The sequence below is a fragment of the Ursus americanus genome, chromosome 21 (genome assembly GCF_024610735.1).
Source record: "Ursus americanus isolate L20-20 chromosome 21, mUrsAme1.1.p, whole genome shotgun sequence".
Lineage (NCBI taxonomy): Eukaryota > Metazoa > Chordata > Mammalia > Carnivora > Ursidae > Ursus > Ursus americanus.
The window spans coordinates 57,974,789-58,046,877 of NC_142147.1; the positions used below are offsets into that span (position 1 = coordinate 57,974,789).

The following is a 72,089-nucleotide window of genomic DNA, read 5'->3' on the forward strand; positions in this document are numbered from 1 at the left end:
TTGTAGCCTCCCATGACCCATTGGGGCATTTGCTGGGAAAACGAAGTCTTGCGTGTTGGGGCGTGCATGGCTGTGAAGCCTTGGGCATGAGGCAAGAATCCCCCTCGGGAGTGGAGCCCAGGGTCTTGACGTCACAAGGCTGCTGCACCCAATCTGGACCCGGACAGGGATTGGTCAGTTGTGCTCTTGTTGCTGCGAGGACCGCCGGGTGGGCGGGAGCAGTTTGGCCGGTTAATGCGGATACTGGAAGCTGAAATGAGCTTTGTGTGGCCCTGGAGCCAGCTGTTCGGAAATTTCTTAGCGGGACAAGTGGTCGGCAGCCCACCCACTGCCCTGGGCAACAGGTGTGTGGTGCTCTCTGGCAGGCTTCACGCACTCCAGTGGCAAAGTGCCACTGCTCGCCACGAAAGCCAAAATGCCGGTGAGTACAGGTCGGGAGTCTGCCGCTTTGTATGCCCGCCTGTGCGTATTAGCGAGGCCCTCGTGTGGCCCGCGGTCACGGCGGAGCGCTAACACGGTCGGACTTGAGAGGGACAGTCGGTGTACAAAGGTTTCTGCAGGTGAACCTGAAGGATGTAGCGGTGGGGGGCAGGGAGTTGCAGGACATTGACCTACGAGACTTTGAACCTACACCCGGCCCCAGAGTGTTCCCTCTGCGGGGTGTGTGTACCTGGGCTTCCTTTGGAGTGGCTCATGTGGCACCCCTTCTCCTTTGGAAGAGGTGGCTTGCTCAGAAGCGAAGTTGTACGTGGTGGTCTCTGGGCCCGTGTTAGTGACGCCCCCGGTTCGGCCCTCCTGGATGCATGGGGCTGGATGTATGGACAGGCGGCCAGCAGGCTGTCTCCAGGTGTGGGTGGTAGTGTCGTTCCCTGGCACTGCCCCACTATCCAGCTGCCCCTTGGCCCCTTCCATGTGTCCCTCTCCCCTCCCACCCTGTGTATGGTGGATAAAGGTGGATGTGAATGGTGGCCTCCAGCCAAACTCTCTCTCCGTCTCTCCTTGCACTCTTGGCGGGTGAGCACTGTTGCTGGCCTCCAGTCAGATGGGGTAACCTGCAGTGAGTTCAGCAGGATGCCATTTCCCTTCTGTACCGATGCATGAAAGGGAGGGGCCTGCCAATGACTGGCTGCCCGTGGGTTGGGGGGCAGTGAGTGTGGTGTCGGGAGGTCCAGATCCGGGGCTGCTCCTATGCAGCCCCAAGCATCTGGTGGTGTACGGGGTGAGGCTTTAATGGTGATGGGGGAAAACGAGTTGTGCGGAAGTCGGAAAGCACGTGGAAGGGTGTTTGAGACGAAGTGCTGCAGGAGTAAGGGCGAGCTTGTCTAGGGCTTTTGGTGGGCTTTTGACGGGTGGAGGCCCCATGTGTGCCCTGCCGTGGTGCTTGCTGGTCCCCTAGAGGGTGTCCTGGGTGCTTGGGTCCCTGGGATTTACAGACGCGGCCCAGGGGTGGCTCTATGGCAGGCCCATGTTGGAATGTAGAGCAAGGCCTGTTTACATGAGCGAGTCCAGGGGCTCGCTTGGAAGCCATGGTGGTGTGTATGAGGACGTTGAGCAGAAAGGCAGATGCTTACCAGAAGACAAGATGCCAGGTTCTAATTTACTGTAGGTGAGGGAGGCTTAAAAAGGGCACAAGGAAAAGGAGTTCTACATATAGATTTATTACCGTCTGTGGTTTTTGTGTACCATCTTAGTGTGCAGCAGTTTTCCAGCGTATTTGTTAAACCTCCATTAAAGCTTTATTAAAAGATCAAGTGGAAGTCTGGGTCTCTCCCCACACTTTCTTTGCACACGAGTCCACCACCCCTCCCCATGCAGGGGGCGGGGAAGCCCTGCATATTAAGGAGAATTTCAATATCATTCTGGGTCAGTAACTGGTCTGAAAGCTACAGTGAGCTGAGCGTCCCAGCAACAGGATTCTGTTATCCTATTGCCGTTTTGTCTTAAGCAGCTATATGTATGTCCTTGAAAAAGGAAGATTGACAACAGCCCTCAAGTTCCCTCAACAGGAGGATGGGAGGATGAACACGGTTGTGTTCTGCCCAATTCAGTCCTGCTTCTGACACCAGAAAAGTGAAGCTACACTTGAAGGCACATGATTCCTCTGTGAGTCAGAGGACGGCTTCCCCCACAATAGTGCACGTTCATATGTGACTGACCGCCCTGCAGAAAGCCCACTCTCCTGGAGCCCTTCAAGGTGGACCAGTAAAACATGCTGTGCTTGGAGGTCTCCCTTCCATTGTCAGAATCCTAATGAAGGGAACGGTGGTGTAATGCCCACCCCCAGTCATTCTTAATGGATCAACGCACAGCAAGTGAGATGCAGGGATGCTGCAAGCCTTCCCACGAAGCTCCCAGTCTTGGGGACTCTCCCCCCAGTGTCGGGACGTTCAGAGGTGTGATGTTCCATACCGAAGAGCTGGTTCCATCCCAGTGAGTCCAGTCAGGAAGTGCTCGAGCAGGTTAGACCTGTAGATGAAGCTTCCTTTGCCTCTGCTGGGCTGTGCTGTTGGTACTATAGACCTAGAAAGAAATCTTTTCCCACAATTGTTGCAGTCCTGAGGTTATCTGGTATGAAGTTTTCGGTGTTGAATGATGTGGGAGCTTTGGCTGAAGGATTTCCCACACTCCCCGCACTCGTAAGGCTTTTCTCCTGTGTGGACTCTGCGGTGCTGGATGAGGTTGGACTTTTGGCTAAAGGATTTCTCACACTCATTGCACTTATACGGTCTGGCTCCGGTGTGAATTCTCTGGTGTTGATTGAGGGTGGACCTGTGGCTGAAAGATTTCCCACAGTCGCCGCACTCGTAAGGCCTTTCTCCGGTGTGAATGCGCAGGTGCTGCACAAGTTTGCATTTGTAGCTGAAGGATTTTGCACATTCGTTACATTTATAAGGCCTTGCTCCACTGTGGATTTTCTGGTGTTGAATGAGGTTGGAGCTTTGGCTGAAGGAATTCCCACACTCCCCACACTTGTAAGGCTTCTCTCTCGTGTGAACTCTCTGGTGTTTAATGAGGGTAGAGCTGTAGCTAAAGGCTTTCCCGCACTCGCCACATGCGTAAGGCCTCACTCTAGTGTGAATCTGCAGGTGCTGCACGAGTCGGAATTTGAAGCTGAAGGCTTTGCCACATTCACCACATTTGTAAGGCCTCGCGCCAGTGTGAATTCGGTGGTGTTGAATGAGGTTGTAGCTTTGGCTAAAGGATTTCCCACACTCGTTGCACTCATAAGACCTTGTTCCTGGGTAAGCTCTCGGGCAATTACTGAGGACGGAGCTTTGGTTGAAAGGTTTCTCACAGTTATCCCAGTCGTGATAACCTTCTCTGGGGTCAAGTTGCTGATCCTGGAAAAGTTTATATTCATAGCTGAATGATTTCTCATAGTTGCTGCACTTGTGAAGACTTTTTCTACCCTGAAAGGACTCCCCCTGTTCAAAGCTCCTGTGTGGTTTGGCCCCCTTGAGAGTGGCCTGATGCTGGAGCAGACTCAATATAGCCAGGAAGTCCTTCCCAATTTCCCCACAGGGGAAAGGCTTCCGTGACACATGCAATTTGTAGCTTGTCACAAACTCCATGTCCCATTGGAATGGCTTCTCATCGTCGTGCTTCTGGTGCTGGTGAAAATTGGCACCGAACCACCATTGTTTCCCACATGTCTCACAGGTGTAGGATTTGTGCCCAGGATGTGATCCTTGGTCCTCTGCCAGGTACAAAATGTCTCTCCCAAGCAAGATGCATTTCTCACAGGGCTGAACTTTCCACAGGGATGGTTCTGGGCTTGGAGTCCTTCCCAGGGACATCTGCTGCACAGAAACGGCCTCCTCATCCTCCATTCCGTACCAACAACCTGAAAGCACAGAAATGCTGGTGTGAAGTGCATGTCCTCATCAGAGGGGCATACTAAAGCATAAGTCTACTGGATCTGTTGTCAACTCGGGGGGCGGGGGGGGGGTGCGTGCAGCACAGGAAAAGCAGGGTCCCCTAATTCACTCCCCTGTAGCAGGGCTAGGAGTGCTGTATGGAAGTTCAAGGCCCAGGAACGGCTGCTTGCAAGTGACCGGATGCTATTCACAGACCACAGATGCATGACCTAATGTTGGGGAAAGGTTTGAGGTATGAAAGGTGGAAACAGGTAGGGTTGAAAAATGAAAAGCAGGTGTGGGCATCAACACCCTGATGGGCCATCCTGTGAAGGGCCCTGGACTCCTTTGAAAACCCCACGTGAATGAACTAGGACTAGCAATTCTACCCGTAAGCAAAAGTATAAATACTAGAAGCAGCCCCCACAGGAACATATCTTGTAAGAACAGCCCCTGGTACTCCAGGCAACTACCGGCCCCAGAAAAGAAGCTAGGAGGAGGGAAGGGTTCCTGGGTCTGGACAAGAGTGGCCAATGCTGATCCATCAACTGGATGCGGGTTTGCCAGTTAAGAGGGCAGTGGTTGAGCCCCAATCCAAGTGTGAGGAAAAGAGCAGAGTCAAGAGTGGGGTGGTGGGGTGGTGGGGTGGTGGGGTGGTGGGGTGGTGGGGTGGTGGGGTGGTGGGGTGGTGGGGTGGTGGGGTGGTGGGGTGGGGTGGTGGGGGGGTGGGGTGGTGGGGGGGTGGGGTGGGGGGGGTGGGGTGGTGGGGTGGGGTGGGGTGGGGGGGTGGGGGGGTGGGGTGGGGGGGTGGGGGGGTGGGGGGGTGGGGGGGTGGGGTGGGGGGGTGGGGGGGTGGGGGGGTGGGGGGGTGGGGGGTGGGGGGGTGGGGGGGGGTGGGGGGGTGGGGTGGGGGGGTGGGGGGGTGGGGTGGGGTGGGGGGGGTGGGGGGGGTGGCGTGGTGGGTGGCAGTCTTACCCAGTGAGATCACAAGTGCAAAGTTCTCCAGCATCACATCATGGTAGAGGCATCGCTGAGTCTCATCAAGGAGACCCCACTCCTCCCAGGAAAAGTATACAACCACGTCTTCAAAGGTCACACTACCCTGCCATGAGGGGGAGAGATGAAACCACAAACAGCCCTCCTCCAATGAAATCCCCCCCCAATCTGTCCCCTACTCCTCCACCTCCCAGGCCACCCAACCTAGAGGAGATACCAAGCCCTGGTGCCAGTATCACTAGGTCCAACAGGCAGGTGGGTAGATAGAACCTTGAGTTCAGGACCACGCCTACCAGGCACTGTCCCTGAAATCCTCCAGTGTATCCACCACATACAACCAAACATAGCCTCAAGCACTGTTCCCTCAGTCCATAATACATCTGTATGGCATCGTGAGTGCTGGGCAAATCAGACCCCATTTCCCAGGCCTGCCTTTAGTCTTCTGTGTTGCAGGACACCCATCATATTGGATTAGAGCCTACGTGAAAAACACTTCAATATTTAATATCCCTGTATCCAAATACTGGAAAATTAGTAACACCAGGCCTAGTAATTAGTAGCTGATCACCTCTGCCCTTACATTAAGCTCATCTACCAGGCTCCACGTAAGGTGGGCACAAATACGCAGCAGCCCCCATTGTTGCCTCATCCTGTTAGGTCTGCTGGCCGCATTGAGTGTTTCCTCCTGTTCTCTACCTTTCTCTTCCTTCTGTGGCCAACTCTAACCTTCCCACTCTTTTCTCTCTAGCTACAGAGCACTGCGTACGGTAAGATCCAGACCAGGAGAAGGAAAGAACACCTGCATGCCCCATGACCATCAAAGGCCTCCACCCACAGAACCTCTAGTTTGAGTTCATTCCAGGGTCCTAGACAACCCTCCCCCGTTACAGGTAGGTTCCAAAAGTGCTTCATTAGGACATGTGTGGCTCAATGAGCTCCCATCTGCTCTGACCGTTCCTCAGCCTACAGCCAGCATGCCAGTGCTGAGACAGGGGCCTGGGCCGCAGGGGGTGCAAGCAGGCACTGGAGGGCCCAGGGGATAAGCATTTACCTGAGCTGGGTCCCTGGGCACAGCTGCCGCCATCGGACACAGTAGGAAGAACAGGAGCAGCCCAGTGCTGCGGGGACACCTCTCGTGCCTCCCTGGTCGTCGCCTCGGCCTGACCCTGCACTCTGGAACCTCGGAACAGGAAACAGACCCGAGAGCTGCCGAAACGACTGCCACGAGGACCCCGGAAGCCCCACCCTGATGTGATGGCACACACGGAAACGCCCGTCTCCTGGACCTTCATTGGCTCCACGCTGGCGTCACTGGGCGGTGCAGACCTCTGCAAAAAGGGTGCCACACATCAGAGCGCATGAGTGTTGACTGACGCGGTTTCAGACTTTACGACAGCACACTGCGAGAGGCTAAAGGTTATTTCAGATGTCCCCAAATATCACAAATCCAAATTCCGTGCTCTTGTCCAACATCGGAAAGCCCTTGATTCTGGTATTTCGTCGGGCCAGTTTTTTATAGTCCCTTACAGGAGTAGGAGGGTGACTGCAATAGCCTCACAGCCAGAACAGACAACACATCCGAGAAAAATTAAAGTGATTCTAAAGCTTTCAAACCCACATTCTCAAGGCAGAGCTCTCTCCAGACTTCACAAATGCCAGGGTTGTTAAGAGATCGGGAGTTATAAAATGTAAAGCTTCAAACCAAATTCCATGTCAGGACTGAGAATAATGTGGAGGTAGTCTGAGTTACTGTATATGTTATATATTTAGGGTGTTTAAATAGATGAAACTCTAGATCCATTAATGAGTTTGAGCTACCTACTCTCTTGGTCATAGTGATTTGCTAATCTGCATGTGTATGAATGATATGGCGGGTGTGGGCGGGGAAATAAATGCATCCAGAATTTTTTTGGCTCTGAAATTAGAAAATACTCTAAAGCTCCTAACTCTGGTGGAACAATTAACAGGTTTGATAGTTCCAGGTAATGAAATGATTACACTTAGCGAGAAAGGTATGTTGAAAGCCGGGACAGCCCAACAGCTGGCCAAGTGTAGCCAAGTTGTGAACGCAAAAAACCACAAAAAGTCTGTGAAGGAAATTAAAGTGCTACTCCCGTGAACACACAAATGATAAGAAAGCAAAACCGCCCTTACTACGGTTACAAAGTTTTAATGTTCTGCACAAAGATCAAAGTGGCCCCAAAGATCCCTTAGCCAAAACCTAAATGAGAGCAAAGGTCCTAACGGTCTCCAATTCCAGGAAGGCTGAGAGAGGTGAGGAATGGGCAGAAGACGAGCTGGAAGTTAGCAGAGGTTGGTTTCTGAACTTACAGGTAAGTACAAGGTGAAGCACCTAGTGCTGAATCTGGAAGATTAGTAAGAACATTCATGAAGGTGGCTATACTGGACCACAAATTCTCAAGGTAGACCCAACAACCTTCTAACAGAAGAGGACGTCAAGCTCATTTATCATTCTGAAAATCCTAGGACCCTTAATGACACTAAGTCCACTGTGCCTGAGGTATAAATGGAACAACAAAGCCTGGATTGACAGCACATCTGTTCATAATATGGTTTACTGAACATTTTGAGACCGAGTGCTCACGGAAATGGTACCGGGTCACCCAAGAGCCTGACGTTCCAGTCTTCCTGTTCATGAAAAATACAGATGTACAGCCCGAGAAGTAAAAACCCTCTGGAATTCCATTCTGGTGGCAAAGTATGGGAGTTTGTGATTTCAACCCTCATGGATGACTTTGTGGGGATTTAAGACTTCTGTGGAACAACTAATAGCAGATGTGGGGGAAGCTGCCAGAGAATTAAAAGTAGAGAGGATGTGACTGAATGGATGACCAGAGAAAGGGGTTGCTTGGGGTCTACTCTCAGTGAAGATGCTGGAAGAGTGTTGAAATGATAGTGGATAACTGGGAGCCAGGAACCACATCTATGCCTATAGTGTTGCTGGTGATGGGACCAAAATACGCCACTCTGGCCGAAGCCACATTAGGCAGAAAGGAGCCTTCCTGGAGCATCCATTATCTGACAAAACCAGAAACTTTGTAGACCAACCTTGAGCTTCCTCCCATTTTTACTCTCTCGTCCTGAGAGTGTGAAGGGAAAGAGGTCCCTACCCAAGAAATGTCATGTCATCTTTTCTCTATCATAGCATAGTGTTAGATTAAAAATGCTATTTTGACAATGTAGACATTCATATTCACCACAGTCCACATGCATTGTCCCTTCACATGCAACATTTTTCATAAATATTTTGGGTATTATCAGCCTTCCTACAAGTGTTATTCAACTCTGAATGCAAAAGTCCCAGGAACTGGCATAGTTTGAGACTATATGTATTTTTTTACAGTGTTACTCAATACACTCTTCCATGTTCTGGTGGGAACTTCGAGCCCAACTCTATTTGGAACCAGAGCATCTTTGTCACTGCTAATGAAGGGATGTGGTCATAAGCCGAGAGCTTGGATTCACGATCAGGGTTAACCAAAAGGACAAAGTATTAGTGAAGGAGTAAGAAGAGTCAAACGTACTCACCAGGATCAGGATGGTGCCTATGGCTCTGGCTTCACAGGAAGAGAGTTACTGCTGAGAAGGCATTGAACCCTCTGCTTGTATCTGTAAAGAACAAAGATAATGGGAAGTCAAACCCAGACCATGAGGCTCAAGGGCATTACATGAATAACACAGAACAGCACAGCTGCTGTCAATTTTCTGTGCCTGCCTCCTAAGCTTCTCAATCTGTCTGCAAGAGCCCAGGGAAAATGTATACGTTTCCCCCAATACTTATGTTCCTCCTCAACAAAACTGGCACTCTCATAGGAATGTCTAAAGAAAAGGGTGAGGAATTTCCAAGGATCCCAGCTCTAGTCTGAGTGAGAAACACAATACTGAGATTTAAGTTACTTGAAACTACCTTACCAATTTTAGACAGCATGATTTGGCAAAGAAAGAATACTGGTGTCCATACACTGGGTCACTATCCTTATACCAGAAAATTTCTTCACATAACAAACTGTTTCAATTTAATAATAATCATTGCTGCATGCAAGTCTTTCATAATTACAAAGCTATTTCACGTAACTTGCCTTCTAATAACAAAGAGTAGCATCACAGAATCAAACTAGTATCTGTCAATTGGGAACTGAATAAATCCTCATGGAGCATTAGGATGCAGTGGATATGATCAATACATTTTCCCTACTACTGAGCCTTCAGGTCATAATCTAATGTAATGAGTATCAGAATGCCATCTGTAATTTGCTTTTTCCCCAACACTGGAAGGAAGGAAAATTATATGGAAAATCAGTCTGTGTGATTATATACTAGATTTTTTAAAACTCGCAAGAATGGTATCTAATTGACAGGGGAGGGGGGAAAGTGGGGTAAAGAGGACGAAAGATTCCTTTTGTATATTTCTGATGAGATATTTTGAAACAAAATTCCAAAAAAAAAAAAAACCCACATTATATTCACAAATCAATGGTCACAGCACCTTTACTCATTATATAGCACAATACTAGAAATAAACTTCAACAGATGAATAACTGAATAAATTCTTCAACATCCATACAATGGATAGACCTCAAGCATGGTAGGTTTAGTAGGAAAAAAAATTCATAAAACTACAGAGATGGAGAATGGATTAGTGCTTTTCAGAGGACAGGGAGGGGGGTGGGGTGTAAGTTGGTGTGAATACCAACAGCATGAGGAAGTTTTTGCAGTCACAAACCAGTTCTGTATCTTGACTGCACTGGTGGTGATGTGTATCTCTATGTAGGGGGAAGATTTTATAACAGTATATACATGTGCAAGATACAAATGGTGAAAACTGAATAAAATCTATAGCTACCTAAGATGTCATCATTTGGGGAGGCTGGGTGAAGGGAACATGGGACTTTTTATTTATACAACTTCCTGTGAATCTATACTTACTTTAAAAAGATAAAAATAAAAACTACGTAACTGTGTATCAAAGCTCAGGCCTTAACCAAATTAGGAGAAGTTGAAGATTTTTAATTTCATTTGAGCGAAAGAGGGCACGAGTCAGGGGGGAAGGGCAGAGCAAGAGGAAGAAGCAAACTCCCTACAGCACAGGGAGCCCAATGTGGGGCTCGATCCCAGGACCTGAAGATCATGACCTAAGCTGAAGGTAGACACTTAACCATCTGGGTCACCCAGGCGCCCCAAGAGAAGTTAATTTTAAATTCAATAATATAACTCATACTAACCACCGAATGATAGAAAACCTTTCACTAACAATGTTGTGAAAAACAACTGGGTGGGTCAGCTGAGTGTCCCCAACTCTTGATGTCGGCGGGGGGGGGGGGGGGGGGCAAGAGATTGGGCTTAAGATTCTCACTAAACAAAAACAAAAAAACCCAGTTTTCCTAATGTATACATCAACTTAGAGCTGTGCATTCCTTTATCAGCATACCTTTATACAGCTATTGTCCCCAAATATCATTTTTAACCTAAAGAAAATAGGGGTTCTGGAGGAATGGGTGAAGGGGAGGGGGAGGTACAGGCTTCCAGTTATAGAATGAATAAGTCATGGAGGGATGAAAGGTACAGCACAGGGGAACAGTCAATGTTGGGGTGCCTGGGTGGCTTACTCAGTTAAGTGCCTGACTCTTGATTTTGGCTCAAGTCATGATCTTAAGGCACTGAGATCGAGCCCACAGGGCTCTGCACTCATCGGGGAGTTTGCGTGAGATTCTTCCCCCCGCCCCATCCTCCCTAAAACAAATCTTTAAAAAAAAAGAAACAGTCAACAGTACTGCAGTAATGTACGGTGACAGGTGGTAGCTGCACTTATTATAACGGTGAGCACTGCATAATGTATAGAATTGTTGAATCAGCAGAAATATAACACTGTACTAATACACCACTGTATGTTAATTAGGAATGCATGCATGAAATACGACATTTAGGTTTTTAGACTGCCTCAGCAAGTGGAAAGATGGAGCTGGCATCAACTGAAATTGGGAAGGCCGGGGCCAGGGAAGGACTGGAAAGAAGCACACAAGAAATTTCTGAACACGCGGGGGTCTGTGATAGAGATACAGATTTTGGAAGTTTTGTAGTATTTATGGTGTGTGCCATAAATAGTCATGACACCGCATGAGATCATAAATGAGTGTGCAGTTTGAGAATTCAGAAATGACTAATGGGCATTCTTACAGTAAAGGGATGGGAAAGATTCAGGAGAAGCTTCTGAGAGGAACTTTAAACAAAATCTTAGAAGTCACCACTGGATTTAGAAGTTGGCTAATAACCCAAACATAAATGAGTGGAGAGCCACACAGGAGTTGAGGAATTGAGTGAGAGGGGAAACAAATGCTCCTCGAGAATTTATCTTAAAAGTTCAGTTGTAAAAGTGAGAGAGACAAATGGCAGAATAGGAAATATACTGGATCACTAAGGAGGGAAAAGTATTTTTAAAAGGATAATAGTGTTTATACTGTTACTTTAAAAAGAGACTGAAAAAGCACAGTAACAGGTTACTGTCATGAGATCTGATAAAGAACCAGTCCCCAGAGAAGTTAAGACATGGGGCACATGGTCCTTAGCTGGCATTAGTAAATGACCCTAAATCAGAGGGAAGGAGTCGGTTCTATTTTGATACGAGCAAGTCCATAATAAGACTTAAACCAACTGGGACCCCTGGGTCGCTCAGTTATGTATCTGACTTTGGCTCAGGTCATGATCACAGGGTCCTGGGATCGAGCCCCTGTGTTGGGCTCCCTGCTCGGCGGGAGGCCTGCTTCTCCCTCTCCCACTCCCCCCTGCTGGTGTTCCCTCTCTCGGTGCCTCTCTGTCAAATAAAGTCTTAAACAATTTAAAAAAAAAAGAAACAGAAGTGGGAATTATGATGCCTGCTGCAAGCCGCAAACAGATCACAACACACCATGGAGATGACACTGTGCCTGTCTAAAACTGGTGTGGTTTACACACAAAGAAAAAGGAAAGATTTCCAAAAGCTTTTAGCATTGTAGAGGTCAGATCAGAGATTATATATTTGGGGAAATTACTTCTGTTTCACAAATGTATTCTCCTTAAAACCAAACAGGACTACTCTGACGCTGCCTAAGCAAAGTTCAGATCTCTCTGCCTGAGTTTCTTTGTTCTCAGCCACATGAAATGCTTGCCGCCAAGTCCTTTCATGACAGCCCTACTTAAAACAACGATAGCCACTCTTTTTGGTGTTTATGTTTTAACTTTCCAGAATACCATATGCTTCAAAATGCACTCGAATGTATCAGTTCTACATGTTTTGACAGCATAATCACAAATTCATCACTAAAATAATACACAGAACAGTCCCATCTCTCCATTAAGTCCTCCTACCCCTTTGTAGAAAGTTGTTCTCCCTATCTCAGCCTTATGAAACCCTACAATGTGATGTCTGAACCTCGAGTTTTAGGCACATAACTTCTCCAGTGTGTCTGATAAGGGGAATCAAATAGCATACAGCCCTTCCACAGAAAACAGTGCATTTGTTTTGGGTTTGGTTGTGTTTTTTTTTTTTTTTTTAAGATTTCATTTATTTATTTGAGAGAGAGTGCACTTGAGCTGGGGAGGAGCAGAGGGAGAGGGACAAGCAGACTCTGCATTGAGCACAGAGCCCAACGTGGAGTTCGATTCCACAACCCCGAGATCAGGACTGAGCCAAAAATCAAGTCAGATGCTTAAACGACTGAGCCACCAGGCGCCCCACAGAGCAATGCATTTCTGATTCACCCTTGTTTTTGTGGGTATCGGTAGCTCATTCTCTATAATGCCAAGTAGGATTCCATTGTGTGGACGTACCATGGTTTGTTTATCGATTCCCCAACTGAGGGACATTTGAATCATTTCCATTTCCAGATATTATGAATATAGCCACAATAACATTTGCCGACAACTTTTTGTTGTAAACTTAGGTTTCTGAGTTGTATGTGTAAACATGTCTAATTAATTAAAAAAAAAAAAAACTGCAAAAAATCGTTCTTCAAAGCAGATGTACCACTTTGCATTGCCAACAGCAAATATCTGAGAATTCCAATTCCTCCATCTCCACTTCCAATTTTAGATCACAGAAAGCTATCCCTACACAATGCTAGTGTGATTCCTCATGTATGTTCACACGTGCATGTAGCAAGTGTGTTTGCTAATGCAAGCAGCTGTATGTATGCATGTGTTTGTGTATTTGTGGGTGGGAAGGGAAAGGGACAGGGAGGGTATTGGTGGGTATTCCTAAAAGTGATGAAACTGAGTATCATAAAAGATTTGGTTATTCTGACTCAAAGCAGCACATCTGCATAACCGCATCAAGGCCCCAGAATGTTTTCCAGTCATTCACAAGGTTCTCTTAATAGCCTGAAGCTAACTGGACACTTACCTGTATACCAGTATTGTGTGCACGTTCAGATCTTATCCTACTTTATCCTACCAGCAGTCAGCTAACTGATAAATTCCTGCTTCTTTTTATCCTTCTTTATTATAGAGAATAACCAGGGTTCTAAAAGTAGCAAAACATGCTCATGGTGCTTTCTAGTATACCTAGAGCTCCCTGATGGAGCATAGGATACCCAGTTTAATGTGAGTTTCAGATGAATAATGAATAATTTCACAAGGTATACTGCATGGGACAGACAGTAATTTATATATATGTGTGTGTGTGTGTGTATGTATTTTATCTGAAATTCACATTTAACTGAGTGCCCTGTATTTTTATTTTCTAAATCTGGCAACTGTAAGTATTCTGGTAATGCACTATTTCAACTGGATATAATTCTAACATGTGAAACTGGCCTTTATAGTTTCTTATTACTGTTTAAACAATACAAATTTATCCTACTACAGTTCTGGAAGTCAGAAGTCCAAAATGGGTCTCCCTGGTGTCAGCAAAGCTGACTTCCTTTCCGGAGGCTCTAGGAAAGAATTCATTCTTTTGCCTCATTCTTTAGAGGCCACCCACAGACCTGGGCTCATGGCCCCTTTCCGTCTCAAAGCCAGCAATGGCCAGCTGAGTTGTTCTCACCCTGCATCACTAGGACACTTTCCATTTTCTGCCAATCATTTCCCCATCCAAGAACCCATATGATTACACTGGGCAGACTCAGGCAATCCAACATCATCTCTCCACTTCTAGGTCAGTTGATTAGCACTCTTTACCTACTACTACTTTAACTCTCCTTTGCTGTATAACCCGATCATTGAGGCAAGGACATGTAAATGGAACATTATTCTACCTATCCCATTGGTTTAGAAACTACTGCAACTCCCAAAGGCCAGCACACACTTTCCCTCTCATTAGAAACAACACTGGGTCATATGGATTTAGGAATATCTATTGCTGGATCCTCCTTAGGCCCTCATAGTATGACAGTGACTCCAACAACTCCATCTTTTTAGGGGGTTTCTGCATTATCCTTAACTGCACATTGATACCATTGGGCAGAGCAAGAGAAAAAAGAAACCGTTTCCCCTCTTCTTCAGCATTCTGTGCTGGTAGCTTCAATTTCTCCCCCTTGCTGCTTTCATTCCAACCGTTCTCCTCAGATACTTTATCTTGCTGGAAGTAAATATATTTTTTATCTGTATCTTCATAGCTTTATTAAACTATAATAACTGAACACATTTAAAGTGTACAATGTGGTGAGTTTTAACACAGATATATACCACTGAAACCATCACCACAATCAAGATAGGAAACATATTCATCGCCATCCAAAATTTTCTCATAACCCTTCCTATTACATCCCTCACTCACTCAGCCACGATTCTCAGGAAACCACTGATCTGCTTCTAGGATAATGGATTAGTTTGCATTTTCAAGAATCTTAAATAAATGGAACGATCTGTATGTTCAGTTCATCCAAATTCTTCCACTCAGCATATTTAGAGACTCATCCATGTTGTTGCAAATATCCATATTCCATTTCTATTACGCAGTCGATATGTGCCCCCCAAATTCATATGTTGAACCCCTAACCCCAATGTAATGGATTTAGAAGGTAGGGTATGGGGAGGTAATTATGTTAGATAAGGTCATCTGGCTGGGACTCTCATGATGAAGTTAGTGCCTTTATAAGAAATACGAGACAAAGCAGGGGAAGATGGCAGAGTAGGAAGAGGCTAGCTCACCACCCACAGATGCACCAGGGCAACAACTACAAATAACACAATTCATTCTGACAATGACCTTAAGACTAGAATACTTATTCCACAGCTGAAGACAAAAAGCCAAATGGAGTAGGGTGGGAAGGGTTAGAGATGTGATGCAGAACCAAACACCTAACATAGCAAGCCACAAGTAGGAGGGAGATCACAGGCACAGAAGTCCTCCCTAAGGAGAAAGGGGCCCAATCCCCACACTGCACCCCTGGCCCTGGGGACCTGCAGGCAGATGAGCCCAATAAAGTCTGACTTTGAAAAAGAGCAGAGCTTAACTCAGAGATCTGAAAATCAGCAGGGCTTAACTATGGTAATGGGAGAGCCAGAAGGCTATAGGAAACTGAGATTCTGTTCTTAAAGGGCCAGCATACTATAACACTCCGTCAGAAACTTGGCACAAAAGGCAGCAGTTTGAAAACCATCTAGGTCACAGGTGAAGATTTATTAACAAATTTTAGAGCATGTGCCAGAGGAGCAAGGATCTGTGGAAGCCTTCTCAAGGAAAGCAAGTGCTGGCAGAGACCATTCTCGCTCTCCTTCAGCCCAGATGGCTGGGAGCCAGTTCTGACCCTCTCCCTCTCCCTTGCTAGCACTCCTCCCCCCACCCTAGCACTCCCTTGCAAACCCGCCCCACCTAAGCTACCCATCCCCAGAAGATACCCCTCCAAAGCAGTGCATGGGCAGCCCCAGCTGGGACAGGTACCTCTCCAAAAAGACTCCTGCCCCCGGGAGGAGGGAACCGCCCCACCCACCAGCCTACCAGCAGCGGCTACAGCTTGGTCTCTCAGCCAGCCACAGCAGGGACCAGCCCGGTCCACTAGTGTGCTTGCAGTAGTCACCGCCAGTCACTGCAGACAGATGGGCTGAGGGCCGGCCCACCCACCAGCATGCCCACCGTAGTCCCTGACCAGTTACAAAAGAGCTCAAAAAGCACAGGGGACACACCCTACAGTGACTGGTTCTGGTGACTGGGGGGACTGGACTACTGGGACCCACAGGCTGCCTTCTACATAAAAGGTCACTACTTTCAAGACCAGGACCTGCAGCTGACCTAATACATACCAACAAACAAGGAGTCAGACAAAATGTGGAGAGAGGAGTATGTTTCAAATGAAACAAGACAAAACCTCAGAAAAAAAGAACTAAATGAAACAATCTACCTGATAAAAAAGTTCAAAGTAGGGGCACCTGGGTGGCACAGCGGTTAAGCATCTGCCTTCGGCTCAGGGCGTGATCCCAGCGTTATGGGATCGAGCCCCACATCAGGCTCCTCTGCTATGAGCCTGCTTCTTCCTCTCCCACTCCCCCTGCTTGTGTTCCCTCTCTCGCTGGCTGTCTCTCTCTCTGTCAAATAAATAAATAAATAAATAAAAATTTAAAAAAAAAAGTTCAAAGTAATGGTCCTAAAGATGCTCACTGGTCTTGACAGAAAAGTGGATGAGTTCAGTGAGAACTTCAATAACGAAATACAAAATACAGGGGCGCCTGGGTGGCTCAGTCAGTTAAGTGTCTGCCTTCATCTCAGGTCATGATCCCAGGGTCCTGGGATTGAGTCCCACACTGGGCTCCTTGCTCAGCAGGGAGCCTGCTTCTCCCTCTGCCTGTACTCTCTCTGTCTCTGACAAACGAATAAATAAAATCTTAAAAGAAAAAAATAAGAAAAAAAGAGATACAAAATATTTAAAAAGAACCAGAGATGAACACAATAACTGAAATGAAAACTACACTGGAGGGAATCAATAGATTAGAGGATGCAGCAGAATGGATCAGTGATCTGGAAGATATGGCAGTGGAAAGCACCCAAGTCAAACAACAAAAAGAAAGAAGTAATTTTTTAAACTGGGGTAAGTTAAGGGGCCTCTAGGACAACATTCACATTACAGGAGTCTCGGAAGGAGAAGAGAGAAGGAACAGTGCTGAAAATTTTCTTAACCTGGGAACAGGAAGCTAACATCCAACCCCAGAAAGCACAGAGAGCCCCAAACAAGACGAACCCAAGTAGGTCCACACCAAGACACAAAATAATGAAAATAGACAAAAACCCAAATCAAGAGATGATCTTAAAAGCAGAAAAAGAAAAGCTAATAGTTACACACAAGGGAGACTCCATAAGGCTATTAGCAGAATTTTCAGCAGAAATATTTCTGGCCAGAAGGGAGTGTCATGATATATTCAAAGTACTGAAAGGAAAAAATCCTACAACCAAGAATCCTTCGCCCAGCAAGATTATTATTCAGAATTGAAGGAGAAATATACATTTCCCAGACAAACACAAGTTAAAGTTCATCACCACTAAACTGGCTTTACAAGTCATGTTAAAGGGATTTCTTTCAGCAGAAAAGACAAAACCATAACTAGAAGAAAGTTATGAGAGGAAAAAAGTTCCACTAGTAAATATAAATATATAATAAAGGTAGTGGATCAATGACTTATAAAGCTAGTACAGAGGCTAAATAGCAAAAGTAGTAAAATCGATTTTACCTACAAAAATTAATTAAGCAACACACACAAAGAAGATATAAAATATGACATCCTATACATAAAACATGATGGGGGAAGTAATAAATGTAGTACTTTTAGAATGTGTGTGAATTTAAATGACCATCAACTTAAAATAGGCTACTAAATACTTGGGATGTGATATATGAACCTCATGGTAACCACAAACCAGAAACCTGTAGTACTAAAGAAAGTCATTGAATCACAAGAGCACAAAAGAAAGGAACAGAGAAAAACTACCAGAGAGAGAAAGAGAGAGAGAGAGAGAGGGGAACAGAAAAAACAACAACAAAATGCAATAAGTACATACCTACCAATAATTACTTTAAATGTAAAAGACTAAGTGCTCCAATCAAAAGATACAGGGTGACTGAATGGATTATAAAACAAAAACAAACACACGACCCATCTATATGCTGCCTACAAAAGACTCACTTCTAGACCCAAAGACACATACAGACTGAAAGTGAAGGAATGGGAAAACATAGTCCATGCAAATGGAAATGAAAAACAAGCTAGGGTAGGAATACTTATAGTAAAGTGGAGTTTAAAACATGGATTGTAATAAAGACAAAGAAAAGCACTGCATAATTATAAAGAAATCAATCCAACAAGAGGATTTAACAATTGTAAATATCTATACAACCAACACAGGAACACCTAAGAATATAAAGCAAACCTGAGCAGACATAAAGGGAGAAACTAACAGAATACAATAATAGGAGGGGGCTTCAACACTCCACTTACATCAACGGATAGATCATCTACACAGAAAATCAGTAAGAAACAGTGGCTTTAATCAATACAACAGACCACACAGACTTAACAAGACATATACAGAACAGTCCATCCCCAAACAAGAATACGCATTCTTTCAAATGCACATGGAACATTCTCCCAAGACAGATCACATATTAGGCCACAAAACAAACCTCAATAAATTTAAAGACTGAAATCATATCAAGTATCTTTTCCAATCACAACAGTATGAAACTAGAAATCAATTACAAGGGAAAAAATGGAAAAACACAAATACATGGAGGCAAAACATGCTACTAAACAGTAAGTCAAAGAAATCAAAGAGGAAACTGAAAAACAGCTGGAGACAAATGAAAACAAATGTAAGACTTCAAAATCTTTGAGATGAAGCAAAAGCAGTTCTCAGAAGGAAGTTTAGACCAATACACACCTACCTCAAGAAACAAGAAAAATCTCAATCTAACCTTATACCTAAAGTAGCTAGAAAAAGAACAAACAAGATCCAAAGTTAGTAGAATGAAAAAAATAATAAAGATGAGAGTGAAAATTAATGAAAAAGAGACTAAAAAACAATAAAAAGATCAAGGAAACTAAGAGCTGGTTCTTCGAAAAGATAAAATAGATAACTTTAGACAGACTCACCAAGGCAAAAAGAGGACTCAAGTAAAATCAGAAATGAAAGAGAAATTACAACTGACACCACAAAAATATAAAGGATTAATTATATGCCAACTAATTGGACAACCTAGAAGAAACAGATAAATTCTTAGAAAAATACAACCTTCTAAGACTGGATCACAAAGAAATAGAAAATTTGTACAGACCTTTCACTAGTCACAAAATTAAATCAGTAATCAAAAAACTCCCAACAGGGGCGCCTGGGTTGCTCAGTCAGTTAAGTGTCCAACTCTTGATTTTGGGTCAGGTCACGATCTTAAGGTCATGAGATTGAGCCTCACACTGGGCTCTGAGCTGGGCCTGGAGCCTGCTCTCCCTCTGTCCCTCTCTCCTCCACTCCCCTCCTCCAAACAACCCACAACTCCCAACAAACAAAAGTCCAGGATCCCATGACTTCACAGGTGAATCTTACCACATATTTAAAGAAGTGTTAGCACCTATCCTTCTCAAACTACTACAAAAAAATAGAAAACGAATGTGTCCAAATTCATTCCTCAAAGTTAGCATTACCCTGATACCAAAACCAGATGAAGGGGCGCCTGGGTGGCTCAGTGGGTTAAGCGTCTGCCTTCGGCTCAGGTCATGATCCCAGGGTCCTGGGATCAAGCCCCACATGGGGCTCCCTACTCAGCAGGGACCATGCTTCTCTCTCTCCTCCCCGCTTGTGCTCTTGCTCTCTCTCTCAAATAAATAAGGTCTTAAAAAAAAAAAAAGACTGACCAAAACCAGATGAGGACATGGCAAAAAAAGAAAATTAAAGACCAATATCCCTAATGAACACAGATAAAAAGTCTTCAACAAATTACCAAACTAAATTCAACATATATTAAAAAAGATCATTCACCACAATCAAGTGGGATTTATTTCAGGTATGTAAGGATGGTTCAGTACCTGCAAATCAATCAACATAACAACATATTAACAAAACGAATGATAAAAATCATACAAACATCTCAGTAGATGCAAAAACAGCATCTGACAAAATTTAACATCTGATCGTAATACAAACTCTCAACACAGTGGGTTCAGAGGGAAAAAATACCTCAACATAATAAAGGCCATATACGAAAAAATCACAGCTAACATCGTACTCATGGGTAAAAAGCTGAAAGCTTTTCCTCTAAGATCAAGACAAGGATGCCCACTCTCACCACCTTAATTCAACATAGTACTGCAAATCCTAGCCACAGCATTCAGACAAGAAAAAGAACTAAAAGGCATCCAAGTTGGAATAAAAAAAGTAAAACTGACACTATTTGTAGATGACATGATACTATATAGAAAACCCTACAGATCCCGATAAACGAATTCAGTAAAGTTGCAGGATACAAAATTACTATACAGAAATCTGTTGTTTCCCCTCCCTCTGCCCCTCCAGCTCATGCTCTCTCTCTCTCTCTCTAAAATAGATGAATCTTAAAAAGGAGAGAGATTTGTCATGTTTCTATACACCAATAACAACCCAGCAGAAAGAGGAAATAGGTTAAAAAAATCATATAAATAAATGAGAAATTGGGGAAACAATTCCATTTATGACTGTATCAAAAGGAATAAAGTACCTAGTAATAAATTTAGGCAAGGAGGTGAAAGATTCGTATTCTGAAAACTATAAGACACTGATGAAAGAATCTGAAGACAATACAAATAAATGGAAAGATACACCATACACCATGTTCATGGAATGGAAGAATTAATATTGTTAAGCTGTCCATACTACCCAAAGCAATCTACAGATTCAATACAACCCCTGTCAAAATATCAATAGTATTCTTCCGAAGTAGAGCAACGAATCCTAAAACTTTCATGGAACCACAAAAGACCACAAATAGCCAAAGCAAGCTTGAGAAAGAACACTGGAAGTATCACAACCAGATTTCAAACTATACTACAAAGCCATAGTAGTCAAAACAGTATGGTACTGGCACAAAAATAGACACACAGCTCAATGGAACAGAACAAAGCCAAGAAATAAACCCATGCTTATATGGTCAATTAATCTATGACAAAGGAGGCAAGAATATACAATGGGGAAAGCCTGTCTCTTCAATAAATGGTGTTGGGGAAACTGGACATCTATATACAAAAGAATGAAACTGGACCACTTTCTTACACCATACACAAAAATAAGCTCAAAATGGATTAACGACCTAGATTTAAGTCCTGAAACCATATAACTAAAAGAAGACATATGCAGTAATTTCTTTGACATCAGACTTCGCAACATTTTTCTAGATTTATCTCCTCAGAAAAGGGAAATAACAAAAATGAACAATTGGGACTATATCAAACTGAAAAACTTGTACATAGCAAAGCAAACCATCAACAAAATGAAGAGACAACCTACTGAATTAGAAAAGATATTTGCTAACGATATATCCAATAAGGGGTTAATATCCAAAATATATAAAGAACTCACACACCTCAACACCAAAAAACCCCAAACAATCCAATTAAAACTGGCAGAAGACCTGAACGCACATTTTTCCAAAGAAACATACCGATGGCCAACAGATATAAAAAGATGCTCAACATCACTAATCAGGGAAATGCAAATCAAATCCACAATGAGTTATCACCTCACACCAGTCAAAATGGCTAGTATCAAAAACAACTCTTGTGCATTTTGTGTGTGTTTGGGGAGAGGGGATGTAAAGTGGCACAGCCACCCTGGAAAACAGTATGGAGGATCCTCAGAAAACTAAAAATAGAAATATATACGCTCCAGTGATTTCAATTCTGGGTATCTGCCTGAAGAAAATGAAAACACTAATTCAAAAAGATAGACGCATCCCTGTTTACAGCAGCATTATTTGCAATAGGTAAAATATGGACACAACCTAAGTGTCCATTGACAGATAAATGAATAAAGATGTGGGGTGTATGTGTGTGTGTGTGTGTGTGTGTGTGTGTGTATGCATGCAAAGGAATATTAACTCGCCATTAAAAAAAAAATGAAACCATGGGGTGCCTGGCTGGCTCAGCTGGTAGAGCATGCAACTCACTCTCCAGATCGTGAGTTCAAGTCCCACATTGGGCATGGAGATTATTTAAAAAAAGGGGGGGGGGGGCAAGACATCTTGCCATTCACAATAACATGGATGGACCTAAGGGCTACGTAAGATAAGTCAGAAAAAGACAAATACCATATGATTTCAGCTTTGTGTGCAATCTAGAAAACAAAACAATCAAACAACAGCAATAACAAAAGCAGACTTATAAATACAGAGAACAAACTGGTGGTTGCCAAATGGAAGGAGTGAGGGGAGATGGGCAAAATAGGTGAGGGAGATTAAGAGGTACAAAATTCCAGCTCTAAAACAAGTCACAAGGTTGAGAAGCACAACACAGAGAATCACTGATAATATTGTAATAACTTTGTTTAGTGACAGACAGTAAAGTACACTTATGATAAGCATTTTGTAATGTGTGTGTGTTTATATATATATATATAAATATTTTATTTATTTGAGAGAAAGAGAGAAAGCATGAGCAGCGGGAAGGGCAGAGGGAGAAGCAGACCCCCTGCAGAGCAGGGAGCCCGACACACTGCTCAACCCCAGGACCTTGACATCATGACCTGAGCGGAGGCAGACACTTAACCGACTAAGCCACCCAGGTGCCCCTTTTGTAATGTATATAATAGTCAAATCATTACATTGTGCACCTGAAACTACGTCTTTCCACTATGTGAAGACACAAGAAAGCCACCTGCAAACCAAGAAGAGTCCTCACCAGGAACCAAAGCGGTAAGCACCCTGATCTGGACTTTCTTGCCAGCCTTAGAACCATGAACAATAAATTTCTATTCTTCAAGTCACTCAGTCTATGGTTTTTTGTTTGTTTGTTTGTTTGTTTGCTTTTTACAGCAAGGACAATTCCTATTTATTCCTGAGTTGTATTTCATTATGTGGAGGTACTATGATTTGTTTATTCATTCAACTATTTTTGATGGACTTTGGGTTTTCCCCCCTTTTACCATTAAAAATAAAACTGCTTTAAACATTTGTTCGCGAGTCTTTGCATAAACATATGCTTTTATTTCCGTTGCATAAATACCTAGGAATGGGATGGCTGGGTTGGATAAAAGCTGCATATTTAATTTTAAAGAACCTGCCACATTGCTTTCCAAAGTGCTTGTACAATTTCCATTCCTACCATCAGTGCATGAGAGTTCCATCTGCTCTCCATGCTTGACAACATGTAGAGTTTTTTATTTTATGCTATGGTCAGAGTTTTCTATTTTAATAATTTAAAAAGTGCACAGTGGTTAAGTCATTAAGAGTTTAATTTTTTATTTTTCTAATGACTCTTCCTGGCATCTTATGTAATTTTTTGCCATAATTTCCTTTGGAAATATCTGTTCACATTTTTTTGTCTGTTTCTTTTTAAAAATTGTTCATAACTATTGAATTATAAATGTTCTTTATGTATTTTAGATACTTGTCCTCTGTTGGATAATGCATATTATTGGTTGGCCTGCTGGTATCCCATAGTCCCTTAAGAGTGACTCCTCTGACTTGACAATTTCAAATGACCTGTCTTCAAGTTTATAGATTCTTTATTCTACCTGATCAAGTCTGCTACTGAACCCCTCTAGTAAATTTTCCAGTTTAACTGTTGTATTGTTCAGCTCTGGAATTTCTGGTTGGTTCTCTTTTAAAGTTTCCATCTCTGTTAATATTCTCACACTGTCTATGAATTGTTTTCTGATATTGTTGTCTGTGTTCTCTTAAGTCACTGAGCATCTTTAGCACAGTTGTTTTAAATTTTTGTCAAGTAATTCAGAGGCCTACATTTTTATAGGGCCAGTTTCCAGACAATTTGTTTTGTTCTTTTGATTGGGCCTTGTTTCCTTATTTCTTTGTATGCTCTGCAATCTTTTGTCAAGATTTGGGCATTTGAAAAAACAACCAACACTTTCAGTCATTAAGAACTGCGCCTATGCAGGGGAAGACCTTCCCTAATCTCCCCAGCTTAGAGGTTCTAGGGTCACTCAAATCTCTTCTGGGAATGAATATTCCCTGTGCTTGTGTGTGTTAACGACAGCATATATGATTGCCTTTAAATATCTGTTTTCTGGAGAGGCTCTCCCTTGCTTCTTTTTTTTTTTTTTTTTTAAGATTTTATTTATTTATTTATTTATTCGACAGAGATCGAGACAGCCAGCGAGAGAGGGAACACAAGCAGGGGGAGTGGGAGAGGAAGAAGCAGGCTCACAGCGGAGGAGCCTGATGTGGGGCTCGATCCCATAACGCTGGGATCATGCCCTGAGCCTAAGGCAGAGGCTTAACCGCTGTGCCACCCAGGCGCCCCTCCCTTGCTTCTTTTTAAAGGCCACAGCCACTTCCTGCCCCACAGGAAGGCACAGGCATCTCTCTGGCCTCCCCATGTTACCTACTGCATGGTATCCAGAGAGGTTTTTGTAAATCCAGTCAAGACCCAATTGATCCTCTGATGATCCTCACTGTCAGAGGCAGCTCTGAAGCCTGCTATGTAGTCCCCCCCCCCCAGCTTAAGTCTGTTTCTTGCTACAAACTCCACAGCCCAGAATGACCTGCAGATTTCAGATACTCATGGCCTCATTCCATATCTGTGCTGCACCTGCTGTGTCTTCTGCAGTCAGGACTTTCCTCTTTTGACTTAACCCTCTTTCAAAGCCCAGCCCCACTAGTTACCCACCTGAGTCCTAGTGGTTCTCACAGATTTGCCCCTAACGTCATCCTCCAGACTGAATGAAATATCCCAGGACCCACCAAAGTTGCCACGAAATCCATAAAGTCCTCTGAGTGGAATAAACACTAGCTCCAAAGACTGAGCATTAACGTGCCAAGTCCTATGCCTCTGTATCCACCTCATGTCCACTGTTCTGTTGGTTCCCTTCATCAGCTCTGAGTCTGCCCTGTCCTTGACATTTTCTCTCTTCATGCCACTTCTCTAACTTGAGTATGTGAAACTCAATGCCATCAACCAAATATCCAAGCAAGAGGCTCAGTTCTCAGCCACCACCTTTCCTTTCCTAGTCTGAAAATGGTTTTATCATCATCACCTAGAGACTGCCCCTCCCAAAAATAACTCACCTGCCTGGACATATACAGTAGCCACAGTATATTGGATGTCTCCATCCTGAACCCCTCCCCAGAATTCCAGATGTGGGTGTCCAGCTGCCTACTTGATGCCTTCACTCAGGGGTCTCTGAAACAACTCAGATCTTAAAATAGCCAAAAGAAAGTTCCTGATATCCCCAGTTAAAATTACTCTATGACGAACTTCCCCATATCAGTTGGAATTTTCATCCTTCCTGTTGTTTAGATCAAAACCTTAGGGTCATCTCTGAATCCTGTGCTTCACTTCCTCACTGTTCTAGAAAAAATGTTTGTGTCCCCCCAAAATTCATATTTTGACACTCTACCCCCCACAAACTGATGGTATTAGGAACTGGGGCCTTTGGGTGGAAATTAGGAAGGAGGCCCTCACTAGACACAGAACCTGACCATGTAGGCATCCTGATCTTGGACTTCTCACCTCTGGAACCGTGAGAAATAAATTTCTATGGTTTATAAATCACCGAGTTTGTGGTATTTTGTTACACAGCAATACAAGCAGACCAATCATGTGACTTCCCTTGAACATTAGGAAATATAGTTGACTCTAAATAAAAATAGATCCAGAATCCAGCCTCTAAGCCACCACTCTGTCCCATGAACCCTCAACTGGACCACTACAGTGGACTACACCTTAGTTTTCCTTCCTCTTCCCTCATCCTCACAATCTGTTCTCTACCATACAGCCAGATGAAGTCTGTTAAGACCTGGCTAAGATCATCTCCCACCTCTAATCCTAAATTACCATCACCTCCGGTAAAGATAAACAACTTCTCAGGCAGCCATTCCAGTCCTGAATCCCGTCTTACTGCTCCCACCTGAAGGAAAGGGAATCTATGGTTTCCTTAATGCTCCCAGCTTACCTCTACCTCCAAACATGTTTACATCCCTGTATTGAGATAACCTTTCCACAACTGTTTACATCAGGTGCCAAAAATGGAAATATCTCCATTTAATTCCTCCTATGGACGCTGGGCGGAGGCGTGGGGTTTCTCCAGGGTCCCTACACCCAAGGTCTGGAGGAATGGCATGTAGAGTCCCCAGACACTACAATGGAGAATATATGTGCAGGAGTAGGAGCTAGTGAGGGACTAGGACACCCTACACATACCTGTGTACTGCGTAGGTTCAAGTGCGTCCGTAGTCATGTTTTAACGGGCAGGTTATAGATGAATACAACAATGTCGGGTTTCAAGGGGCTCAGACTCCTGTGTATCCATGCCTGGCCGGTAAGCCAGGTGAATTTATAACTGAATGTCTACCTTTTATGCCTCAGTGTTTCATCTTACTAGCTCTGTGACCGCGAAGAAAAGTCAACCTCCTAATACCTCAATGTCTCCAATCACCCTCCTTCAGTCTGTTTTTCCAATCAACAACCTCTGTGAAGCTTTTAAAACCCTAATGTAATTCGTGTCGCTCCTTTGTTTAAAACTATCCACAGCCTCCAGAGTCCTGAGAATGCAGGCAGAACCCTCAGCCTGCTATTCCAGGTGTGACTCCGCCTCAAACACTGTTCCCCGCAGGCACAAGAGCCCCCAGCTTTCCCGAATACTCCCAGCTCAGTGGCACCTCCACGCCTTTGCACAGGTCGGTTCCTCTGCGGGCAACACTCCCCCACACCTAATCACAACAGTAAAAATTAAACAGGGAAGCTGAGACGTCTTGTTTATTCAGAGCCATTGTCAGAAATGGGACTCCACCTACTAGTGCCTCGTTATCCTAAACAGTAAGACCTGGGATGTGAGGACGTGAGGAGGCGCTCCTCAACCGGAGCTTTAGGATCTGGGTGGCGGCGAGGGGCGGAAAACGCAGCATTTACCTGAGCCGGGTCCCTCAGCGTGGCTGCCGCCATCCGGGCCTGTGGGCGGAGCGGGGCCGGGAGCGGGCAGGCGGTTCTTATACCGGCCCTGGTGCGGGGCACCCCGGGCGGCGTCGCCAAGCCTCAGACCCGCCTCTGTATGGCTGGGTCAACGACTCCTCTGAGTCCTTCTCCTGCAAGTCACCTCGCGCACACCCAGCTCTCCGGAACTTCTGCCCGGATGAACACAGGGGAGAAGCCAAAATGACCGCCCGGAGGAGGACGCCGGAAGTCCCGCCCCGCGTTCGGTGTCACATACGGAAGGCCCCTGTTCTGAGCCTTCATTGGTTGAGCGAGGCGGCCGTTAGGCGCGGAGCATACAGGGTAATGTAGTTCCCACACATACAGACGCCGAGGGTAAGGGCGCTCCGCAGCCCACCTGCAGACACTTTTAGACCCGCGAGGTGCGCTGGGAGGTGGTGTCTACGAGTCCAAGAGATCAGAAGGGGTTTTGTCCCTCCTTAAAGAAGCAGAACTAAAGTTTTGGAGGGCGTGTCGTGTGTTGCCCGTAGCTGTTCACTCAAGCGTGTGGGGACGTGTTATTTCGGACTCCGTGAAGTTCAGCTTGCTCCCAGAGGCTAAACATATTTCAGATACTCCCAAAGGCTACAGATCCAAATACACTCGTCATCCGTAGTCATGCAGGCTCAAAATGTGTTCACTGGTAGCAGAAGCTAACACGTCACGTTGCAATTCAAATCCATACACTATGAAGCGTTAAGAGTTGGTTTTATCAGTCGCTCTGTGTTTGATCACGGACGAGAGAAAAAAACAGATTGGGTCATGCCAGGAAATATTGTAGAGGGATGCTGGACTACCCTGAAGCAGGAAAACAAAGGTGATCTCTGTAATTACCACAGAAAGTATCTCCCTTGACTGGATGGTGAATTACCGTGTTCAACTTAGCAACACGTTTATCTAATATCTCTTTTTGGATAGCCTGATACTTCCTTTTGGAAATCTGAGATCAATCTCTACAATAGAACCGTGAAAGACGTGCTATTTTGACACTGGACAGTGGCTTCAGTGTTTACAAGTGTTAGCATGTATGAAAAGGGTGCGCTTATTTCCAAAATGCAGAGGGTAACTTATACCTATGATCTCATCTCATTACTTGAAAGTGGTTATCATTTCCCCTGTGATTACAGGCAGTATTCTGCATGAGGAATTGATATTATCTGAGAAAAACAGCTGTAAAATGCAAATCACAAAAAGCTATTAATAATGGCTATATAATGATTCAGAGATTGTGTCAGAATGTCTTAGTGGAAATACCAGTGGATGGTAAAAATGTGAAGATCTTAGAAAAATTGTATCAGAGATGTCTAAGTTACAGTTCAGCTGAGCATGTGACTAAAACAATCATTCTGAAGATTTTGTCTCCCAAATTTGATTCTTCCTCATTCTTGAAATTAAGTGATACCAGCATTCAGGGAAAGCTAACGGGGATGTTAGGAATAGGCAGAATTGTAAAAATATAAAGGGAAGCTAAGATGTTTTGTTTACTCACTGTTCTAACAAATAATGAATATTTGGCTTCAAGAACCTATTGTATAGGAGACATTTGGACACAAAGGGACAAAAGACTCCTGCCCTCCTGGGGGTTATATGATATACAAGGAGGTCACAGAACTCAAGAAATCCTAAATCATATAGCATCTTGGAATGTGGTAGGCACAATGGAGGAGCATAAGGTGAATGTGCAAGTATGGTATGTGTATTACATAGTGCAGTAAGGTAGGCCTCTTTGATAATAGGGTCATTGAAAAAAAAAAGGGTATGAGGGATAACTATGTGGGTGTTCTTGGAATAAGTTCTAGGCAAAATATGCAGGTGGCTAGATAGCTTTGGTAGGTGGAGCCCTCACAGCAGTTGAAGACTCCAGCCAGGTTGGCCATTAGCCTAACTTGCTCACTGCAGAGACACTCGGGATATATGTGAGAAACTTTGGCTCTGCGTCTGGGAGTCTGCAATTTTTCACTGTGGTAGACTACAAGGCCTGGAACTAGGCAGCCTCATTTTTCATCAAATCCTGGTTTTCAAGTTTGATTCCTAGACCTTTACCATTCATGTCACCTGGTGATTTGTTAGAAATGCTCATTCTCATTTCAGAAACCAGCCTAGTGAAACAGAGATTCTGTGGATCAAGACCTAGAATCTGTGTTTTAACAATTTTCCAAGTGATTGTGATATAACATTTCATTGTACTATTGTGGTTTCCATAGACCAGGTCACAGTGTTTCTCACAATAACAGGAGTCACCTCTAAATGTGCAGGATTTTTGAATTGATATTTAAAAAGAAGGGATCAGTACAGGTTATTTTCCCTAATGCAAAATATTATATACAATTGTAAAATAGAATATGAAAGGTGCCTCGGTGGCTCAGTCAGTTAAGTATCCGACTCTTGGTTTCGGCTCAGGTCATGATCTCAGGGTCGTGAAATCAAGCCACCTGTCAGGTTCCGTGCTCAGCGAGGAGTCTGCTCAAGATTCTCTCTCCCTCTCCCTCTAAATGAAATAAACAAAATCTTTAAAAGTATATATATAAAATAGAATGTGGAAAGTCTATGATAGTTCTACCTTCTGGAGAAAAACATTGACAGTACAGCATTATCTTTTCAGAATTGTGTCTGCACATGTGTTCATCACATAGTGAACACCATGTGTTCAAATGCATTCCTTTAGAAATTGTTGTCTCAGTAAAAATTAAGTCAGACTTTGTACACCAATCCACATTTTGGTTTTTCTCACTGAATACACCTGGGACAACCTAAACCTACTTTCTCACTTTACAGCCAATACTTACTGATACTTCCTTCTCTTGAAGTCTTATAGACCTAAAGCTGCCTTCTTTTAAAGACTGCTTTGGGGGCGCCTGGGTGGCTCAGTCGTTAAGCGTCTGCCTTCGGCTCAGGGAGTGATCCCAGAGTTCTGGAATTGAGCCCCATGTCAGGCTCTTCCTCTGGGAGCCTGCTTCTTCCTTTCCCACTCCTCCTCCTTGTGTTCCCTCTCTCGCTGACTCTCTCTCTGTCAAATAAATAAAATATTTTTTAAATAAATAAATAAATAAATAAATAAATAAATAAATAAATAAAAAATAAAGACTGCATTCTGTGCACAGCTGGCCAGCTGCTGGGAGGGAGCAGGGCGCATGGCTATTCATCACCTCTCAGTCCCTATAAGACCTTTTCTCCAAGGCCAAAGAAAACTCCTCAGGGGCGCCTAGAGTCCTCCAAGTGGGCTGGTCAAGCCCCTCTATAGCTCCCCATGGGCAGGAAAACCAGACTAAGTAATGACACTATGAAGGCCTGGAGGCTGGCAACCATGTCCCAGGGCCCAGGTTCAGCCGAGATTTTTTTTTTTTTAATTTAAAGAAAGTGTTTTTTTTTCTTTTAAGATTTTATTTATTTGGCAGACAGAGACAGCCAGCGAGAGAGGGAACACAAGCAGGGGGAGTAGGAGAGGGAGCAGCAGGCTTCCCGCTGAGCAGGGAGCCCGATTCGGGGCTCGATCCCAGAACCCTGGGATTACACCCTGACCCGAAGGCAGATGCTTAACGACTGAGCCACCCAGGCGTCCCTCAGCCGAGATTCCTAATGCAGAGTCCATGACGTCGCATACTGACCTGAGGGCAGGTCCGCAAAATTGCATGGACACATGTGCAAGAGAGGAGCCAGTACTGCTCAGTTGCCACAGGTGGGGCATCGACCTCTCAAGTAGGAGAAAATGGGACCTCAGCTTCTAAGCCTGAGGTGAGGACACTGCCTCTGTAGGAGGAAGCTGGGATACAGTGGCTGGTGCTGACTTCTGATGCTAGCGTGAGGGTTACACCTTTGGGGCTGAGGTTTGAGGGAGGCCAGCCTTGAGGTTTCAGAACACCCCTATCTGGGTAGGACTCCCCTGAGAAAACACAAACACAGGATTCCAGCTCCCTCTGGAGCCCTGGATCCTCATCTCTGTTACCCCACCTGTTGTCTGGGCTCCACTTCCCTGTAACAGGTTTAGAAATTGCCTTGGGAGGAAGATGGGAGCACACCTCATCTGTTGCCCTGTCCTCCCCTCAAGGATCACAGCCCCATGCTATGTGCTGTCCCACACCTGAAAGCAGGAATTCTGTGTATTTTGCCATTTTTATAGTCACTTACGGCAGGTGTATGTTACTGTACGTAGACAAAAGCACTTAGCAAATGCAAATGGCCACCCCAGTGAATTTATGATGAACTATTTGGCAAATGGTGTATCAAGTCCTCTTACTTATGGACTAGTTCACTTTTCTCTTAAGAACATGTATGTAATAGGTTGTATCTGCCTGATTGTACAAAAAGGTGAGATTTAATCTCTTCACTGGATTGCCTGTGATGCACATCGCATCTGTTTCAATGCTTACTAATAATAAAACTGTTTTCTACTTGTGTGCAGAAGTTTTCTGGGTTAGCAGGATATTTTATGGTTACCCAATAGATCCTTCTACCTCGGAACTCCAAAATGTTGAAGGTCCAACACCAAAAGTGACTCTAATTTAAACTATGAATTTTGAACTTTGGGGGCACCTGGGTGGCTCAGTTGGTTAAGCACCTGTCTTCAGCTCAGGTCATGATTCCAGGGTCCTGGGATCGAGCCTCACATTGGGCTCCCTGCTCAGTGGAGAGCCTGCTTCTCCCTCTCCCTCTGTTGCTCCCCCTGCTTGTGCTCTCTCAGATAAATAAAATCTTTAAAAAATAAAAATAAACTATGAACTTTGGGTGATAACGATGTGTCAATTTAGGTTTATTCATTATAACAAATGAACCACCCTAATATAGGATGTTCATAGTGGGGGAGGCTGTGCATCTGGGGTCAGGCAAGCAGTATACAGGAACTCCCTGTAATTTCTGCTCTATTTGGCCATGAACTGAAAACTGCTCTAAAATAAGTTTTTTTCAAAAATTAAAATTCATGGGGCACCTGGGTGGCTCGGCTGGTTAAGCGTCTGCCTTTGGCTCAGGTCATGATCCCAGGGTCCTGGGACCGAGCCTCACATTGGGCTCCCCGCTCAGAGGGAAGTTTGCTTCTCCCCTCCCCAGCTCATGCTCACACTCTTTCTATCTGAAATAAGTAAATAAAATCTTAAAAAAAAAAATTACAATTCATTAGTGAAAAACACTAATGTTTGAGAAAGTAATCTTTGAGTAATTATTTTAACATTTTTTATTATGATAAAATATACATAATGAAAAGTTACCATTTTAACCATTTTAAGTGTACAATTCAGTGGCAGTAAGTACATTCACATTGTAGCGCAACTGTCAAGATTATCCATCTCCAGAATTCTTACGTCTCTCAATGAGGTCCTTCCGTTCTCATGGAGCTCAGGGACTGGCTTGGTGGCACATGGAAACATTCTGGTTCTCCAAGCGTGAAACCTCTCCAAAAGGACCAAGACTGTCCTCTTGGGTCTTTATGAAGACTTTATTACAGAGTCATGATTGCCTAAGTCATTGGCCACTGGCTGATGAGACCTCCAGCCACTCTCCTTCCCTGGAGGTGGGGGCTTGGGAATAGGGACTCAAAGTTCTAGTCCTTTATCACATGATCGCTCCTCCTGGCAAACTGTCTCTGAACGTTGGGTGGGTTCGGAAAGCAAAGATCACCTTCACTAAGAACAAGACACTCATTTTACCTTTATAGCTCTGAAGCGTTTTCAGGAACTATGGATGAAGACCAATATATCTAAGAAATGATAGAATATATAATAATATAACATTTCTTATAAATCATTGTATCACACCAGCAATGAACAAATGGAATTTGAAATTAAAAATATTACCATTTACATTATTAGTACCCTCAAAATGAATACTTAGGTATCAATCTAACGAAACATGTACACGATATATATGGGGAAAACCACAAAACTCTGATGAAAGATGTCAAAGAAGAACTAAAGAAATGGAGAGATATACCATGTTCATAAGCAGGAAGACTCAATATTGTTTAGATATCAGTTTTCTTCAAATTTATCTATATATTCAACACAATCGTAATAAAAATCCTGGCAAATTATTTTGCTGATATTGACAAACTGATTCTAAAGTTTGTATGGAGTGGCAAAAGAATCAAAATAGCTAACTAACTCAATATTGAAGAAGAACAAAGTCGAAGACTGACACCACCCAACTTCAAGATTACTGTAAAGCTACAGTGATGAAGACGGTGTGTTACTGGCTAAAGGATAAAAAGATTAATGGAACAGAACACTGAGCTCAGAAATAGAGTCAACTGATCTTTGACGAAGTAACAAAAGCAGTGCAATGGAGCACAAATAATATTTTCAACAAATATGCTGGAACAACTGGACATCCACATGCAAAAAAAAAAAAAAAAAAAGAATCTAGACATAGCCTTTTTCGCTCCACAAAAATGAACTCAAAGTAGATCATAGACCTAAATGTATAACAACAACAAAACCTATAAAATTCCCAGGAGATAACATAGGAGAAAACGTAGATAACCTTGGGTATGATGCTAACGTCTTCAATACAAAACCAAAGGCAAAATTCATTACAGAAATAATTGATAAAGCTGGACTTCAATAAAATTCACAACTTCTGCTCAGCAAAAGACAAATACCAAGAGAATAAGAAAAGTCACAAACCAGAAGAAAGCATTTACAAAGACACATCTGATGAAAGACTGTTATCAAAAATATACAAAGAACTCTTAAAACCCAACGGTAACAAAACACTCGATTAACAAATGGGCAAAAAATACCAAAAACAAAAACAAAAAATGGACAAAAGACCTTAACTGACACCTCATCAAATAAGATACACCTGTCACCACTGAGCATATGAAATTATGTTCAACATCATATGTCATTAAGAAATTGCAAATTAAAATGAGATACTACTACACACCTAACAGAATCGCCAATACCCGAAACACTGACAATATCAAATGCTAGTGAGAAGGTGGAACAACGCGAAGTCTCGTTCATTTCTGGCAGGAATGCACACTTGCATAACCACTTTGGAAAGTAGTCTGACAGTGTCAAACAAAAGTAAACATACTCTTACTACACGATCCAGTAATCCAAATGGGCTGAAAACATATCCATACAAAAACTTGCATACAGATGTTATAGCAGCTTTATTCATAGTTGCCAAACTGGAAAGCAACCAAGATTCACTTTAACAGATAAATGGATACATAAACCCTAGTATATTCAACAATGGAATATTATTCAGCACTAAAAAGAAATGAACTTTCAAGCCAGAAAAGACACAAAAGAACCAAAAATGCATATTGCTAAGTGAAAGAAGATTATCTGAAAAGGCTACATACTGTGTCATTTCTATTATTTAACACTTAGAAAAAGGCAAAACTTTGGACAGTAAAAAGATCAGTGGTTGCCAGGGATTAAGGTAAGGGGTGGATGAATATTCAGAGCATGAAGGACTTCTAGGGTAGCAAAATTATTCTGTATATTATAATGATAGACACATATCATTATACGTTTGTCAAATCCACAGAATGCACACCAAAAGCAAATTCTAATTTAAAGTATGAACTTTTGGGTGATAATGATGTGTCCATTTAGTTTCACTGATTGTAACAAATGAACCACTCTAATATAGGATGCTCAGAGTCGGGCAGCCTTTGTGTCTGGGGACAGGCAGGCAGTATACTGGAGCCCCCTGTAATTTCTGCTCTATTTTGCTATGAACCTAAAACTGCTCTAAAATAAGTTTATTTTAAAAATTAAAAATAGGGACTCCTGGGTGGCTCAGTTGGTTAAGTGTCTGCCTTCCGCTCAGGTCATGATCCCGGGGTCCTGGGATCGAGCCTGGTATAGGTCTCCCTGCTCAGCGGGGAGCCTGCTTCTCCCTCTGCCCCTCCCCACACACTCACGTTCGTGCTCTCTCTCACTCTCTCTTCCAAATAAAAATTTTAAAATGAACGAATTAATTAATTAAAAATTAAAAATAGAGGGGCACCTGGCTGGCTCAGTCGGTAGAGCATCCAACTCTTGATCTCAAGGCCATGAGTTTGAGCCGTACTTTGGGTGTGGAACCCAATTAAAATTAAATACAATTTAAAATAGAAAATATTTATTAAAATAAAACACTTTTGGGGCACCTGGGTAGCGCAGTCGTTAAAGCATCTGCCTTCGGCTCAGGGCGTGATCCCGGCGTGCCGGGATCGAGTCCCACATCGGGCTCCTCCGCTATGAGCCTGCTTCTTCCTCTCCCACTCCCCCTGCTTGTGTTCCCTCTCTCGCTGGCTGTCTCTCTGTCACATAAATAAATAAAATCTTTAAAAAAAAAAAACAAAACCCACTTTTAACCAAAAGCTTTTTTTTTTTAAGATTTTATTTATTTATGTGACAGAGAGAGAGGCAGCAAGAGAGGGAACACCAGCAGGGGGAGAAGCAGGCTTCCCACTGAGCAGGGAGACTGAGGCAGGGCTCGATCCCAGGACCCTGGGATCATGACCTGGGATCATGACCTGAGCCAAAGGCAGACGCTTAATGACTGAGCCACCCAGGCTCCCCTAATCAAAAGCTTTTGCATAATTAAATGGGAAAATGTACACATTTAGGGGCATGGAATGTACAGGAGTTTGAGTAGCTCTTCTTTCCCCTTTCATCTCTGGGTGAAAGCTGATGTCAAAAATAGGTTTATAGGGGCACCTGGGTGGCTCAGTTGGTTAAGTGTCTGCCTTCGGCTCAGGTCATGATCCCAGAGTCCTGCAATTGAGGCCTGCATCGGGCTCCCCGCTCGGCGGGGAGTCTGCTTCTCCCTCTGCTGCTCCCCCTGCTTGTTCTCTCTCTCGCAAAAATAGATAAAATATTTTTTAAAAAAATAAAAATAAATAGGTTTGTAATAAAAATTTCTTGCAGCTAGTTACTTGAGGAAAAATTTTAGGCACTATCTACATACTCCATTTGATTGCAGGGTATGAGGGCAAAAGTTTTCACTGCTTATTCTTAGCTCCTCATAATTATTCAGAACCTTTAAGATAATTCTAGATTCTAGAAACTGATCAGTGACTAATTATCATCCACGTGTATTTTAAATCTGAGTTTTAGGATATTAGCACATGATTCTAGAAGGAAGATGGGGGAGGGTCCTACTCACATACATGCAGATCCTCAATGCATAGCCATGCCACCTGTTCTGTCCAACAGTGGAACCTTGGATGTTATCCGGATGAGAGGGGAAGTACCAGGTTTAGAACCCAACAGACTGGGATTCAGAGAGAAATACCCCAACATGGAGCACAGCACACCAGGCCATTCCTGTAACTGCTGTTTCTGATTGTGTTTTCTTTGTGAATCCATTCTGCTCCCAAAACTGGTATCAATTCTTTTACATCAGGGCACACAGACACTTTGTTGGCTTAGCGTAGTAAACCTTTATCAGAATTCTGTGTTGATTATTCTTTTAAGTCCCTTTCAATTGTGTTAGAAAATGTACTTTAGTTCAGTTTCTGTCATGTGGTTTCGGCAGTCCTTTTTCTCAATCCTGAAGACTTTTACTCTCCCATCTGTCTTAGAATCTGGGTTTTCATCAGTCTAGATTGTAGCTTCACTATAGCTTGCCCCCGATTTTTCTAATGAACAATGGCTCATTCTCTATACCTTGAGGAAACAATTGACTTAAATATCCTTTTCACCAGAAAACATCTCACGTTTTCCACATTCAAAAAAAATCATGTCTCTCTAGGGGCGCCTGGGTGGCACAGCGGTTAAGCGTCTGCCTTCGGCTCAGGGCGTGATCCCGGCGATCCGGGATCGAGCCCCACATCAGGCTCTTCCGCTATGAGCCTGCTTCTTCCTCTCCCACTCCCCCTGCTTGTGTTCCCTCTCTCGCTGGCTGTCTCTATCTCTGTCGAATAAATAAATAAATAAATCTTTAAAAAAAAAAAAATCATGTCTCTCATTTTCTAGAACTGTGCCACTTTCTGAAATTTTTTAACCTGTGATTTCTAACATGATTCATCTCTCGTTCCTTCCTTCTCTTCTCTCCTTCTCTCACCTCTGTCTACTCGAGTCATCACTCTCTTGCTTTACTCTATGTGTTTACTCTCTCTCTGATCCAAGATCACACCTGGCCACAGATAATTTACTAAATGTATGCAGTAACTGTGTACTAAACTTCCATGAAGGGGAGACACAGGAAAGTGATGAACCATCTGGAGTGGCTTCCTAGACTTGAAATATTCTTCATGGGAATTTATTCCTAGCAAATGAAGAGGAAATGTGACTGAGTTGAATTTAGGACAGGTCCTAGATGTCAGACATTTTCCCTGTTTTTCCTATTATTTAGTGGAATCCTCAAGAGTGGAGTTGTATGAATTTTGATGTAGTTATGAAACCAAATCTTTATAGTACAATTAGGTTGTATTTGTCTTCTGCTGTTTCATCTGCCTTTTGAAATCCTCATGTTGCCTCTTCACACTGCAGAACCGTGAATATTTTTGTAATGCACTCTTATAAATGATGGTAAGATAACACAGTATGTGGGAAGCTCCCAATTCAGAGAGACTCCAAATCTCATGACACCATCTGGAGTATGATAATGTTTCTCTAACTGGGTGAGGACATGCTTAAGAAACCAAGACTGTGGGGCGCCTGGGTGGCTCAGTCGTTAAGCGTCTGCCTTCGGCTCAGGGCGTGATCCCAGCGTTCTGGGATCGAGCCCCACATCAGGCTCCTCCGCTATGAGCCTGCTTCTTCCTCTCCCACTCCCCCTGCTTGTGTTCCCTCTCTCGCTGGCTGTCTCTCTCTCCGTCAAATAAATAAATAAAATCTTAAAGAAAAAAAAAACAAATAGTGGTAATTCATAGAAAATCATACTTCTCAGCGATATAAAAATAATGAACTATTCATGTAAGTTTCATTGCCAAATCTGAAAATAAACATTCTGCAGAGGGCACCCATGGGAGAAAAAAAAAAGGGTAAACTATTATTTTAATCATATAAAATTCTAGGCAATGCAAACTAATCTGTTATAAAGGAAAGTAGATCAATGGTTGCCTGAAGGACAGAGAGAGACATCATTAAGGTGCTGAACATAAATATGGGAGTGATAGATAGGTCCATTTTCATGATTGTGATGAGTTTCCTGGGTTAAATGAATTTCAACTTATTGAGCTGTAAAGTTTAAATATGTACGGTTTATTGCATGTCATCTATGCCTTATCACAGCTTTAGAAACATGGTTCGAAATAAAATCTGGATTTCCTACTGGTTTGTAAAATCCCCCTATACTGACTCCACCATCTCTCCTCATGCCCCAGGAGGGGATGCCTAGCCTCAGTGATACAAATACAGGTAAACAACGAAAGCCATTTCCACTTGATTCAAAAGGAACGCAGGCTGCAGGACAAAGGCCACAATCACAGACCAAGACATCTGCTTCTTCTCCACATCGTCTTGAGACAGAGCGCCCAAAAAGCAACAAGTCATAAAAACTTTACCTTTTTTCTTCTGACAGGCCAGCAGCTACAGAAGATACACCCTTCTGGAAATCCTGACAACTTCTGTGCCTGCTCATCCTTCACAGCCATAGTGACTAAACCTTGTGGACACCCTTTTAAAAGAGGCCCATCCCAACCAGTTTGTTGTAGTGTCCTCACTCCCTATAAATCCAGTGGGGGTGTTTTTGTTTGTTTGTTTTTAACAATTATGATTCCCCCTGTGATCTTTCAACCAGTGGCACCACCCTAAAGAATTCTGGACACCAGAGCACATGGCCCCTTTGCAGGACCCGAGGAACAGATTTCCCTTACCAGTGCTGAGCACAATGCAACATCCCCTGTGAATAAGAGAACAATTCTCACAAACACCAGAGGTTGTCACAACTGTCTCCTCCTCAGGTTGACCTCTGAACCTACAAAATACCATCCAAGCTACAAATAAGGACCATAAAGCCCTGCAGTCTTTCCTGGGAGGCTGTGGGCAGCAATGCAAACTAGGCCAAAATGAGAGAGCTATATACAGTCTGCCATAATATTGTCCTACCTGAGGCACACAAAGTTTGGTTCCAACAAAAGCTAGTCATACCTTCACGCTACAAGAACTCAGTTGTTCTCAGCAGAACAACTCAAATAGTTGTTTTTAAACTGCCACGTACACAGTGAATAGAACCCCCAAGATTAAAGGTTGCCTTAAATAAGGCCTTCATTATCACACAAACCAGAACAATGGAAGGCAAGCTGTTCCCAGGTTTGTGATTTGGAGGCTGGAAAATTCCATCACAAGAGTCATGTGAGACTAGTAACACCCCTGAAAAAGGAAGTCTATGTTTTCATATCATGAGCACTGACCTCTGGGCCCAAAAAGGGTTAGGTCCATGGCCTAACTCATCAGAGAGAAAGAAATGAGAAAAGAATGGTCAGGCTTTTTCACACATCCTTTCACAAATAGGAGAACAGGGAAGTTTTACTTCCCTAAATACAACGTAGTCAGTGAATGAGACACACCCGGGGCACCTTCCAAGGGGTAGAAGTAGAAAAGCATATGCAACAGAACGGAGGAACATAAATCTGGCAATGGCCCGGGCGTTTTAAAAATATACCTCTCTGGGCGCCTGGGTGGCTCAATTGGCTAAGTGACTGCCTTCGGCTCAGGTCATGATCCCAGGGTCCTGGAACTGAGCCCTCCGTGGGGCTCTCTGCTCTGCAGGGAGCCTGCTTCTCCTTCTCCCTCTGCCTGCCACTCCCCCTGCTTGTGCTCTCTCTGTCAAATAAATAAATAAAATCTTTTTTAAAAATACATATATTATTTATATATATGTATTATATATACACACCTCTCAGATACCTCAAATTTAGTGGCTGTTCTGATGTAGGAGATTAAATTCAGGTAGATAGCACCCTTATAAGGGATCACCTGCTGTGTTAGAAGGACTACAGAACTAGCACACTCCCCACACATCGATGTTAATTCCCTAAATTTCCTATGTGAATTTTCTGATATTCAGTGAGCCAGGTCCTCCACCTGAGCAGTCATTCATAAGGCCTTAATCCAGTGTGAACTTTCCAACACTGCAGGAGCAACAGAGCGTCATCTAAAGGGTTTCCCACATTCCCCATACTCAAAAGGCCTTGATTCAGTGTGAAACCTCAGGCAATGAAAGAGATCTGTAAGTAAACAAGTTCCCACATTCCCTGCATACATACGGCCTTTCCCCAGCGTGAACTGTGTGGTGCTGAATGAGGTTGGCCTTGTTGCTAAATAATTTACCACATTCCACACACTCATTAAGGCCCTTTTCCAGTGTGAACTCTCCAGTGGTGATTGAGGCGGTACCTTTTGCTAAAAGACCTCCCACACGCACTATATATGTAACATCTTGTTCTAGAGAGGTCTCTCTGGTGTTGTATAAATGTGTACTTGTTCTCACAAGTTTTCATGCATCCTCCCCATTTATAATACATTTTTATATTATGTAAGGCCACTACACGCTTGGTACTGCTCGCGGACTTACTTGGAGAGATCCTGAGCTGATCAAGAAGTCCTTCAAAACCTCCCTGCAGGTAAAGGGCTTCCTTGACACACAGAACCTGCAGCTCTTCACAAACGAGGCTCTGCTTCTGAAGTGTTTCTCTCCAATGTACTGCTTCTGGGGCTATGGAAGGTTTGCAGTAAAACATAATCATTTTCCACATGCCCCACAGGTGTATGGTTTCTGCCTGGTATGCATTCCCTGGTGCAGCCAAGTGCAAAATCTCTCTCAAGACTAGGCTACATACCTCACAGGAGTGGGCCTTCTGGGCAGACGCACCTGTCTAGGAGTCCTGTCTAGGAGTCCTGACCTGTGACACTCCTACGGAAATGCTCTGCTCCAAAGGTGCCTCCTCATTATCTACTCCACACCAATAACCTGAAAGAAATAAAATGCTGGAGGAGTCCATGTTGACACTGGCTGGAGGGGACCACCCATACACAAGACTGTGTGACAAACTCAGGACAAGTCCATGTGATTGTCTGCAGAACCAGAATTGGTTCAGGTTGAGGACAGAGTGCCTTGGTCCAGGGAAATAAAGAGCATAAAACGGGGAAAGTCTCAAATGGTGAAGGACACAACTACGATGTGTGACGTGTGGAGGACAGAAGGGTCTATAACCTGTTTTTCTGCAAATAACTTCCAGCCAGCTCGTTTCCTGGTGACACATGACCACTATGTGGAAGGGTATGTTCAGGACCAAGAAAATCCACCTGCAACAGAGTTGCTCGTGTTCAAGGATTATTTGAAGATATATGCGCACCTCATGATAAAATATGCAAAGGTCAATGCTGGGAAGCACTGCAGATGGAGCAGTGAGAAAAGCAGGTAAGACGTGGAGCCCAGAGAGGCAGGGACTGGTCCCGCGCAGGATGTAAGAGTAGAAGTGACATGTAGAGTTGACAAGTAGGCAAAGTGTCAAGACTGGTGAAGAAACAGCAGAAATGAGGTGTGTCCACTGGCACCAAAATAGTAACCAAACAGAAAAGATTTCTGCTACAATTTAAACACAGCCCTGATTTATGCCCTCCCCCAGGGGCCAATCCTCCCGATCGGGATCCTACTGAGCTCATATTGCTGTGGCTGGATGAACAGCCATCTGTGAACCACTTAAAGGCTCTCCAACCTACTCCCAAAATGAGCAAATACATGTCACCTGCATGATGCAATTACTTAGGCGAAGACCTTACAGAACAGCGGACAGTACTGAGCCAGAACAACTCAGTACGTGATAGCCCATGGCGGTGGGGTGGGGGGAGACGGACACAGGATGGACCAATTACAGAAAACTAAAGAGGAGAGTCTTGCAAGAAAAGACCATGGCCCCCGTAACCGTACCCATGTCGGTGTTAGCAATTCCTGGCACAGGCAGTCATAAAGAAATGTCAGCTCGAGGAAAGAAGTAGCAACTGGTGTTGTCAGGTGCCTTAGATCCAGACAAAGTCACCAGACCAGGGAGAGGGCAAGCAAAGGAATCAATTACAATGACCACTTGATGCCTGACTCTGTGTCGGGGCTGCTCAGGGAGAGGGCACACACCTCAGACTTACCAGCCACAGCACGTGCTTACGGAATTGGAGAAACAAGCAGTGTCCATGGTTCTGGTATGAGAAGGACGGACCAGCCTCTGGGGAAAAAGGAAAGAACAGAGAACATCTAAGGGTACAGTGAACAACCAGGGGCTGTGAGAGGCAAGTTTTACAAGACTAAGAGGTGGGGTAATAATCTGGTTTCCCAAAGGATGATGTGAAGGGCTTACGTGAATAACTCCATGGGCCAGTAGAGAACTGAAACCCATTTCAAAGGCATAAGCAGGAACTTCTCTGGTCATCTTGATGAAAAGGGAGGCAAGGCTAGGAGACTATTCAAGAGTGGGGAGGAGAATGTGCACTCAGACCATGTCAGGCACTTTGAGTTTCAACAGATGTCAAGACAGCACATAATAATGGGCCTTAATTTTAGGCCATGAAATACAACTTAGCAGAAAACATCCAGAGTTGCTTGGCAAATTCAAACAGGACTCAATACTAACCCAGAGCTCCCATGGTTCCTGCTAGAGCTGAAAACACCTAATCCTTCTACGAAGACCTCCCTACCTGGCTCTTCCATGCCTGAGACCAAGCCAAACAGAACCACTTCTGGATCTCAGAAACCCATGGCCCTCTTCCATTTCTGTGCTGTACTTGCTGTCCCCTCAGCAATGACAACCTCTTCTGTCCACCTAACCCTCATTCAAAGCCCAGTCCATTTACCACACATCCATTCCTACTGATTCTCAAAGATGACCGTATTTGCCCCTAACCATACCCACCAGGCTGAATGAAACACCCCAGATCCCACCAAAGTCCTCTCAAATCATTGCAAACCCACAGAGATGTGAATAACCAAGAGCTTTGGCCTGAGTGCTATCTAGCCTCAATTACCCCTTGTCTCTGCATCTCTCTCACATCCATTCTTATCCTGGAAGCCTGGGCCACCTGCTAGACTAGTCTGTCTGATACACCCTAACTTTCAGGACACATACCTCCCTCACCAGCATTTATAAATTCCAATACCATCATTCAGGTACCCAACCGAGACCCAGTGCTCAGCCCTTACCCTCTACTTCCTGGCCTATGAACAGCTTCACACCAATTAACAAGAAGCTTAGACCTCCTAAATGTAATCACAGGTTACTTACTTAGGTCCACACAGTAAATGCCACATTTTGAATGTCTCCAATATGAACGGCTCTTTTGATTTCCCGACTTGGGTTTCCAGCTGCCAATCCGATGCCTCCACTCAGCGATCTCTGAAATACCTCAGAATCTAAACGTGGCCAAAACAAAGCTTCTGATATCCCCCAGTGAATATTATTCCTACTACCAACTTCCTCCTCTCAGTTGGACCTTCCACCCCTACAGCTGCAAAGATCAAACACCCTGAGATTATCCCTGATACCTCTGTTTCTCTCCCTCACCACCCATATTAGAAAATCTAGTTTCCCGTTTTTAAAACATGCATCCCAGGATGCCTGGGTGGCTCAGTTGGTGAAGCATCTGCCTTCGGCTCAGGTCATGATCCCAGTGTTCTGGGATCGAGTCACACACTGGGCTCCTTGCTCAGCGGAGAGCCTGCTTCTCCCTCTGCCTGCCACTCCCCCCTGCTTGTGCACGCTCTCTGTCCCTCTCTCTGACAAATAAATAAATAAAATCTTTAAAAAACAAAAACAAAACAAAACAAAAAATACATGCATCCCATGGTTGCATCCAGAAATGCAACTACCCTAACCCACAGTCCTGGTCAATTAACCCTCACCTAGTCTATGTTAGTAGCCTCTGCCCTGATTTCCCTTGTCCCTCCCTCATTCCCATGGTCTGTTTCCCACTTTATAGTAAGGAGACTATTTCAACTTTTCGAACATTCTCTCTCTCCTGTGACCCAAACCTCCCATTACCTCCAGAATAGACACGCAATTTTTCAGGCAGTTATTCCTGTCCTGACACCTGTCCCCCTGCTCTTTGTTTATATCATAAAAGGAGATCTGTGGTTCCTGAACACCCCCAGCTCGGCTTTACTTTCATGTATTTGCAGATCCTGGTACCCGCTCCTGGGTTAACCCTAAACACTCATTTATGTTGGCTGACAGGAACGCGAACACCTTCATATAACCCCTGACATCGACTTAGGACTCTGAAAACAACACATAAGAATCCCAGGACACCACAATCCAGAGAACATCTGAGCGGTAGTCAGGGCCAGTAAAGGACTAGGACACCTTCTACGTACCTGTGCTGGTTCCATAAGTACTTCTGCAGTCCTGGGACTCCGGGGGAAAAGGCAGGCTTTTAAAGAATGCGACCATGGGAGGTTGCTCATGTCTCTCTGTACCCTTCCCTGGCCCTGGAGCCAAGAGACCCTCAGTGGGTCTCAGTGCTCAGTGTTGCCTTTTACCAGCTATGTGACCCTGAACAAAGACTCAACCTCCCAGTGCCTCAGTGCACTGATCTCCCTCTCCCAATCTGCTCTTCTTTAGAACTCCTTGGGGAAGTCTTGAAACCCTAATGGAGATCGTGTCCCTCCTTGGGCCCAAAGTCCCCCCGGCGTCTAGAGTCCTCACCTGAAGGTACCACACCTCACCTTGGCTAACCAGTCCGGGCGTGACTCCACCTCACGCTCTCTGTCGCCTGAGGGCAGAATCCTCCTGTCTCAGGCCCGCTCCAGCCTCTGCCCCAGCCGGCCCCTCAGCCCGGAGCCCGCTCCCGCAGCCAGCACGCCGGCGCTCACACACGGGCCCCCGCCCGCCGGCGCCTCCCTGTCCCGGACACCGGGGCCTGGGCCGCAGGGACGCGAGCAGGCGCCCCGCCTCGGGCCTTTCGGGTCTGCGTGGGGGGACGGCGGGGAGGGTGGGGGACGAGTGTTTATCTGAGCCGGGTCCCTGGGCGCGGCCGCCGCCATCGGATTCGGTGCGCGGAGCGGACACCCGGGCCGGCGGCTCCTGTCCCGTCCCCCGCGCGGGGCAGCCCGGGCGGCGTCGCCAGCCGCGGACCCAAATCTCTGCAGTGAGGACGACTCTTCACGCTTACTCCGCTCTGTCACATATGCCTCAGCTCTGCGGAAAGGATCCCCCAGAACTGCAAAACACGCCGGCCCAGAGCAGGAGGCCGGAAGTCCCGCCCCAGCGCGATGCGCACGCACATAGGTGCCTCGTCCTGAGGCGTCTTCGGCTCCTCTGAACGCACGATCTTCTGGGTAATGTAGTCCTAGAGCTCTGGAGGTGGCCGGGAAGGGGGTTCTCCACACTTGATAAACCAGAGTGTGGAGCATTGGCTACGCGGTACTAGGAAGGAAGCTGGAAAATGGTACTCCTACCTCAAGGGAGGAAGAGGTTTTGCCCATGTCAAAGAGGGAGAAAAGACATTGTTTCAGACTCCATAAAATCAACCTACTCCAAGAGGATAAAAATCTTATTTGAGATGCTCCCAGATCGACTTAACATAAATGGCCTAATCATCCCATAACCAGTCATAAAATAAGTCCTTGAATAGTTGGAAACGTTATGTAATTGCTCTTCAAGTGCCGTGGCCTCAAGCGCTACTCAGTGTTTCATTACGTTTGGTCAGGAAGAATAGAAAAGATTCCAGAGGGCCATGAGTGGGAACAAAGAAGAGGAATGTTAGACTGCCCTGATGCTCGTGGACAGGTAGGAGCTCTGCATCTGAATCCCACAGAAAATTTCCCCCTTGCCTATATCATCGGAGATTGTGTCCTACACACTAAAAAACACTTTTTATCCACATTTTTTACTCCATATACTAAGATATACTCAATTTCTTTTAGCAATCTGAGAAGCAGCTCAATCTGAGAACAACTTAACTAATGCTATCTTTTTTTGTTTGTTAATAGACTATTTTTTATAGCGTTTTAGAATCACAGCAAATGAGCAAAAGGTACAGAGATTTCCCCAACATCTCTGATGTCCCCCCATTCAATGCTCCCCCATTACCAGATTACCTCCACCAGAGTGGTAATTTGTTATAATTTATGAATCTTCACTGACATATCATTATCATCCAAAGCCCATAGTTGTATAAGAATTCATTCATGGTGTTGTACCGTATATGGATTTGGACAAATGTATAATGACAAGTATTCACCATTATAATAACATATAGAGAAGTTTCGCTGATCTAAAAATCCTCTGTGCTCCACCTGTTCATCCCTCCCTGTAGTACAAGGGCCTGACAATAAGCTTTTGATTTCCAAGACATCAATTTCAAAGACATCCATCTGGAAAAAAGCATATTGCCAGCTATGTAACACAGCTACTAGTAAAATGACTAGTGTAAAGCCCCAGGTAGCCTAAATAACCAAGTGACCCTGTTTTTCCCTTTGTGCCCCAATTCCCACTCTTATATTTTCAATTCTCCAATAGAGAGGGAACCTGTGAAACCCTAGGCAGCCCACTCATGACCATAATCAAAGCAGAGCCCCGGGTTCACACTCCCTCCCTCCCTCCCTCTAGTGGTGACCTCCTTGTGTGGTCCTTGGATGCGCCTTGTATCCTTCACTACCTGTGAGTGATGAACCTTGGTTTTTCAAAGTTCTTGATGGTTTTCCCTGAGGTGTGTCCTGCAGTCATAATAAAAATCATGAGGGACATCCAGCCCCAACATTAGCTCCAGGGAAATATCTATGAAGGCTCGCCACAAGTAGTACTGAACCCCAGGCATTCTTAGCTCGTTGCATCATTATTGATAGGCTGAGACCAACCCAAAAACCTCTCTTACCCTAACTATTGCTATTCTGTAAAGGTCAAGGTAGAAAGGGAGCATCTGGGGCGCCTGGGTGGCACAGCGGTTAAGCCTCTGCCTTCGGCTCAGGGCGTGATCCCGGCATTCTGGGATCGAGCCCCACATCAGGCTCTTCCGCTATGAGCCTGCTTCTTCCTCTCCCACTCCCCCTGCTTGTGTTCCCTCTCTCGCTGGCTGTCTCTATCTCTGTCGAATAAATAAATAAATAAATCTTTAAAAAAAAAAAAAAGAAAGGGAGCATCTGAACTCTGAGATGAGGCATCTGAAGCCCATGATCTCCTCTCTTTGCTGCAAAGTGATTAGCAGAAATACGGAAATGCTCTGCTCAAAAGGTGCCTCCTCATTTTCTGCTATGGGGTCCATCATGTCCCTCAGAGGGGAATTTCATAGTTGGTTGATACTTGTTATGTTCAATAAACATTCTAGGTGAGAGTCTTACTGCCACATTTGAATAACAAGGTTTGAGAAATACGACCTTGATGTCATTTAGGTTCTCATTTCTTTTAGTCAGGTCTAATAAAAGGTTTCAAGTCTTCGAGCAATTATCACTTTGCCCAGAACAGGGAGGAAGTTGTGTGTGTGTTGGGGGGGGGGGGTTATGTGTGAGCGCCGGTGTGCTAGCTGCTGGCGTTCAGGAGCGGGTTCCAGGCTGAAGGGCCAGGGGGTGCCGATGCATGGAGGGGGTCTGAGGTGGGAGGGTTTGGGAATCTGGGGTCCACATTCAGCCTGCAGGGAACAGAGCTCTGTGGCTGAATTAAGTCTGGAATAGTAGACGAAGGAGTGACACAATCTATGTTTATGTTTTAAAAGTTTCTTCAGAGGGGGGCGCCTGGGTGGCTCAGTCATTAAGCGTCTGCCTTCGGCTCAGGGCGTGATCCCGGCGTTCTGGGATTGAGCCTCGCATCAGTCTCCTCCGCTGGGAGCCTGCTTCTTCCTCTCCCACTCCCCCTGCTTGTGCTCCCTCTCTCGCTGGCTGTCTCTCTCTCTCTCTGTCAAATAAATAAATAAAATCTTAAAAAAAAAAAAGTTTCTTCAGAGGAAACTTCAAAAGAAGAACAGACTAGAGAGGAATGATCAGAACATAGAGGCGAGGCCCAGGGCATTTGCATCTTTTCTCAAAGTCATACAACATCATTGCTAAGAGGTGACACTGAACACTGAGGCACAGAAGATTGAAGCTAGCCTGAAGTCACCTTATCCCAGGGCCAGGCAAGAGTACAGTGAGGCATGAGCCCATCAAACCCTCCCTCTGACACATTCCTCCAAGACTTGCCTCTTCCCACAGGTTCCCATGACTGTAGATGCACTAATGGAGCCTACACAGGTAAGTGGTGGGTGTTCCAGTCCCTCACTGGCCCAAAGCCACCATTGTGTTCTGTCAGTTGTGGTTTCCCAAGAGTCTTAAGTGCCATTCCCCCAGTCCTAGGGTTGGGAACTGGAAAAACTCAACCCCAGGGTCCTAAGTCGTTACCACAGGTTATATGGGCTTCTGGTAATCAGCATAAACAGGCATGGGAAATTATCACAGAAATTGGCTCGAGGATGTGTAAAATGCTTTTAAGTACAACTGAGTGTTCAGAAACCACAAGTCTCTCTTCAAGTGGAAAATAATAGGTCAGGAGTCAGACTGGAACACCTGGATGACACTCGGGTGTTTATTCTGGAGGTAAAAGGAAGCGGTTACCAAGGTCTCAGCAGGCTACATCTGGCTGTAGAATGGAGAACAGACCACAGGGTTGAGGGAGGAGGAAGCAAGATGGCAGTCGAGGCTACTGCTCTAGTTCAGGTGAGGGTTAATTGAACAGAATCATGGTTTAAGAGATGTGGTTGGAATGTGGATGCATGTCCTAGTAAGAGGTAACTAGATTTTCTAATGTGGAAAGTGGAGTGAGGGATGAACCCAGGATTTCCGCAGCAGCTCTAGAGATGGAGGTTATTAGGTTATCTCTGCCCCGCCGTCACCCCACCCAGACCCGAAAGGCCTGAGCACGTCACGTCCATGCAGTCCAGGGAGGCGCTGGTGGGCGGGGGCCCGTGTGTGAGCGCCGGCGTGCTGGCTGCGGGAGCGGGCTTGGGGCTAAGGGGTCAGCTGGGGCAGAGGCTGGAGGGGGGTCCTGAGACAGTAGGATTCTGCCCTCAGGTGACAGAGAGTGTGAGGCGGAGTCACGCCTGGAATGGCCGGCGGAGGTGCGGTACCTTGGTTCCTAGAGCCCTGGGACCAATGGGAAGATCGTGAACAGGAAGATACAAGTCCAGCCTTTCCAAGCTGCTGAGAGGGAGAACACTGGTCCATAACTCCGCTGACATGTTCTCAGGGTTGTGGTTTCCTATTAGTCTAAATTCCATTTTCCCAGTCCTTGAGTTTGGAGAACATGGAGAAACCCAAAACCCAGGGTGTGAAGTGCACGTCGGGTTTTGTATGTATCATCTCTTGCAACCAGTGTAAACAGGTGTGGAGGGTTCTATCAGGAACTGGTACCAAGATATATAAAAGCTCTGGTAAAACTGAGTTGGGGGTGGTCAGGAAACCACCAGCCTGTCTTTTGTGTGTGAACAAAAAGCAGGTGCACACAACTAATGAATCATCGAGCCTTACATCGGAAACCGGGGATGTACTGTATGGTGACTAACATAATATAATAAAAAAATCATTAAAAAAAAAAAAAAAAAAGCAGCTGCGAAGAAGTCACAACTGGAATGGCTACCAGAGAAGCTGTGTGTCTATTCTGGAAGTCATAAGAGATACAGGTCAGAGGATGGATACGATATGTCTGGAATATTCAGTGCTCTAAGACTAGGGACATACTTATGAATTATACTTAGAACAAATGAACAACTCAAAGTTAACATTTCTATAGCTGAGAATCTTTTTAAAATCATATGAAATATTAACAAGATAATTATGTAAATGCAATAAAAGTAAAAAAAAATTCATGGTAATCCTGTATGAAGCTTTCTCCTACTTAAACATTTAGAGAAAATATCTAAATGAAATAAAAATTTGAAAAACAAATTAATGCCAACAAATGTGACAAGAATTGAAAGAAATCCAAAAACGTATCAGGAATTGTGAAAAGCAGACCTAAATAAAAATAGATACAAGACATTTTATACAGAAAGATTAGATATTATAAATACAGCTACTACAAAAAAGACAATTCGTGTATTTCAAACAAAAATGCTAATATTCCTGAGGTTACTAATTCAAATTCAGAGCCCAAAAATAAACCCACACTTATCAATCTATGACAAAGGAGGCCGTGGGGAAAAAGACAGTCTCTTCAATCAATGGGATTGGAAGAAGTGGACAGCTACATGGCAAAAAAATGAAACTGAAACACTTTCTTATACCATTCAGAAACAATAAACTGAAAATGGATTAAATACCTAAATATAAGACCTGAAACCATGAAATTCAAAGGAAAACAGGCAGTAATGGCATGGATATCAATCTTAGCAATATTTTTCTGAATCTGTCTCCTCAGACAAGGGAAAAATAAACAAATGGGACTAAATCAAACTAAAAACCTTTTGCATGGCAAAGCAAGCCATCAACAAAACAAAAAGGCAAAGATACTTGCTAATGATGTATCCAATTAGGGATTAATATCCAACATATATAAAGAACTCACACACCTCAGCACCAAAAACCTGTAAACAATCCAGTTAAAACTTGGCAGAAGGGGCGCCTGGGTGGCACAGCGGTTAAGCGTCTGCCTTCGGCTCAGGGCGTGATCCCAGCGTTATGGGATCGAGCCCCACATCAGGCTCCTCTGCTATGAGCCTGCTTCTTCCTCTCCCACTCCCCCTGCTTGTGTTCCCTCTCTCGCTGGCTGTCTCTATCTCTGTCGAATAAATAAAATCTTAAAAACAAAACAAAACAAAACAAAACTTGGCAGAAGACCTGAATGGACATTTTTCCACAGGGGACATACAGATATCCAATAGACACATCAAAGAATGCTCAATATGACTAATCATCAAGGAAATGCAAATCAAAACCACAATGAGATATCACCAGTAAGAACAGCTAGGATCAAAAAGACAAGAAATAGGGGCACCTGGGTGGCTCAGTCGGTTAGGCAGCTGCCTTCAGCTCAGGTCATGATCCCGGGTCCTGGGATCGAGCCCTACGTTGGGATCCCTGCTCAGTGGAGAGCCTCCTTCTCCCTCTCCCTCTGCCTGCTGCTCCCCCTACTTGTGCTGTCAAATAAATAAATAAAATCTTTAAAATAAAATTATTTTTAAAAAGATAAGAAATAAGTGTTGACAAGGATATGGAGAAAAGGGAACCCTCATTCACTGTTAGTGGGAATGGAAATTGGTGAAGCTACTCTGGAAAGCAATGCTGTTGAAGTTCCTCAAAAAACTAAAAATAGACTGATACACTCCAATAGCTACAACTCTGCATATTTACCTGAAAAAAACAAAACACTAATTCAAAAAGATATGTGCACCCCTTTATTTATTGCATTATTTACAACAGACAAGATATGGAACCAAAGTGTCCATCGATAGATGAATGGATAAAGATGTGATACATATACACAATGCACTATTACTCAGCCATTAAAAAAAAAAAAAGAAAATCTTGCCATTCATGACAACATGGATGGACCTAGAGGGCATTATGCTAAGTCAAATACGTCAGACGGAGAAAGATACTGTATGACTTCACGTACATGTGGAATCTAAAAAACAAAACAAAGAGAAATTGACTCATAGAAAACTAGTGATTGCCAGGGAGGAAGGGGTAGGGAATGGGCAAAATAGGTGAAGGGGATTAATTAGTACAAACTTCCCATTATAAAATAAGGAAGTCACAGAGATGAAAAGTACAGAATAGGGAATAGAGTCAATAATATTTTAATGACTTTGGTGACAGGTTGTAACTACACATGTGAGCATTTCATGATGTATGTGTCAAATCACTATGTTGTACACCTGAAATATATTACATGTCAACTATACCTCAATTAAAAATTTTTTTAAAAAGAAGAAATGTTTTCTAAAGTGTAATAAATGTAAGTTTATTGAGAAATCTTAGATTTATATCTAACAACTTATTCTGGAAAGGAAGCCAGAATGGGTTAGTGGTACAGAGTAGACAGCCTGGGAATACCCCTGACAACTGTATATTGGTAAACTTTTATAAACATATATGTATTAAATTTGATTATCAACTTGTAGAGAAAATAGATAATGGAATAAAATATTAAGATGGATTCCAAATGAAAAAGAAAAAAAATCTCAATTTATATCTCAGGTCAAACAGAAAATTAACTGCATCAAGCCTAACATGAAAACAAAAGCTGGGGTGCCTGGGTGGCTCAGTCGTTAAGCATCTGCCTTCAGCTCAGGGCATGATCCGAGTCCTGGGATTGAGCCCCACATCAGGCTCCTCCGCTGGGAGCCTGCTTCTTCCTCTCCCACTCCCCCTGCTTGTGTTCTTCTCTCTCTGTGTCAAATAAAAAAATAAAATCTTAAAAAAGAAGAAGAAGAAGAAGAAGAAGAAGAAGAAGACGACGAAGACGACGAAGACGAAGAAGAAGAAAAGAAAAGAAAACAAAAAGCCTAAGATTATTTAAAAGAAAAAAAAAGATTTTTCTTCTTCCAAGATCAGACAAGCTCGGGCAAGTTCAGGGTGGTATGGCCGTAGACAAAAGATAAATATATATTTTTTAACAAACCTACACTTGAAATGTGCAAGTCATTACAAAACAAGACCCCAATTTAAAACCACAAAATATGCTTTTCACTTTTTTAAAATAAAAATATATGCAAAATACAAAGACAACTAAAAAATTTAATCACAAAAATAACTTATATAATGTAAAAAAGAACTATAATATTTTCAGTACCCATACAAGCCATAAAATATTAGGAAAAGTTTTAAAACAGACAATTTTTGTGAAAATTATCCAGTATATGGAGGTACACACACACAACTATACAATAAATTATGAAAATTTCATCTTGATTTCAAAATTTACATTTAACACATTTAAAACTAAAGTGGACTGAAATTTTTTAATGTGTCAAAAACATTCTAATTGTAGAAAATTTATATAACTATATATTTATTACTTTATCATTTCTACTTTATATCAGCAACATTTCACTGAATTTAAATGTACTTGGAAGCTTTCCAGTGCACTCTAACAAAATTCATTAAAATGTTGTTTTTCCAAGTGGTCATCTGTTGTGTACATATTAAACAGTTCAAGTTTTAAATAAGTAAAACTTGCATTGAATTTTTAGGAAAGAAAAAAAATGACTCTTAATGAACCAAAACATAGCTATGTGAAAAGAATCTCTGGTGCGTGGAATAACATACTTTAATAGTATTGGTCATTTTGCATTTAAGCATCATAAGTCAAATCTGTCTAAAGAGGGCCTGAAGAGAATTAATCTGGCAGTTAGAGCAAGTAGAGGTCCATAAGAAGAGCTCTCTCAGTACATATGAAAAAGAATCAGGGCACCTGGGTGGCTCAGTCGGCTAAGCATCATGTCATTCTGATCATCATCTCAGGAACCTGGAATCAATCCCTGCATGGGACTCTCTGCTCAGCAGGGAGTCTGCTTGTCCCTCTCCTCCTCCCCCCACTGGGGCACTCTCTCTCAATTAAAAAAAAAAAGAAAGAAAATGAATCAAAGTATTTCTGAAATAATCCACCAATTGGTGAACATGCTCTTGGTCTTAGTTAGTGATTCAGAAGAGAAAATAAGCTAGGTCAAACATACATGGATTGGACAAAATTCCACAGTAAATATATTGATTTATGTGGCACTCTATAGAATGAGCAAAACTAGGATATTATTAATGCAATATAAATGCCAATAATAGAGAGCTAAGCACAGGAAGAACTGTGAAAAAGTTATAGAAATATTTATATTAAAAACTTGATAGAAAAACATTATATACAAGCTCAAAATCCCATGGAATTCTGTCATGTAAGTGCTCAGTGTTCTGTTACTTTTATTGATGCTCCCAGGGGCCAAGGTAAACACCATCATCACTTCTATGTCATAGTCAGCAAACTGAGGTTCAAGGGGCTCTGGGGAGTTGCCCAGATATTCCCAGGAATCCACACTGAGAACTCAGTACAGTGCAGACCCTCCTCCCTGCAGGTGGGTTTTGGGGACTGACCTAGTTCAGGGGCTCCTGAGAAGCTCGATTCCTGACACACCTAGGGGCACAGTGGTCTGGTGGAAACAGGGAGAGCTAGAGGTGCCTGGCTCTAGGTTGTTCCCCATAGGTAGAGCTATACAGAAATTGACAGCTCAACTCTTCACAATTTCCAATGGACCAGGCGATAGGGCAGTTCCTAATCCCCATTTTACATAGGATGAAACTGAGGCCCTGGATGGGGGCATTTGCCTGTGGGTCCTTACAATGGCCAGGAACCCAGGAATTAAACTTAGGGACCCTGGACCAGGGCTTGGTTAGTCTAATTATGACCTCCACATCACCCCCCAGCCAGGCTTTGGGACTCGAAGCCCAGCCTGTACTAATGCAACCTTGTCCCCCATCTGCTCCAACCCACCAACCCCAATGGCGATAAGGCAGGAAAATGCGTAACCACTGCAAAGCAAGGCTTTATCAGATTCTTCAATGACTGCACTTAAGGAGAGTGTGATGGAAAGGGGCACCTGGGTGGCTCAGTTGGTTGAGTGTCTGCCTTTGGCTTGGGTCATGATCCCAGGATCCTGGGATTGAGCCTCAAGACTCCTTGCTCAGCTGGGAGTCTGCTTCTCCCTCTCCCTCTGCCACCCTCATCCCCCACTAGCTCTCGGTCTCTCCAAATAAATAAATAAATAAATAAATAAATAAATAAATAAAAATATTTTAAAAAAGAATGTGATGGGGCATGTGGGTGGCTCAGTCAGTTAAGCGGCTGCCTTTGGCTCAGGTCATGAACCTGGGGTCCTGGGACGGAGCCCCATATTGGGCATCCTGCTCAGCAGGGAGTCTGCTTCTCTCTCTCTGTCTCCCTCGGCCCCTCCCCACTGCTCATTCACTCTCTCGAATAAATAAATAAAATCTTTAAAAAAAATTTAAAAAGAATGTGATGGAGAACATGTTAATAATGCAGAAAAAATTTAAAAGGGTACAGCTATTCATTTCATTGTGAATAGCGTATGCATGGGAACACACACTTGTTTCACTGTCCTGTTACAGGAAAATAGCCAAAGCTCAAAGAATAAGAAAAAGATATGCACAGGCATTTTACCAGAGATGTAGATAGCAAATGAGCATTGGAAAAAATGCCCATCATGAATCCTTACAGAAATGCAATTAAAATGAGAGAACACTAGGGGCGCCTGGATGGCACAGCGGTTAAGCGTCTGCCTTCGGCTCAGGGCGTGATCCCGGCGTTATGGGATCGAGCCCCACATCAGGCTCCTCCACTATGAGCCTGCTTCTTCCTCTCCCACTCCCCCTGCTTGTGTTCCCTCTCTCCCTGGCTGTCTGTCTCTCTGTCACATAAATAAATAAAATCTTTAAAAAAAAAAATGAGAGAACACTAAAAACTTATTAAAAGGGCTAAAATTAAAATGATTGCCCAAACCAAGTACTCAGAATGTGGACAAAATGGAACTCTCATACACTGCTGGGAAGATGCAAAAGGTATAATCAAAAGTAAAACATTTACATACCCCGTGACCCAGACATCATACTCTAAGTTACCAACAGAAGATCAAGGAAACATACATTCACATAAAGAACACAAATGTTTATAATAGCTTTATCTTCAATAGTCAAAATCTAGAAAAAACCCAAATCCTCATACACAGATAAACGGATAAACCAGTATATCCAAAAATATTACTCTGCAAAAAACACACACAAAAAAAAAACACCCACTACTCATATAGTATCACTAATGAATCTCAAAGTAATTGTGACACATAAAGAAAAACAACAAAATACTCAATTCCAAACATAAATTCAAAAAATTCAAAGGTATCCATCCATCTATTGTTAAGAGAAAGTAAATCAGAGGTTACCTGGAGAGGTGGGAGGGGCAAGGGAGATTACAAAAGGACATGAGGTAAACATAATGTGACAGGTATGGTCATTATCCAGACCATGATGATGGTTTCAGAAGTTTGTAACTATGTCAAACTTACCAAATTATACTGTAAATATATGCAGGTTAGTACATATATAAACTATACCACAATAAAGCTTTAAAAATGGCTCAAGATAAAATATCTATGTCCCACTCTTTTTGGAAAATAGGTTTGACAACCCCACACTGACTCCATTTCTCTTTCTCATGCCTGTGGGGATATTACCTCAGTGGCAGCAAATGTGGACAACAATGAAGAATATTTCCATATAATGAACAGGAATGCTTCCTGGGTCACAAGTGCCATATCTCAGGAATACAGATCCCCCTTTATCTTTTTTCCCACCTCTGTGGTAGTGGCTTTGAGGCAAACAGCACTGAGAGGAAACCACAGAACTTTTGATTATTTTAGTTTTTATTTTTTTCTCTGACAACGACTTTACCCACACAAGATAAATATGCCTGGAGGTCCTGAGATTTGTATACACACTGATTCTGCAAAGTCACTGTCACAGAAATTTGTCTGGATCCATTTTTAGAAGAGGCACATTGCATCTAGTTGGCTGCAGTCTCCTCCACTTCCTATTAAGCCAGTGTTTCTGTACCAATTATGGTTTCCCTTGCCCACTGTGGTCTTATAACCAGTAACCCTAGCCCAATAAGACTGTGGACATCAGGGCACATGGCTGTTTGTAAAGCTGGGAAAGATAACCCCTCAACAGTGCTGACATCCCCTGTGGTATCTCCTTTGAGTAAGGGGAAAAAAAATTCATGCTCTTTTCAGAAGCATCTGAGGGTTTCACACCTGCCCCCTCCTTGGGGTCATCACTGAGACTCCTAAAACACAAAGCATCGAGATCTCAAATGAAAACCAGAAAGCCCTGGACTTTTTCAGAGGTCGTGGGGCAGCAATGCAAATTTGGTCAAAACTGGCAAATTATTTGCTGCCATCCTCCTCCCCCTCCTCAAGCATGGGCAATCTGAGACTCCTAAAAAGTTCACCCAGCGACGCTTGTTGAGCCCATATCCATACATAAACTACCCCACAAAGTACAGCATCCAAGATGAAAGAGGACTTAAAGAGTAAGGCCTTGATCATCACATAAGCCAAAGCAATGTGTGGCAGACAATCACTGTTTGGGACTTGGAAGCTGGAAAAACTCATCACAAGTGTCACATGAGACTAACACGTCTCTGAAAAAGGTAGTCATTCTCTGTAAGCTGCCAGCCAAACTCATAAACCCTGGGTCATCAGTGATTCAGGTCCATACCCAAGGTAGTTAAGGAGATGGGGAAACTGACCCTAAGGGCTCAGGTTACTCCTAACTTGTTCTAACTCATGAGAGAACAAAGGTCAGCTTCCCTGAATACGCCGTGGAGGTGACTGCTGCACACTTTGCGGACCTGCCAGGCAGGAGAGGTGAAAGGCTTTGGTCACAAAATCTAGCAGTGGGCTAAATCTAGAAAGCCCTGGACAGTTTAGAAAGTGCAACATATTTACACAAGCCTACTACATTACTGAAACTTACAAGGGATCTCCCACTGTGCATGTTTAGATGTCTGAGATTCAGTTCAGAGATGGCTCCTCAGAGTTCCCTCCGGTGTTGTTACAGTGAATAGGAAATCGCACATTCCCTGCACACCTAAGGCCTTTCTCTACTGTGAACTCTTTGATGTTGAGAGAGGGTAGACTTTCGTGTAAAAAACTTCCCACATTCACTGCACTCGTAAGGCCTTTCTCCAGTATGACCTCTCCGGTGTTGACTGAACTGGGAACTATCCCTGAAGGATTTTCCACACTCACTGCACTCGTAAGGTCTTTCTCCAGTGTGAACTCTCTGATGATAACGTAGTTTAGAGCTAGAGATAAAAGATTTCCCACACTCGCTACACCCATATGGTCTATCTCCTGCATGAACTCTCTGATGGTAACGAAGGGTGGAACTGGACGTAAATGATTTCCCACATTCACTGCATTCATAAGGCCTTTTACCTGCATGAACTCTCTGATGATAAGAGAGGGTAGCACTACTGGTAAAAGATTTTCCACATTCACTGCACACGTAAGGTCTTTCTCCTGTGTGAACTCTCTGGTGTCGAATCAGTATTGAGCTATTGGTAAAAGATTTCCCACATTCACTGCACTGATAAGGCTTTTCTCCCCTATGAACTCTATGGTGATAACCAAGGCCAGAGACAGATGTAAAAGATTTCCCACAGGCACTACACTCATAAGACCGTTCGCTATTATGAATTCTCTGGTGTATTGACAGGGAAGATTTTTGGCTAAAAGTCTTTCCACATTCATTGCACTCATAAGGCCTTTCTCCCGTGTGAGTTCTCCGGTGTTTATTGAATTGTGATCTATCCTTAAAGGATTTTCCACATTCAGTGCACTCATAAGGCCTTTCTCCACTGTGAACTCTGTGATGATAACGAAGGCTGGCACTAAAGGTAAAAGATTTCCCACATTCACTGCACTTGTAAGGCCGTTCTCCTGTGTGAACTCTCTGATGATAGCGGAGAGTGGAACTGGAGGTAAAAGATTTACCACATTCGTTGCATTCATAAGGCCTTTTACCTTCGTGAACTCTTTGATGGTAACAGAGTGTGGAGCTACAGGTAAAAGATTTCCCACATTCACTGCACACGTATGGTTTTTCTCCCGTGTGAACTCTCTGGTGCTGAATGAGTGTCCACCTATTGTTAAAAGATTTCCCACATTCACTACACTTGTAAGGCCTTTCTCCGGTGTGAACTCTCTGGTGTAAAATGAGGTTATTTCTTCGGATAAAGGATTTCCCACATTCACTACACTCATAAGGCCTTTCTCCAGAATGAACTCTATGATGATAATGGAGGTCTGACCTAGAAATAAAAGATTTCCCACATTCATTACACTCATAAGGCCTTTCCCCAGTATGAACTCTCTGGTGATAACGGAGGGCAGAACTAGTGGTAAAAGATCTCCCGCATTCACTACATTCGTAAGGTCTTTCTCCAAGGTGACCTCGATGATGATACTGGAGTGTGGAGCTACAGGTAAAAGATTTCCCACATTTACTACAAACATAAGGCTTTTCTCCTGTGTGAATTCTCCGGTGTCGAATGAGTGTCCACCTATTGTTAAAAGATTTTCCACATTCACTACACTCGTAAGGCCTTTCTCCAGTGTGAACCCTGTGGTGGTAACGCAGGCTGGAGCTAAAGGTGAAAGATTTCCCACATTCACTACACGCATAAGGCCTTTCACCTGAGTGAACTCTTAGGTGTATAATGAGGTTATTTCTTCGAGTAAAGGACTTGCCACATTCACTACACTCGTAAGGCCTTTCTCCAGTGTGAACTCTGTGATGATAACGGAGAGCAGTACGAGTGATAAAAGATTTCCCACATTCACTGCACTCATAAGGCCTTTCTCCAGAATGAACTCTTTGATGATAACGGAGGTCAGATCTAGAGATAAAAGATTTCCCACATTCACTGCATTCATAAGGCCTCTCCCCTGTGTGAGATCTCTGATGATAACTGAGGGCAGAGATAGAGGTGAAAGATTTTGCACAGTCACTACACTTATAAGGCCTTTCACCAGTTTGAACTCTACATGGAATCAACACTGAGCTATGGCTAAAAGATTCTGCACATTCACTGCACACATAACTGTTTTCTCCATTGTGCCATCTCTGGGGATAAATGAGGACAGATTTGTGGCTTAAGGATTTCCCACATCTGCTGCACTTGTATTGCCTGGACCCAGTGTGAGTCTTTCCATGTTGACTGAGGGTTGAGCTCTGCCTAAGGGATTTTTCACATTCACCAAACTCATGATGTCTCTTTCCAGTATGGAATCTCTGGTGTATAGCAAATGAAGATTTGTACCTGAATGTTTTCCCACATTCACTGCACACAAAACAGTGGTCCTGAACAAGCGTGTGTTTGGGACTGAAGGCTTTCTTGCATTCTCCCCAGGTATGATGACTTTTTCTGCTTTGTAAAGTTGCCCTACACTGGGTGATCGTGTGTGGTTTCTCCCCAGTGTGAGTGGCCTCTTGCTGCAGCTGTCTTGAGCCAGACAGGAAGTTCTTCTCAACCTCTCCACAGGTAGAGGGCTTTCCTGAACTATGGATTCTGCAGCTCTTCACAAAAGATGGCTTGTCCACACTGCATCTAAACGGTTTCTCTCCCACGTGCTGTTCCTGCTGCGGCTGAGACTTTGCACTGCAATAAAATCGTTTCCCACACGCCCCACACCTCAACAGTTTCTGGCTGTTTCCTTTTCCCTGGTGCTCAGCCAAATGGAAAATGTCTCTCAAGACTGGACCACACATCTCACAGGGGTGGGTCTTCCGGGAAGACAGAGCTGCCGTGGGTGTCCCGGTCTGTGACGCACCTACAGAAGTGCTCTGTGCAAAGGGTGCCTCTGCATCCTCTGCTCCACAGCAGCAACCTGAAGGCAAAGAAACGCTGGTGAAATTCGTGTTCACTATCGCGAGGGGCTGAGCCCATCACATATATGCATCCATCTCATCTAGGCAGGAGTGTATGACATGCTTTTTTGGACACGCAGTTGGAATTCAGTTGAAGGAGCAGCCACTATGCATTATTTGACCCCTAAGGTCACAGAATGGTGGAGACCCCACCAGGGAAGGATACAAAGACAGGCTATGAGACAAGAAACAGAGCCAAGAACTACAACTCATTTCTCTGCCAACAGTCTTTGGCAGGACCTTTGCTACTGCTGATGTGAGGCTGGGTAAAAGCATGCATCCAAGCCCATTAAAATCCAACAGCAACAGATTAGCTGCTGTTCAGTGTCAATTCAGGGATACACGAACATCTTGTGGCCAATGCTGGAATACACAAACAGTGAGAGAAATGGGTGAGATGTGGAGTCCAGAGAGGTAGAAATTATCCCTGTGCTGGAAGTCATAGTAGAAATGATGAGAGAACTGACAAACTGGCAAAATGACAAAATGGAGACAAAAAGGTAGAAATGAAGTGTGGCCACTGGAAATGGCATGAAAGTGTGGGTGAATAAAGACAGGTTCACCATGGGGGGCCTGGTGTGATATGAACACTCCAGCCACTGACCAGGCCCAGGCCCCTATGAGTCCACTCTGCCATGTCTGCAGTCCTGCCCATCCTGTGATACACAAAGGATTCTTCCCTGAAAGCCCTGAGCAACTACATGGGACATGGACGATACAAGTCCTAAGGGAAAAACAGGACAAATGAATACCCAGCACTGTCCCGGGCTATTCAGCACAAAAGACAGCAAGGTGAGTGACGTCAGCATAAGAGCAGAGGAAATCAGCCTTTGCCTTTGGCAGGCTTAAGAGTCAATTAAGATATTACAGAACGCAGGGGCACCTGGGTGCCTCAGTTGGTTGAGCATCTGCCTCTGGCTCAGGTCATGATCCCAGGGTCCTGGGATTGAGCCCTGCATCAGGCTCCCTGCTCAGCAGAGAGCCTGCTTCTCCCTCTCCTCCTACCACTCCCCCTGCTTGTGTGTTTGCTCTCTCTCTCTCTCAAATAACTAAAATCATAGAAAAAAAAATACTACAGTGACACAATGGAGCATACAAAAAGGAGAATAACCACACAGAAAGGATCGATGGGGCAGGGCACCTGGGTGGCACAGCGGTTAAGAGTCTGCTTTCGGCTCAGGGCGTGATCCCTCTTTTTTTTTTTTTAAAGATTTATTAATTTATTTGACAGAGATAGAGACAGCCAGCGAGAGAGGGAACACAAGCAGGGGGACTGGGAGAGGAAGAAGCAGGCTCATAGCAGAGGAGCCTGATGTGGGGCTCGATCCCATAATGCCGGGATCACGCCCTGAGCCGAAGGCAGACGCTTAACCGCTGTGCCACCCAGGCGCCCCAAATAAATAAATAAAATCTTAAAAAAAAAAAAAAAGAAAGAAAGAAAAGAAAGAAAGAAAGGATCGATGGGGAACTGGCTTAGTGAAGACAGCTGGATATAGACAGAAAATAAGAAGGGGAGAGCTTTGTCAGCCAAAGGGCTGATGCCACTGCATTCCCCTACTCTGTAGGGGACCTCAGCAGCCTCTGCTGCAGAGAACGTCAACAATTCCTGCAACAGCGGCAGAACATCACACATCACACAGCAGAGGTATCCAAGTGTTTGTAGGCATGGACCCCATATGCCTGCTCTGCAAAAGACCCCGGCAGCTTTTGCACTAAGGTAATCAATAGCTATCACCATGGGGGAACTGCCAGAGAATAATACACTGAGTTAACCCCTCCACCCAAAAACGAGCTCACACCAACCCTGCATATACCCTGGACCTCAACCCTGCAACTGCTCCATGGTTGCCTATATTCCATAACCTAACTCCATGGCTGTCACCTGAGTGCCCAGGTCTCAGGCACGAGAGCCATGGCCCTTGTGGGCTAGTCAGCTCCACCAATCCCAGAGACACTGAGTGTACCCATGCTCCAATCACAAGCTCCATCAATAGTCAGTATACAACTGCATCTTACACAGCAAGTCAACACTGCAGCAGGCTATTCAGAAACTGGGACCCTAGAACTACTATTAATCCAGGTCTATTCACACTCTTAGAACCAAGACACATACCCACTCCACTGGTGCCTGCACATAAGACACCAATGCTACCACCACCACAAAGAACCCAAGAGCTGGACTTGGCATCAAGGGAACCCACAGCCAAAACATTTCCTGTGGGAGAAAGAGATCAGGAGGTTCCCAGTAGCATTCTCTACTACTGTGGACACACACCGCCTTGGCTACTGAGGACTCCTACAGTCTTTGATGACACTGATCTCATCAGAGCTGCATAGACACTAAGCCTCTTGATCAAGCTGTAGTTGGAACTGCCACACCCCACCAACCTGGTGCACTCACATCCACACACAGGTAAAGATCTTCCCCACCAAAACCTTTCTGTAAAGTCTGGAAGAAGGGACTACTGCATGAAATGTATAGACATCAATGCAAGGCTACAAGAAACACAAAAATTCAAGGAAACGGAACACCCCAAAGGAAAACAGTAATTGATCAGTCACCCCAAAGAAATGCAGATCTAGGAACTGTCAAAGATTTCAAAATAATTGTTTTAAGAGAGCTCAATGAGCTACAAGAAAACAGACAATTCAATGAAATAAGAACAATTATAAACAATATAAGATTTTTTTGACAGATAAGAAAACATAAAAAAGGACCAAAAAAATTATGGTTAATATACTGCACACCTGAAACAAATAGAAGAACACTGTATGTTAATTGTACTGGAAAAAAGTTATGGTAAAGAATATGATGAATGAAAAGAAAAATGCAGGGGCATCTGGTTGGCTCAGTCAGTTAAACATCTGACTCTTGATTTTGGCTAAGATCATGATGCCAGGGTTGTGAGATCCAGCCCCATGTCAGGTTCTGCACTCAGCATGGAGTCTGCCTGAGATCCTCTCCCTCACTCTGCCGCCAACTTGAATGAATGAATGAATGAAAGGAAGAAAGGAAGAAAAAAGAAAGGAAAAGGAAAGAAAAAGAAAAGGAAAAAGAAATGAAAAATGCAATGGAGAGCATCAACAGCCAGCCTCATCAATCCAAATCTGAATCGGAAACTGAATATATGTCTTTTTTTTTTTTTTTTTTTTTTTAGTAGTGCTCTGCACATTTTTTTTCAAAGATTTTATTTGAGACAAAGAGAGGGGGAGAGAGCACAAGCAGGGGGTGGAGCAGACAGAAAGGGAGAAGCAGGGAGCCTGATGCAAAGCTCGATCCCAGGGATCCTGATCTGAGCCAAAGGAAGATGATTAACCGATTAACCAACTGAGCCACCTAGGCGCCCCTGAAGATATGTCTTTTGAAATCATTCAGTCCGATTAGAAAAAAGACAACTAAAAAGAGTGAATAAAGAAAGTCTATGTGGGTATAGGACATTATGAAAACAGAATAATATTTGCATTATGGGGGCCCTGAAGAAGACAGGCAGGGACAGAAATCTTATTTAAACAATAATGGATTAAAAAATAATGGACTAAAACTTCCCAGATCTGTGGAAAGACATGGACATCTGGGTACATAATGCTCATAAGTCCCCCAAAAGATTCAAACCAAAGAGGACTTCAACAAGACCCTTTTGAAGAACATGGGTTTGTGCGGATTCATTCATAAGCAGACTTTTTCCAATAAATCCAGTAAAATACCACAAGCGTATTTACTCTTCCTTATGATTCTAACATTTTTTCTCTACCTTACTTTAATGTAAGAATACAGTATACATATAACATACAAAACATGGGTTGACTTTATGGTATTAATAAGGCTTTGGTGGAGAACAGGCTATTAGCAGCTAAGTTTTGGGGACGGTCAAAAGTTATATATGGTTTTTTGGCTGCATGGGGGTTGGCACCCCTAACCCTCATGTTGTTCAAAGGTCAACTATATGATAAAATTCAAAATGTAATGACAGAGACTTTGAAAACCGTGAGAAAAACTCATACAGGGGAACTCCCCTCCCCCTCATATGGCTATGAGCATTTTTCTCAGCTGTAACACTAAATACTAGGAGAAAGTAGGATGATGTGTTCTAAATACGCAACAAAGAAACTTCAAACTAAAAATACTTTACCAGCAAAGCTGTCCTTCAGAAATGAAGGAGAAAGATTTTCCCAAACAGAAGCTGAGGGAGTTCATCACCACTTGACCTACCCTACAAAAGATGCTAAACACAGTTCTTCAAACTAAAATGAAAGTATGCTAATGTGTAACATGAAAATACAGAACACACTGATAAATGCAACTGTACAGTCATATTCAAAATATAGGAGTCCATCTTTATCTATTTCACTTTCTATGGTTTGTTACCCATGGTCAACTACAGTCCAAAAGCAAATGATCCTTCTGTGCTTTAACAGATTGTCAGAAGGTCAATAGTAGCCTAATGCTATGTCACAAAGCCTACCTCATTCACCTCACTTCACCTCATCATTTAGGCCTTGTATCATTTCACACCATCACAAGAAGGGTGAGTGTGGTATAATCAGATATTTTGAGAGAAACAGAACACATTTACACAACTTTCATATTATTTTATTTATTGTTGTTAATCTCTTACTGTACCTAATTTATAAATTAAACTTTATCACAGGTATGTAAGTATAAGAAAAAACTTAGTATATATAGGGTTCCGTACTATCTGAAGTTTCAGGCACCCACTGGGAGTCTTCCAACATATCCTCCCCTGGAAAACAGGGGACTACTGTAATCTAATACTTCAATAGTGTGATAATCACTCAACACCAGTATGCAGGACAAAACACCAGAGTATTAAAAATAACTATATCTACAATGATTTGTGAATGGTTACAAAATATAAAAAGATGTGGGGCACCTGGGTGGCTCAGTCAGATAGCATCTGCCTTTGGCTCAGGTCATGGTCTAGGGGGTCCTGGGATCAAGCCGCCCCCCATCCCCCCCCCCCCCCCCCCCCCCGGTCGGGTTGCCTGCTCAGCAGGGAGTCTGCTTCTCCCTCTGCCCCTCCCGGCTGCTCGTGCTCTCTCTCAAATAAATAAATAAAATCTTAAAAAAAAAAAAAAAAGTAAATGGTGACATTAAAAACATAAAATGTGAAGGAGGTGAGTAAAAGAGTTTTTTTGTTTGCTTGTTTTAAAGAGTTTATTTATTTATTGGACAGAGAGAGACACGGTGAGAGAGGGAACACCAGCAGGGGGAGTGGGAGAGGTAGACACAGGCTTCCCACCAAGCAGGGAGCCTGAGGTGGGGCTCAATCCCAGGACTCCGGGATCATGACCTGAGCCGAAGGCAGACACTTAACAACTGAGCCACCCGGGCGCCCCAGTAAAAGAGTTTTTATATGCAATTAAAGTTATCAGTTTCAACTAGAACGTTGTAAGATGATTTAAATAAGCCTCAGGGTAACCACAACACAAAAACCTACAGTAGAGACAAAAGATAAAGGAATGAAAGCATAACACCATTGGAAATCCTCATATCACAAAGGAAGACAGCAAGAGAGGAAGAAAGGTACTACAAAACACTAAGATGATAATTAACAAGATCGCAAAAGAGATACCATGGCTGAAATCAAAACAAAAGGTTGAAAGTAAAGGAACTGAAAGATATTCCACACAAATGGAAACCAAAACAGAATATGGGTAGCTATACTCATAGCTGATACAACAGACTTTAAGTCAACAGCTGTCTCTCTGTCAAGAGACAAAGAAGGTCATTATATAATGATAAAGGAATGAATTCATCAAGAAGATGTAAAAATTGTAGGTTTGTAAGCATCACACATCAGAGCATCTAAGTATTAAGCACATTTAACTAGCTCTGAAAGCAGAAAAGACAGCAATTAAATATTAATATCAATATCCCCCTTTCAACAATGGGTGGATATACAGACAAAATATTAGTAAGGATGTATCCGAATTGAACATTATGGTCCCAATGCATCCGACAGACATATATAGAATATTCCATCCCACTACAGCAGCATACACATTCTCAAGTGCACACAGAATATTCTCTGGGATAAATCATATGTTATGTCAAACAAGTCTTAACAAATTTCAGAAGACTGAAATTCTATCAAGTACCTTTTCATAACACAATGAATAAAACTAGAAATCAATAACATGAGAACAGGGTGCCTGGCTGGCTTAGTCAGTGGAGCCTGCGAATCTTGGTCTCAGGGTTGTGAGTCTGACCCCCTCCAATGGGTGTGGAGATTACTTAAAAAATATTTTTTTAAAAAATAAAATCTTAAAAAAAAAAAAAAAAGCATGAGGAAGCTTAATAATTCAAATATGTGGTCATTAAACAACACATGCCTATCCAATCAATTGGCCAAAGGAAAAATCAAAAGCAAAATAAGAAAATATCTTGAGAAAAACGAAAATGGAAAACAAAACATATGGAATGTGAAAAAGCAGTTCTAAGAAAAAAGCTTAGAGCGATAAATGCCAGCACTAAAAAAATAAATAAATAAAAATCTCAAATAAACAGCCTAACTTTACACCTTAAGGAACTAGAAAAAGAACAAACTAAGACCAAAGTTAGTGAAACAAAGAAAAATACAAAGATCAGAACAGAAATAAAATAGAAACCAGAAAAACAATAAAAAGAGCTGCTTTTCTGAAAAGATAAAGTTGAAAAACCTTTAGCTAGACTAACTTAGAATAAAGGCAAGACTCAAATTAATTCAGAAAAGGGGAGAAATTACAAGGATCATAAAAGACTACTATGAACTATTATACACCAACAAATTAGAAAACCTAAAATAAATTCCTAGAAACACACAACCTACCAACACGAAATCATTTAAAAAAATTTTTTTTGAGTTTATTTATTTGACAGAGAGAGAGCAGGACAGGCAGAGGGAACGGAAGAGGGAGAAATAGGCCCCTCACTGAGCAGGGAGCCAGATGTGGTGCTTGATCCCAAGACCCTGGGATCATGACCTGAGTTGAAGGCAGAAGCTTAATCAACTGAGCCACCCAGGCACCCCCCAACACTGAATCAGAATAGAAAATCCAAATAGACAAGGAAATTGAATCAGTAATCAAAAATCTCCCAACAAAGAAAAGGAAATGACCAGATGGATTCATGATGATTTCTATCTGCATTTTAAGGATTAAACTCTCAAGTTCTTCCAAAAATCTGAAAGGGAAGAAAGAAACGTTTTCAAACTCATTTTAGAAGGCTAATATTAGGACACCAAAGCCAGGGAAAGACATTACAAGAAAACAAAATTACAAGTAAACATCCCTAATGAACATAGATGTAAAAAAGCTCAACAAAGTACTAGGAAACCAACTGCAACAGCATATGAAAAGAATCATAAATATGATTAAGTGAGATTTATCCCTGGGATACAAAGGTGGTCCCTCATAAGTAAATCAATAAATGTGCCATATCTTATTAACAGAATGAAGGCAACTCATATGACCATCTGACTAGATGTGGAAAAAACATTTGACAAAATTCAGAATCCTTTCACAATAAAAACTCCCCCAAAATTAGGTACAGAAGATATGCACCACAATACCACAAAGGCCATATATAAGCCCATAGCTAAGAATACGTTCAACAGTAAAAGGATAAAAACTTTTCCTCTACCATCAGTAACAAGACAAGGATGCCTATGCTCGTAACTGCTATTCAAAGTAGTACTGGAAGTCCTATCCAGAGCAATCAGAAAAGAAAGAAAACTGTCTGTTTGCAGATGACATGGATTTTATATAAAGAAAACCCTAAGAAGTCCCCCAAAAAACTCAAATTGAACAAACTCAGTAAATTTGCAGGATATAAAATCTACATACAAAAATCAGATGTGCCTATTACTAACAATGAAATATCTCAATAAGAAATTAAGAAACCAATCCCATTTGAAAGAACATTAAAAAATATAATACTTAGAAATAAATTTAGGGGGCGCCTGGGTGGCACAGCGGTTAAGCGTCTGCCTTTGGCTCAGGGCATGATCCCGGCGTTACGGGATCGAGCCCCACATCAGGCTCCTCTGCTATGAGCCTGCTTCTTCCTCTCCCACTCCCCCTGCTTGTGTTCCCTCTCTTGCTGGCTGTCTCTCTCTCTCTGTCGAATAAATAAATAAAATCTTTAAAAAAAAAAAAAAAGAAAGAAAGAAATTTAGCCAAGGAGATGAAAGATATGTACAATGAAAAAGACACCAATGAAAGAAACTGAAGACACAAATAAATGGAAAGATATTCCATGTTTGTGGACTGTAAGAATTATTATTAAAATGTTCCTACTACATAAAGCAACCTAAAATTCAATGCAAGATGTACCAAAATTCTAATGGCATTTTTACCAGAAACAGAAAAAGAATCCTAAAATTGCCCCACAAATGACCTCAAATAGCCAAAGAAACCTTGATCATGAAGATCAAAATTAGAGGGACCACACCTTGTGAATTCAAACTGTAGTACAAACACTATGGTACTGGAATAAAAACAAACATGCAAACCCATGAAATATGATAGAAAGCCCAGAATAAACCCACACAGATATAGTCAACTACTCTTTGACAAGGGTGCCAAGAACACACATGGGAAAAGGACAGTCTCTTCAATAAATGGTGCTGGGAAAGCTGGATATGCACATGCCAAACAAAACAAAACAAAACAAAACAGAAACCAGGACCCTACCTTACACCACTCACAAAAATTACCTCGAAATGGATTAAAGACTTCAATGTAGACATGAAAATGTAAAACAATAGAGAAAAGCTCCTTGACACTGGTCTTAACAATGAGTTTTCAGATAGGAAACAAAAACCAAAGGCAACAAAGGCAAAAATAAAGTCCAGCTACATCAAACTAAAAATCTTCTGCATAGCAAAGGAAACAATCAACAAAATATAAAGGGAGAAAATATTTGCAAATGCTTTATCTCATAATGGTTAACATCTAAAATACATAAGGTAGTCATACAACTGACTAACAAAGAAACAACTGGATTAATATATTGGCAAAGAACCTGAATAGACATTTTATTAAAGAAAATCTACAAACAGCCAACAGGTATATGAAAAAATGATCTTTCCCACTAGTCATCAGGAAAATGCACATCAAAACCACAATGATGTATCACCCCACGCTTGATAAGATCGTTACCTTCAAAAAGAGCAGAGATAAGTGTTGGTGAGGGTGAAGGTAGAAGGAACCCTCGTACACTGTGGTTGGAAGGTTTAGGAAAAAAAAAAAAAAAGCCAAAACATAGAAACAGAGAGTATAGGCATATCTATTTATTTTTTAGTTTTAAGGCATTTTGTTTTATGATGCTTCACAAATACTGTGTTTCTTACAAAGTGAAGGTCTGTGGCAACGCTGCAATGAACAAGTTTATTGGCACCATCTTTCCAATAGCATTTGTTTACTTCATGTCTGTATCAAATTTTGGTGGTTCTTGCAATATTTCAAATGCTTCCAGTATTACCGTATTTGTTATGGTGATCTGTGATCAGAGACCTTTGTTACTACTGTAATTGTTCTGGAGCGCCACGAACCATGCCCATGTGACATTTAACATAATCAATAAACGATAAATGTTGTGTCTCTTCTAACTGTTCCATGACCAGTCATTGACCTATCTCTCTCTCTTGGGCCACTCTATTTCCTGAGACACAACAGCGTTGAAATCACACCAATTCATAACTCTACAATAGCTTCCAGGTGTTCAAGTGAAAAGAAGAGTGACACATCTTTCACTTTAAATTAAAAGCTAGAAATGATTACACTTAGCGAGAAAGGTATGTCGAAAGCCAAGACAGGCCAAAAGCTAGCTAAGCCTCTTGAGCCCAACAGCTGGCCAAGTGTAGCCAAGTTGTGAAGGCAAAAAAATCACAAGTCTGTGAAGGAAATTCAAAGTGCTACTCCAGTGAACACACAAATGATAAGAAAGCAAAACAGCCTTACTACGGTTACAGAGAAAGTTTTAGTGGTCTGCACAGAAAATCAAAGTGGCCACAACATTCCGTTAAGCCAAAACCTAATCGAGAGCAAGGTCCTGTCTCCGATTCTAGGAAGGCTGAGAGGGGTGAGGAATCGGCAGAAGACAAGTTCAAAGTCAGCAGAGGTTGGTTCCTGAGATTAAAGGAAAGCAGCCATCTCCAGACCATCAAAATACAAAGTGCTGATGCAGAAGCTGCAGCAAGTGATCCAGAAGATCTAGCTAAGACCATTCATGAAGGTGGCTACACGAAACAACACATTTTCAATGCAGACAAATCAGCCTTCTATTGGAAGATCCCATCTAGCACTTTCAGAGCTAGAGACGTCATGCCTGGCTTCAAAGGATAGGGGAACTCTCTCGTTAGGGGCCAGTGCTCATTAATCATTCTGAAAATCCAAGGACCGTTAAGAATTATGCTGAATCTACTCTGCCTGAAAGACTGGATGACAGCACCCTGTTTATAATATGGTTTACCGGCTATTTTAAGCACATTGCTGAGACGTACTGCTCAGAAAAAAAGATTTCTTTCAAAATATTACTACTCATTGACAAAGCAGCTGGTCACCCAAGAGCTCTGATGGAGATGTACATTAATGTTTTCATGCTTGCTAACACAACATCCATTCTGTAGCCCATGCAGCCTAAGTAATTTTGACTTTTTTTTTTTTTAAAGACTTATTTGAGAGAGTGCACATGCGCACAGGAGCAGGAGGAGTAGGAGGAGAAAGAATCTCAAGCAGACTCCCAGGTGAGCTTGGAGCCCGACGTGGGCCTTGATCTCACGACCCTGAGATCACAACCTGAGCCAAAACCAAGAGTCAGACACTTAACCAACTGCACCATCCAGGCACCCCAATTTTGACTTTCAAGCCTTATTATTTAAGAAATACAATTTGTTGAGAATGAGCCTTGTGTCAGCTACACACTCAGCATAGAGTCGGCTAGTAAAACCCTCTCCCTCTGCTCCCCCCACCCTTCACACACACATGCACTCTCCCTCTCTCTCAAATAAATAAATAAATCTGAAAGAAAGAAAGAAAGAAAGAAAGAAAGAAAGAAAGAAAGAAAGAAAGAAAGAGAAAGAAATACAATTTGTAAGGTGAGGGCTGCCAGAATGGTTTTTCTGATGGATCTGGGCAAAGTAAATCGAAACTTTCTGGAAAGGATTCATCATTCCAGCTGCCATTCATGGGTGGCATGGGTAGCATATCAACAGGAGTTTGGATGTTGATGTCAACCCTCATGGATGACTTTGAAGGGGTCAAGACTTCCATGGAGAAAGTAACTGCAGATGTAACAGAAATGGCAAGAGAACTAGAATTAGAAGTGGAGCCTCCGGGGGCGCCTGGTGGCTCAGTTGGTTGAGCATCTGACTCTTGATTTCGGCTCAGGTCATGGTCTCAGGGTCCTGGGATCAAGCCTGGCACTCAGCATGGAATCTGCTTGTCCCTCTCCCCCTGTTCCTCCTCCCACTCTCTTGCTCGCTCTTTCTCAAATAAAATCTTAAAAAAAAAAAAAAATGGAGCCTGAAGATATGATTGAATTGCTGCAAGTTCATGATAAAAAAATTTTTTTAAAGATGTAATGTATTTATTGACAGAGAGACAGCCAGTGAGAAAGGGAACACAAGCAGGGGGAGTGGGAGAGGAAGAAGCAGGCTTCCCGCTGCGCAAGGAGCCCGATGTAGGGCTCGATCCCAGGACCCTGGGATCACGCCCTGAGCCAAAGGCAGACGCCCAGCAACTGAGCCACCCATGCCCCCTCATGATAAAATTTGAATGGATATAAGACTGATGAATCACGGATCTGTACCCCTG

At 43.3% G+C, this 72,089-nt stretch overlaps 2 protein-coding genes across 20 annotated transcripts in view; both read right to left on the reverse strand.

Annotated features, from left to right (window-relative positions):
• Positions 1-1,642: 1,642 nt before the first annotated feature.
• On the reverse strand, positions 1,643-45,057 carry LOC123777132 (uncharacterized). 19 transcript variants are annotated; one of them, XR_015720815.1, is made up of 5 exons: positions 44,535-45,057; positions 41,966-42,042; positions 40,398-40,793; positions 26,883-39,646; positions 8,408-8,483 (listed from the first exon to the last, which is right to left on the reverse strand). XR_015720815.1 is itself a non-coding variant. In XM_087853316.1 (3 exons), the coding sequence occupies exons 1-3, from the start codon at positions 5,935-5,937 to the stop codon at positions 2,562-2,564; spliced, it is 1,443 nt and encodes a 480-aa protein (XP_087709442.1). In that variant the 5' UTR covers positions 5,938-6,076; the 3' UTR covers positions 1,643-2,561. The 19 variants fall into 19 exon arrangements, 1 of the variants encoding a protein (XP_087709442.1); XR_015720813.1 differs by having other exon boundaries at positions 40,398-41,128; XR_015720816.1 differs by having other exon boundaries at positions 43,096-45,057.
• A 10,155-nt stretch (positions 45,058-55,212) lies between these two features.
• LOC123776988 (uncharacterized) overlaps positions 55,213-72,089 on the reverse strand; it is a 23,209-nt gene continuing 6,332 nt past the window's right edge. The window contains exon 3 of the mRNA XM_045773395.2: positions 55,213-60,232. Within this exon, the coding sequence (XP_045629351.1) occupies positions 57,429-60,232 (2,804 nt within the window). The 3' untranslated portion in view covers positions 55,213-57,428. The remainder of the gene's footprint in view (positions 60,233-72,089) is intronic.

Bases quoted from the DNA above. Each gene is read 5' to 3' on its own strand.
- LOC123777132 (XM_087853316.1), bottom strand. From the start codon at position 5,937: ATGGCGGCAGCTGTGCCCAGGGACCCAGCTCAG. The intron at 4,960-5,904 runs GTAAATGCTTAT...CCCTCATGGCAG, and splicing joins TGCCCAGGGACCCAGCTCAG to GGTAGTGTGACCTTTGAAGA. The intron at 3,845-4,832 runs GTAAGACTGCCA...CTGTGCTTTCAG, and splicing joins TGCACTTGTGATCTCACTGG to GTTGTTGGTACGGAATGGAG.